The sequence below is a fragment of the Carex rostrata genome, chromosome 4 (genome assembly GCF_964058835.1).
Source record: "Carex rostrata chromosome 4, lpCarRost1.2, whole genome shotgun sequence".
In the NCBI taxonomy this organism is placed as follows: domain Eukaryota; kingdom Viridiplantae; phylum Streptophyta; class Magnoliopsida; order Poales; family Cyperaceae; genus Carex; species Carex rostrata.
The window spans coordinates 6473473-6545367 of NC_135921.1; the positions used below are offsets into that span (position 1 = coordinate 6473473).

The window sequence follows — 71895 nt, forward strand, 5'->3', positions numbered from 1 at the left end:
GCAGAGATCAACTACTTTGGAAGGTTACAATATCAGTCTTCATCCACGAGGTAATGCAGAGGGAGTCCGTATCCTTTGAGATATCTCAAATTTCCAGTTTGTCTAAATCTGGGCCAATTTTTTTTTTTTTTTTTCGGTGCCTATTCGAAATGCAGGAGTCAGTATTATTGGTCTTTAAATTTCGTGAAGAAAAGATATGAACGGTCTGGATTTTTCACAAATCAACTCAAAGTTTGATATATGCCAGAGGATGTGAATTTAATGCAGAGGATGGATTTTGTGTTTCAAGTTGACGAATGGAGTTCGTAATATACCTCTTCTTTCTCGGCCTATATGCCATAGGATTTTGGTAATCAACTACAGGACGTCCATTTGCAGATATACCCTATACGAGCAGATTATTAATTAACAAGGACTGTAATACCGAGTACTGTTATGTAATAGTGGTTGATAAATTGCTTGAGAATCCTTAACAAATCAAATTAAGCGAAATGCATTTCCAAATTAGATACAAAAAATCAGATTTATAGATTGAATTTATGGCATACATGTCACGTTATAGTGTAAAACTCTACAAAATTGCTATATAGTTTTAAAGGCAAATGATTTGTAATTAAAGCCAACAGAAAAAAAAATAATCAAACTCGTCATTCATCAAATATATATAGGACAACAATATAAAAGAAGAAAATCAAAACATTTTAGAAAGCAAAAGGCCTCCATTATGTGTACTTTTTACGGTAGTGTTATTTTTTTTTATAGGTTCTGTTATTGTGGTTACTATAAGTTAGTACTTCATATTTTGCAATTGTAATATACATTCATAATTTATATCATGTAAATCCTTACTAAATCAAAACGTTCTCTGTTTCTTCTTATCCGTTGCAATGAGCCAGTAACGTCATTGATTTGCAGCAGATATTAAATTAAAATAGACTAGATTTTTTGTGGACGTGACATATGTTGAATCATTTAAAACAAAATTGGTGTAAATTATGCTTTATTAATAATAAGTAACGGACCAATAAACTTACTAGGCTGAATGACAACATAAACCTCCACAAATGGTAGCACCTCAAAGGAATATTAAAATGTAAAAGCATGTATGTCATGTGAGGGAAGCCTCCTACTTATGAGTTACCTTTCATTTTTGTCTCGTATAAACTCTTTCTCCTATATTCTCTCCCCTAACTTTGCTACATTTTTTGGTTAATCTCTGGTGATTTCAACCCCTTTTCCTACCTTGGTCAGAATAGTAAGTGCTCAATTGAATTAAACCTACATTTGATGCAATTCCTTTTATTCAAAATCGGCTTATTTTTCTTCCTAGTGAGGCCAAGGGTTTTCAATCAATATATTGATCTATAATTAATCATTGAAGGTAATTAATGGTTCAACCTTAGTTTAGATTCCATTAGGATATTAATTTTCTTTCCTTTTTTCGTTTGGAAAAAAAAAAGAATTGAACTGTTTTGTTTCTAGTTTTGTATATGATCATGTATTTGGATTCAAAAATTTTATTTAGTCACTTTCGGAGACAGGAGAGCTTAACTAAAGTAATTGTAGCCGTTTATCAAATGCGCATGGAACACGTACTTAGAGAGTATATAGCAACATACTTTTATGTTCACTCTAGATAGCAAAACTTGGAAGAGAGCAAAATTTACTTTTTGATCAACTCGAATTGTCGTTCTTCTCGAGCATATTGTAATAAATGTCATTTTCTTAATTAATGTTTTAATTCTCTAACCAACCTTTCATCACGATCAGATCTAGACGGTAACTATGTCTAACCTAACCTCTGCTATGGATGTGGATGAGCTGAGCAACTTGCTCTCAAATCTCTCAAATTTTGAATTGTCAACTGACGGCGAGCTCGTGGAAGAAGAGGTTTCTGATCAAATTGACTCATCATATGATTCAATATTTAGCAATGCTGCTTTTTCACCCCCTATGTTGTCATATGAAGAGCGGGGAAACCTTCAACAGCTAACTAACCATGCCACAGAGAGTCTCAAAAGTCGCAACCCTCTTATGGATGATTGTATTGCGGATGTTATTGCACCTCAACTGGCCTGCTTATTAGCCATGCCTTTGTCGTCAGGTCGATGTAAGACTCTAGTCCAACTGGGATCAATTAGATCTCCATTGGAGCGGTGTAAGAGTGGTGATATTTCTCTTGAACTTTGTGAGGTTATCGGTCATGTAAAAGAGTTCAGGTAATATATTTAAATTGTAGCCATTTCTCTGAGTTCGGATTGGGGGAGGGGATTAATAACATACTTGTGGCATTATTGTATTATTAATTGTATGTATTTGGTGTCATCTAAATGATTACAGCTTTGATCAACAAGGGAGCCGATTCCTACAGGAGAAGCTTGAGATAGCAACAGATGAAGAGAAGGACACCATTTTTGAGGAGATTATACCAATTGCTATGAATCTTATAATAGATGTGTTTGGAAACTTCGTGATTCAGAAGGTTATTGATATTTATTTGTTTAGTTTTTTTTTATATTTGTGTATGTTGTGTAAAACCAAATTAAGCAAGTATTTGAAATCAATAATTGGACTGGAAACAAAAGATATATAGGCAGCACAGCAAGATCATGAATCCAGTCCTTGTTTCCGGAACAATAATGTTCCAAGAGCACATAAAAAACATATTAATAGCACCAACGAAAGCCCAGATAAACATAACAAAAAGAATACATCTTCGCTATAATTGTACATTAATTGTAGTCATTTTCAGGAAAAAATATTTCATTTATTCTAGAACTCCAAATTGAGAGTTATATTGGCATAATTGATGTGTTTACTTAAATTTTTTATATCTTTTATCATATAGTACTTTGACTATGGCAGTTTGGCACAAATAAGAGAACTTGCCAACGTCCTTCTTGGAAATGTAGTTAAGCTCGCATTTCACAAACACGGTTGCCATGTGCTTCAAACGGTACTCATCCTTTTGATCCTTTAATTAATTTCTTAACATGTAAAGAAAAAAATTTCCTAAGTTATCAAGCTTGTATTTTTACTGCATGTAAATGCATATATATGTATGATTTTGCCTATATGTAGGCCCTAGAGGTTGTTGGTATGGATAAAAGGGTGAGTATGGCACAAGAGCTAGATGGTCATGTGATTCAATGTTCATGTGATCAACATGGAAACCATGTCATCTCGAAAATAATAGAATGTGTGCCTGAAGAACTGATCAGTTTTCTTGTCTCATCTCTGTCTAACGAGATAACGTCCCTATCCGCTCATCCATTTGCTTCCCATGTCATTCAGGTCACCAATAATTTTTTGTTTCCTTTTTTTCAATTCAATTTGACAAACCTAGCTTGAAGAGGAAGTGAAGTCCAATAATAAACTCTAAATTTCAAAATTTAGACTCTGTTGGAATGCTGTGAAGAAGAAAGTGATCGGCTAGTAATGCTGAGTAATATATTGCAAGACGTGTATACCCTTTCTCATGATCAGTATGGAAATTATGTCATCCAGGTACTCCTTGGAACCCTATATAACAGCCTTAGTTGACAGTTCTGTTTCTGCTACATAGAAACATCATATACCATGCCAGCTTGTAACCAAAAGTGATTAACAGACAAAAGAAAGTTTATTTTCTTAATATTTGTGGGTTCTGATTTGGAACTAGTATATCTTGGAGAATGGCAAGCCGGAAGAGCGTTCTGCAGTTATTCGAACATTAGCTGGAAAAATAATGGAGATGAGTCAGCATAAATTTGCATCAAATGTGATTGAAAAATGTTTGCGTTTTGGTGGACCTCAAGAGCAACACCTTATGGTCGATGAAATTCTGACATTTGCTAGTGGATCTGATACTCTCCAGGTTTATAATTTCTATCTTTGATTATTTGATATATGGAATTACATCCATATTCTTTCTCATGCAGCTTTTGGAGTTATTAATTACTGCCTAATTTAATATATAATTTTGATATTACAGATGATGGTGAATAACCAGTATGGACATTATTTGGTCCAGGCTGCGCTTGAGGTGTCGAATAGTGAGCAGTTCACAAATATGATATCCAGGATAAATAACTACAGAAAGATTGCTAAAAGATTTAATTATGAGCCAAATATTATCTCGATGATTGAGAAGCTTATCCAAAAAGGGGGTGAGTATTCAGCCTTTATTTATTTCTCATTCTATCACACATATAAGCGCCATTGTATATATATGTACTTGTCAGTAGTCAGTACCTTGTGATTCTGTAATTAATAAACTATTTTGAAGATGACTGCCATCAACTATTGAACTGGCCAAATGCAAAGAAAATTGTTTCAGTGAAGCTCTTCTGGTAAAACAAAGGGCCTCCCAAGCTTTTTAATATTCACCTTGAACTTTTTAATTTCTTATTCCAGAGAAGATTTTTAAAATGAGAAACTCGCAAGCTTCCGAAAGAGCATGAAAGACTAATGTAGGATGGCAAGAAGAATCATCTTTTAGTGTTAAAGCAAATGGGTTGCAATTTATCTGAATTGTTTATTTAAGCAATTAAGCGTTTGTTGAATGTTATTGGAATTTCAGACTGCATGTTAACTAATCAAGTGCAGTGTTATCCATGTTTAAACTTTAAAGTAGGTGTGTGTTAAATGCGGTACAATTATATATTTTAATGAGAAAATATTGTAACTTCTGAGAAGAGATCAGATTTGTCCATTCCTCCGAAAACATAAGATTATAAACCTTGCATCTGCTTCAGACGATTCTTCAGAATTTATGAAATCACAAGAAGCAAAATAGTATCATACCTGATATAAGAGAATCTGTGGATAAAATATTACAAATGCAGATAAAAGAGTGATTGAAAAGGAAGAAAATAAGAAAATCAACTAAAATTAAAATTATGTTCAGCAAGTACATAATTCTTACTATATTTGCCCTGATAAAGTAGATACTGTTCCTAAAGTGGCTCTATTTATACCAAATGTAAATATATGTTTCACCTCATAGGTGGGCAAAATGTGATCAAATATCTAGTAGCCTTGCACACGTTGAGACTAGTTTTGTCATCAAATGCAAAACTATAAGCACGGGGGCAAATCGACTTAAATAAGTGCGAGAAAAGGGTTGGTTTGCACGTGTCAGGGGACCCGTATTGGCCGGTACAACAATACTTGTCAGTTCGTAGAGCCAAGCAGGCACTCATACAGCCCACTACCTTACCATCACTAGACTTGATCTCAAATCGTGATGGGCAACATACATTTAAGTCTACTTCACAACCAGCCACACGGCAACCAAGCCCACCGCCTATTGGAGACATCGAGACTGGAATGTTGAAACCGTCTACCAAACTCACGTCGTAATAGCTTAGAGAAGAGTTTTCGGTCCCGAATGTCATCTCTACCTGTTCAACATAAAGGGATGAAAATATTTATTTTTCTGTCATGATATTATAGGGCAAAATAGGTATTTTTGTAGGATAAGTGTCAGCCATGTGTAAAATCAGACAAACAATCTGATATGATAATGCTGCTGCAAAGGTATGAATAACAATAATTTCAGGTGCATATATAGAGAATCATTATTGATTCTAATCTGTATAAAATGTCTAGTGAATCCTGTCAATCTGATGAAATAATAATGATAGTTACGACAATTAATATAAAAATAAACCAGAAAATGATGATGATTTAACTTCGTCCATAGCAGTAATCTATAACTATACCATGGTGGTGGGTGGTGAAGCACCGAGGCCGTTGCAGTGTAGTTGATTGCCACAGTTCCCGGTCTGACATGTACCATTTCCGGACTTGTCAAAGAAACAACCCTGACGGGCCCATACGCGGCCCGACCATCCAAATGGTACCTCAAAGAAGGCCTCCTCCATGGGACCCATATGGAAGCCTCCAAGATTTGGTGCCGGGTGGTCCCCAGTGCCTTGCACACCAGGCCACACGCTTTGGTTGCAGTGATTCACCAGTATAACTTGGATTCCACCTAAATTGTAGAATTAATTAGTTCCTTGCAAATTAAAATTTTTCAAGTTTCTATGACTATGACTATTATGGGGTCGCTCAAACAAAAATACCGAACTTACTTGCCATATTGATATTGTATGAAAAATGAATGAAAAATAACGCACATGCCATGAAAAGCAAAAGTTACTGTGTCAGAAGAGAGATAAAATGATAATTACTTACGTGAGAAGGTCATGAAGAGAAAAAAACAGAGAATTAAGAGATGGTATTCATAATTAGAAGCCATGACTTGCGTTTCCTCGAGCAATTACAACTTGTAACGCACGAGAAAGTTGATTTTGAAAGAGGGGTTATTTTATAAAAAGAAAAACAATATATAAATTGTAAGAGAGAGAGAGAGAGAGATAGAAGGGGTGTGAAGTGGGAACGTGACTTTCTGGGTATAACTGCTGGTTCAGCGGGTCGGTTACTCAGTTATGAACTTGTAATTATTCAATTTATAATTTTCAATTTTTTTATTGAAGTGAAGAATTGGGCTTTTTAATTTATTTTATTGGTGGAAACACTTGACGAGAAGACAAAACGTAGAAATTTATTTATCATCAGTTATTATTGAAAAAGTCAATTAGAATGTTTCCATCCTTGCACAATTTCAATTTTACTGAAATGGTAAAAACTTTTTTTGAATTACCAAAAAGAGTAATGTTAAACAACTACAACGGATTAGGGCTGGCAAAAAAATTCGTAGTTTGTGATTCGATTCGTGTTTGTTTTGGGTTTGATTCGAGTTTAATTCGATTCGAAATGGGTTCGAATTGAAACGAATCAAACTAGGTTCGGTTCGAAATTAATTCAAACCAAACTCAAACCTAGCCTGGTTCGATCGAAATGGGTTCGGTTACTTTTATGGTTCGAATCTCATAATAACATCGGCCGTCCATTTACCTGATGAAATTAAAATTCAAGATAGAGAGTCATAATTTAACTTAGCCGACACTCCCTCGCTCTCAAATCTCAATAACCTAGTTCTCTCTCCACCTCTCCCTAACTCACTCTCCTCTAGCTCTAAAATCTAGCCGACGCTCTCGGCGACTGGCTGTCTCTCCGCTGTCACTCCTCTCTCCGGCCTAGATGACTGTCTCTCCTCTCTCTTCGGTCGTCTCTCATAGTTCATACCAGAAAAGCCGTCTTTGATGTATTTTTTCATGAACAATTTTCAACTTAAAAACACTCATTTCATAGTTCATACCGGTAAAAGGAAGCCATGTGAATTTTGTCCCGCGAGAAAAAATTAATGTATAAACTACCGGTATAACTAGGGCTGCTAAAAAATAATTTAGTTCGTGATTCGATTCGGGTTCGATTCGAAAAATGTGTAGTTCGCAATTAATTTGATTCGAAATGAGTTCGGTTCGAAATGAATCAAACCAGGTTTGGTTCGAAATTAATTCAAACCAAACTCAAACCTAGGGTAAGTTCGGTTCGGTTCGATTCGTTGCCACCCCTACAACGGATGAAGACAAATTCATTTATAAATTGCCTTAAAGCTGTTTTACTATTGTATTTTTAAATGTCCTTTAAAAATTGCGTAAAGTTTGATATAAAAAAAATGTGCCATTATGCGTTTTGTTAGTTGCCTGATTAGTGATTATATTAATTAGTAATAGGGGAAAGACCCCGGCCCAGTTGATATACAAAAATTAAAAAATTTAAGGCGGTGGAAAGAGAAGGATATAAATATTCTGGGCCGGCCCAGTTTTCGATCTTCAAAAGGCCAGGTTACTACCATTCAATAATTAGACAATGCATATGTAGTCACCAGCAAAAAAAATTGACAACATGTTCGTAATTGCCATAATACTATACCAATCAGTAATTAATTGTAATTATATCTTAGTCACCACAAATATAAGAACAATACATCTGTCCATATCAAGAAAATTTAAAACAGAGAAAGCACCATAAATATTTATTTATGCTTTTTCAATATAGCACATATAGAAATAAAATATGAATTTTCCTATATACTCTTTAATTTGTTGAACATTATCTACATGTTCGGCGCCATCAAACTTTCCTCTCCATCAAGCAAGAACCAATCAATGAACTACATTAGAACATTATTATTTATTGTTGGAATCACAGAAACTGGGCTGCACTGTTTAATACCACCTGCATTGTCTATGGCTTGGAGATGAGTCTTCAAAATCTTTGTACAATTCTCCACATGATCCTGTGCATATGCAATTAATGAGCAAAAGATGATCAGGCAACATTTATAATTAATAACACTATAATATAAAAGAAAGAATTTTATCGAAGTACAAATTTACCATTTCATCAACATGAATCTTATTAATCATTGTTATCGCACCATCTTTTTCCTCGGTAGCACATTTCAAAGCTGATGTGGCAATGATGGAAGCTTTAAACTTGATCATGGACGGATCTTCAGAGCACCATGGTATATATATATTCATTTTTATGACCATATATAGTTAGTATTTTTATTAATTTGATAATTATTAGAATAAAGTTTTACATATTCTTTATATTGTCCTAAGCTAACACTTTCAACTCAGACAACAAGTTTTTCAAGTAAACGCATCTAACTATTCTACTAGTTAAATTCTGATGAAAAAGAAAAAATTGTTATGAATACCTAAAAGGGAGTGGAGGAGAAGACGGGTCACTTTGTCGATCATGGGCCCACTTCTAGTGGGGCCTAACATCAGGTTTGCAAAAGAGAACGCAGTTACACAAGAGAGGCGCCAATCTAGGGCTTTAAGAATTGTTATTTCCATTTCTTGGATAGTGATTGGCTTGAATGTGTGCTCTAGATGTTCCATCTGTTAGAGAATTAATACATGCTTCAGTAATGTGAAGTAATATAATCCTGGTACTTCTTTTTTTTGCCATATATAGTTTATATGACTTATTGAAGGAATTACCATCTTATTATCCCTCCCAATAATAAAAATTAAAATATATGAAAGAAAAAAAATTAACACATCATTCCTAACCTGGAGATCATACAATGAAGGAATACTGGTCTCATAGAACTTGCAAGCAAGGGATGCACATGAAATGCTAACCAGATCCACCATCCAGATCTCCCATTTCTACAATTCACAACAACAACTAATGTTACCTAACATATATAAAACCGAGTAAAATTGAAAGAAAAGAGAGAAAAATTAAAAGGAAAATATTTTGATACTAACTTACCAGGGAAGAGCACAAGGATAAGAATCTGTCAAGGTAGTTGACAGCATTAAAAACTGTTGTCGCAGATACGTCTAGTCTCTTACAAACCTTCATTTTCAATAAAAATACATGTATGTAACCATCATTATGAGAATTTAGAAATAATAATGAAGTAAATTAGTGCTATTAATGCCAGAAAATTTATGACATGTGGTCAATAATTAATGATATATTATGTTGTGCATCTCTTCACCTTTTAGCCGTAATATCATGCATAACTTAAACATTAATTAACACCAACACCAGGCAAAACCACAGGCTTATATAGCATTATTCAAAAATGACTAATAAATTGTTCTCCTTTAATTAGTGAATAGTTCGCCTCTAATGCAACAAGCCAACAAATTACATGAAAATCAGTATAGAGTAAGATATAGAATACACAGCATACATCAATTATATACTCTATGGCCTTAGATCTGGCAGCACGTAAATTATCCGAGACGTTAAGTTTCATCGAGTACCCATTGCATGGAGTATAATCCTTTTCTCTTCTATGATAATCCATGAACACTTCCTCTCTTTCTACTTCTTGGTCTTGTAAGATTCCATTAGCATTCAGAGAGAAAGAACTGAATGAGTAATCCCTTTGCGCTTGTTTTGGAGAAGTTGGGCTAGAGAGAAAGAGATCTTCATCACATAACAGCGTTTTATGATCAATATCTTTCATGGATTCTAGACAGAGATATCAGAGAGAGAGACAGAGGGACAGAGAATGAGAACGAGAAGTATCTATCAGTCTGACATGTTGCAGCTTTTTTAGTAGGGTTTTGTACTTGAGACAAAAAAAGAGTTGGTTATGTACAATTGCAGATAAAATAAAAAAAATAAAAATACAATGCTCTCCTAGAAATGATTTTCTATTACTATTTTAGTGTGGCCATACAACTAATATCGATGTCTTCAGTACAATTGCATTCCACACATAAGACAACACAATACGGGCCACAGCAGAACCGGAGTAGGGAAGTTATTAAGAACAATATCTTTTCACGCAAGAGAGTGGTAAGTTAACAAATTGGTTGGTGGAGGCTTTAAAACAGGCGAGGTTTATTTCTCATGCGGTTGGTGGATTGATGAAAATTTTGGGCCTTTTGTTTTTGTGATCTACGAAACAATTAAACATGAATATGCCAATTGCGTGAGCGAGGCACGAGTCGAAACTACAAATCACACACCAGTCAGGGTAGCAGTGATAAGGGATCAAAATTTTGTGTGCTGGTACGGACATGGCAACCGCATGATGTTTAAATAAGAGGCTGGTTTCTAGAAGAATAAAATATTACACTGACAAGTAGATATTTGACATTACAAAAATCATAATTTTGATGATTATTATTAATCTGCCACATGGACTGTACTCTTTATATTAGTCACAGGCAATCCGGACAGAGATTTCATGATTTTATTTCATTTCCGTGCCGACATATTATTCCGTGCTGTTCATTAGTTGATTTATTGAAAAGTTGCAGAAATATATAAACCGTTGATTCCAAATCAGGCGGGGCAGATTAATTTTGACCGTATATTTATAGTTTATCTGTGCGTTGTGATCAATTTTATTAAATGGCTTGATATGCACCACAAGATCTGAAATGACAATTGGAGAGTAACCAAATCGGTCCACAAGTGATTGCACCTCACTTTTATCAATCATCCAAAATAAATCAAACGGTCCACGTTTGTAATCTTATCCTTTCAATTTTAATAAGACATTTAACATTAAAAAGTGTAACACTACAGAGTACCTATAATTATCTATATATGTACTATGAATTCATTTTTTTAGTTATTTATTCAATTATGTACTGGTTTTTTTATTTTATTGATTGGGGGTTTACATGTATGGCACGCAGTGAGGCTGAAACCAGTTGTTTTCAACCATGCAACCTTCACCATGTATTTATCTATTTAATTAGCTTATATACGGACTCACGTTTTAAACCATGTCACCAATTGCCATAGCCCGGAGCATTTATTAATCGAAAATAAAATAAGTACGAAAAAATTCCCACGTGATTGCCATAATAAGTTGTCCAATTTATTGGGCCATGAATTATAATTGTTCAGTCGTTGGGCCTGAAAATGGGCCGGAAAGTATCATCGTTTTAAAAACAAAATGGTAAATTGGCATACAAGCTAGACTGTTATTCTAATAATTAAATTAATCCGAGATGTTGGTAGAGTAAAGAGGCATTCATCAAAGTCACGCAATTTTTCAATAACTAAGCTCAATCATGGATATATGTATTTTTTGATATTTAAAAAAACATACAATAGACGAACTTTTGAATATTTTTGAACAATGAAGACCACTTAATTCCTTTGATGAGCGCGAGGAGAACCATGAAGACTGTAAAGATAATATAGACAAACTGATATTGGATATTTATACTTTTTGACCAATAAAGGATTTAATATTCTTTGATCAGTGGAAGGCTGATGGCTGTGACAATAATCGTCGATGGAACACCGAATACAATGTGCTCCCAGAAAGACAGGTTGTACCTGTGAGAACATATATAACATCAGATACTTCTCTTTATACCAACAAAATATTCAGGAATTAATGCTCCTTCCAAAACATGCATAATATAATCATTAATAGTTTAATACGCGTCAATTAAAAGTATCCAAAACAACAAAATAAATATATTCTCAGGTTAGAACTCCATCATTTTTGAAATTATAATTTGTATGAAATTCTTTACATTGTAAAAATGATCATTTGATAAATTTTATATAACATATAGACATGATACTATTATGTTCTTTATAGAAAATGTTCTGGACAGTTTAAGATACTTACCCATGAGTTTGTGATCGATGAGCCTGTTCACACACAATCAAGTTTGCGGCAGAACCAAGCAGTGTAAAATTTCCTGCAACTGTGCTAACCCAAGCAAGGATCAACCATGACCTTGTTTCAGCTCCCGGTGATATGGCTGCTGCCGAGCTCGCCACCTGGCCTCCCAAAAGAAGCACTGCATATATATTTTTCATGATATTATAAACCATAATTTATTATGTTTGTCATGATTTTATCAATTCATCGATTGCACGGTAGCAACTGATGACTCACCTGTTGGTACATTAGAACCCAAATTGGATAGTAGTAGAATTACCAGAGAGAGAACAATGACCCCACTGGTATGGTTGATCCTGGCATAAGGCTCCATGAAGTTCCAAAAAGCACTTGGTATACCGGTTCGGTTGAATCCATCCACGGTTATGAACATTCCACAAAAGAATATAAGCAGAGTATAGGATACCTGCATGTCAAATTAAATGATATCCACTCGCATCATCAGAGGAATTATTCAAAGGTCGTTACTCATTTTTTGGTTAAAAAACAACTGATGAAAAATAATATTTTTAAGTCTAAGCTACAGATGATTAAATTGATTTCAACAAGATAAATATAATTGTGAATTAAAAAAAAATTAAAGGAAACAAACGGCTTCTAAAATGACAACTGATGTCCAAGGTAACTAGCATTTTAGTAGTATATATTTGTCTTAATTTATTTTGAAAGCTCATGTATACACAACTAAAGAACAAGTTGTTGAATGAATGAACTAGATTTCTTATAATTTTGCTATATATCTAGGTTTTAGAATGTTGTAAGAAAATATTTTAGAATCTAGAATGTGTATAAAACTATTTAGGAGGGATGCTCTATTAGAAAACCAGTAATTAATATCTAACTTTAGGTTATTCTTAAGCAATATCAAGAAAAATGATAAAAATAAGGAGTGCATTTATCTAGATATTTTGTTTGATCAGTTATCATATGTCGGAAATGTTCCTAGGAGTAGTATAAATAGAAGTTACATATAACATGAGATGTATCCAACTAATCAAGAAGAAAATCAAGCAGTAAGAACAACTTTATGTCTCTCATCCACTTGTTATCTCAAGCTTCATCAAATGAATAAATATACTTAACATTTAATCCATGACAATATCTCTAAATTCGTTGTTAGTGCTCAAAGTTCCAACATAAAGAACAACTAACCTTATCGAGGCAAGGACCGGCATCTCTAAAATCAATCACCATAAGTGCTAAGGCAGCAGTTATAGCAGTCCACGACATGTCAAGTCCCATGAGCAGGGCTACGAGCATACCTATTGCTACAACATACACAGATACCTTCAAGATCAACTCCTCCTCTGTCAAGCACCACTGCATGTCAGGGGCCCCGTGCATGGCGGTCAACTCCTCAGGTGGGGGGCTCATGTGCGACATCCTTGCTGGAGAGAATTTATGTGAGATGACATCCTCGTCTTCTACCACTCCTTCCTCGATCCTATCTTCTTTGCTTTTTCCAGAAAGGTCCTTCCAAAACATGCATAATATGATCACTATGTTGACCACAACCCCAATAAGCATCGCTGGTGCAATATGGAAGAAGAACTTTAGGAAAGAAATCTTGCTCTCAACAGCTATCACGAGATTTTGCGGGTTACCAATGGGAGTTGCACTCGACCCGATATTAGCGCTAGATGCAAGGGCTAGTAAAAATGGTTTAGCAGGGAGATTATGCTGCCGTGCTAACTTCAGGACAAACTCAGTTAGCACAATGCATGTTGTATCGTTTGTAAATAATGCACTAGCAAAGGCAGATACGAGGCAAACACGGCAGAGTAAATCTTTGCCGCCTCTACTTTTCCAGGAAAGGAGACGGCCCAGGTGCATGAACATATTCGCTCTTTCAAGGTAGATGCTGACGACCATCGTGCCAAAAAGGAGGCCGAGAATTGGGAGATCTATTGAGTCATAGGCTTGTGCAGGGCTAATGACATGAAATATGATCATGAGCATTGCACCGAGAAGAGAACCAGCAGTACGGCCAATTGGGAGGAAAGGAACAGCTGGAAATACAGCCAGCATCCAAAATGTACCAAAGGCGACCGAGCCGAGTAAAACTTTGTGGATAGAAGCTAGCTTCATGTTTGCTGCTTCTTTTTTTTCTTTTTGGAATGTGAAATAAAGGGTTTTGTTTGCTGTAACTTGGTTTGAATAGAGATGGTGGTATTTTTTAGATAAGAGTTACAAATCTCCTCTTGTAGATGCAAGCTACAACACGAGAACATGCAATGAAAGGAAGGCAAACATTAAGATTAATATTAGTACTAAACAATTAAAATGCAATGGCTTATATTTGATAAGATGCAAGGTCAAGTTATCTCTTCAACAAATTTCCTGTTGTATCTTTTCTTTTTATGTACCACTTTTCTCTGCATAGGCTTGGAATTGGACAGCTACTTGGGCAATTTATGACGTTGATCAGTCATTTAGTTTTACTAAAATTTGTTTTGTTATAAATATGCCGTCCTTTATATTAATAAGAAGAGAAATGAAAAGAAAGAAAGAAAGAAAGAAATACGGAAATGATCACGATTTTTGAAACAAATGTCATAATCTAATATGATGAAATTTTTTATTTTGTATCTTAGAAATGTCTTAATATTTTCAAACATAAATGCAATTGAGTCATAATTGCATATGATGCTTGCCAGATGTAGAGTTGGCGAACCGTCTGAATATGCGCTGTCATAGAAGTGATGGCACACCATCATAGTTATTATGTTTGGTCTGATCAAAATTAAATAGTCTAGACACCTTAATTTCTTTTTAACTGATGTACTACTACAATTAATGCCAAACAAAATATATTTAAATTTTACAATAAAAAGGATACAGATCGATAACTTTTCTTTACCGTAATATATATCAGATATCTTTTTCTTTTATTCCAAAATAACGAGACATGATCAGGTCCTATCACGGTTAGGATTTTATTGAAAAATGAGAGGCACATGTATAGGAAAGAGTAATCACTGTCATCCTTATCCATGTCAAACCATATTTATTATTACCTGAACATTTATTAGCATTAAAAACCCCTATATTTTTTTATTAATAGCATTTCAAAACAATTAAATTATACCCGTAGCACCAATTTTCGGAAAATTCCAAACATATAAAGCATCAATGGGAGGACTGTTATGCACTAGTACAAAAAACCCCTTCACCGACTCTTAACCACCAACTGTTTTAAGGGAAGCAACAGTGTTGCTCATACTACACTGACTCTTTTATTAAATAACAGTCAACGTTCTTGTTCAACACCGACGCTAGCTCTAAAAACAGTCAATGTTGGTTATCAACACTGATGGTTTTTAAATAAACAGTCAGTGTTGAACACCAACACTGACTGTTTTTTAAAGCGTCAGTGTTGGCGCTTTAAAAACAGTCAGTGTTGGTACTCAACACTGACGCTTTCAGTCAGTGTTGATAACCAACACTGACTGTTTTCAAAAGCGTCAGTGTTGGTGTTCAACACTGATGCTTTAAAAACAGTCAGTATTGGTGTTCAACACTGACGCTTTAAAAACAGTCAGTGTTTGTGTTCAACACTGACTGTTTGTTTAAAAACTGTCAGTGTTGATAACCAACACTGACTGTTTTTAGAGCGTTAGTGTTGAATACCAACACTGACTGTTTTTATAAACCGTCAGTGTTGAACACCAACACTGACTGTTTTTGTAAAAACCGTTAGTGTTGATAACCAACACTGACTATTTATATAAAAAATTAGGAGTACAATCTCTATTTATTTTATATACTATATAATATCGTCTTACGGGCAGTGTTGTTAATATAATCAAAGTATATCATATCTATCATGCGAGGATGTGACAAATTAAACACCACGTTGAGGAGAACCACCCGCACAGAGAAATAAACTATGTAAAATTTTAGATAATTTTATTTGTACATTTATAAATAATTTATTAGGGTTGAATTTTATTTAAAAATAATAATTTATGTGTATTATGTGAATTTTATTTAACAATTATATTTATTTTTCATATTTTTGTTTGTTTCATTTTTCATTCTATTTTACATTTTTTTCTTAATTATTTTTTTTTCAAATATCATAATTAAAAATATATTATTTTGGATTGAACATTTCATTGAACACATGTAATACATTAATTTATTTAATAAAATAATAACTAGTATTTTATTCTTTAGCTAGCCTTTGGTGCAAATCTGTAAAATAATAACTATTATTTTAATCTTTCTTTAGTTTTACCCTGTGATTTTAATTATTTTCAACTTCAAATTTAAAGTGGTATATAAATAGCATAGATGAACAGGTGGTAGATGCTCCATCTCCTTCTTTATATTTGGTTAAGATCAGTTTAGAATGAGCTAATTTTATAAAAAAAAAATATATAATTATCTATATTGTTATCTATTTTGAAATTTTAGTTTGATGTAGTGCTTTTGTATAAAGTTGTGCTTACTGGTAATTGTATATTGTTAGTTTATTTATTTTTAATGTTGTAGTTGTAAAAACAATTCATAGGTGAATGGTATTGTTTCATTACCAACATCTGTGAATATCATAAATCTTAATTAAATTGATGGGTTATCTCACTTTAAAAAAAAAAATCATTAATATGATTGTGAAAACTGTTTAAAATAAAAAAAATTCCATAAAGACTAGATAAAGATTTTGAAAATAAATTTAACTAATCTATCTTTTTTTTGAAAGATAAATTTAACTAATCTATCAAACTAAGCATAAAAAAACTACATCATTTTATATTGAGATTTTTTATGATTAATATTTTTTGTAAATGAAAAATATATCAAAGTGCAGAATAAATTACATGAATCATAAGCATATTCTTCATAATTTACTCGTTACAACGATTTAATTTGCGTTAAAAACTATATTGTTTATAATTTTGATATATATTTTGGAAAAAAAAAGAGAGAAAATAAATCTGAGGCATATATGATTGATATCAAATACGTACCAATCTTGATACAATTAATCAAACAAAAATGTAAGAATAAATATGAAGGAATTAGAAGTGTTCGGAAGTTATCATTTTGTGACAAATAAATTAAATTAATGAACGAATAATTTTATGTTGGAAGTTATCATGCATTCATCCCTCAATGTTTAACGAGTCCACAAATTTCCCAACAAAAAATAATAATAATAAAAAAAAATCAGTGGTTAGTCGTGACTCGTGAAAGCAACTACGTCTATAACACACGTTACATAATGTATGATTGTTTGCCAACTTTACTTCTAATATTGAATTCAAGGATCAGCATAAATAAATAATAAATAATAAATATATATCAATTATTCCTAGAAGGACATAAAGTTTCATTTGCCGAATGCCAATTTCATCATGAGCAATTAATCAATGATCGATCATTTTTGTAATATTTTAATTATTTCATTTTTGTAACATATATTTAGGTCTGTTGTTGACTTGGTGGAGCCGTAACTTTTTAATTATACACTAAATTTTGTAAGAAATTAAATTAAAATTCAACTCATGTAAACCAATAGGAAATCATAAATTTTCATTTAATTTCAAGCCTTACTATTTATGTGTCGAAAAATAAAAATAAAAAATTAATTTTCATTAAAGCATACATTATTTTTTTATGTATTAAAAATTATATATGCTCCCAAATTTTATTAGAGTTTAATATTGATTGTTGAATAGTAACTTCCTGTTATTTTAAATTATGAGGAGGGTTCAAATGTACCCAAATTTTTGTGCAGCCAAATGCACCTTATTTTTCAAATCCCTTTTCTCCGTTTTTAAAGTCCGAATAGTCAATCCGAACCGTTAGATGTGATCTATATATTAAGATGTGCTTGGAGACAAAATTTTACATTTTTTGGAATTTTTTTACTATTTATTAAGTCACTTTGAAAATCGCTGATTTTACATTTTCTGGACCATTGGATCAGCGATTTTCAAAGTGGTTTAATAAATAGTAAAAAAATTCCAAAAAATGTAAAATTTGGTCTCCAAGCACATCTTAATATATAGATCGTATCTAACGGTTCAGATTGACTATTCGGACTTTCAAAACGGAGAAAAAAGATTTGAAAGATAGGGTGCATTTGGGTGCACAAAAATTTGGGTGCATTTGAACCGTCCTCTTAAATTATATCGTTCGAACTAAAATGCATGCATGGATGGGTGACATCAATGATAATATTTCTTTTTGGGAGGCATTTAACATAGGTAATCAGTGAAGAACCAAAAAAATGGTATTCTAACCGATCATGTATTTTTTTTTTGGGTAGTGCAAACTTTTTTGTATACAATTTTTTTTTTATTTTACCGATCATACAATTTTTAGAGTGATTTACATGCATGCATGCATGTATAGCTTTAATATTTTTTAAATGGTGGATGATGCTGTCATTACCAGACGTCAGATTTAATCTATTATGAGTAGAACTAGGGTGCTCTCAAGCTCATCAAAGTATTTGGTGAGCTTGACTCTAAAACCCATCAAATCGATTTCAAATAATGAATCCGAACCGTTGAAACCCGCTTACCTTACGTGTAATGCGTCTACATGTGAAATTTTTAAACATTCGAATTAGTTTAGTATAAAGTCACTTGGTCAAAATTAGAAGGTTAATCAATTAATTTTAGTGCATTCATTTTTTGAATGTTTTTTTACCGCTTGACTTTATACTAAATTAATTCGAATGTTTAAAAATTTCACATGTAGACACATCACACGTAAGGTAGGCGGGTTTCAACGGTTCGAATTTGTCATTTGAAATCGATTTGATGGGTTTTAGAGTCAAGCTCACCAAACACTTTGGTGAGCTTGAGAGCACCATAGTTCTACTCATCTATTATTACAAACAAATGGTTTCATAAATGTATCCAGCTGTCACACCCCGGAACAAGGGGTCGTGCAGTTACGCCGTGAATATATAGATGACTATACATTCACAAGGCAATTACGGTGTAAACCTAACATAATATCGGTTTACAACATCACCACTTATCATTTTATTCGAGTTAAAATCATGTTTATACAAATACATTTATAGATTATCCAAATATACTCAATAGTATATATAAATTCGTGCAATAACTATATAATTGAAAGATTAAACAATCCCAAATCAATTCCCATTTAAATCACAGTAAACGTTTAATATACAATTAGGTTTACAAAACCACTCGACACGGTCCGATAACATGGTTATACACAAATACCATACCAAAACCCTATCGACATCAAAATGGACTCAATGTGAGGCATACCCTATCGCTATGCGGCTTAAACCTCACTGGTCGAGCACTCGAATCCCTTCTATTCGCGTTTACCTGCAAACACATACAAAAGAATAAAGTTCCCCGAGGGGATAGGGGGTGAGAAAACTTGTCAACCGTTTTCTCAGTGCGGAATTTAGTCAGGGCTACTGGATTTGTAAGAAATCCATTACCGGAACTAAATAAACCTGCAACGAGTTTCAATTCAACAATTCGATAAAAGAAATACATATGCAACATATATAGAAGCAATTGAAATCCAACTCATATCACAATCAAATGAAATCGAAAAATTCATAGAATGGTTTGGTATAACAGATACAATTGCTAAGTCCGGTTACAATTGATAGATATCGACTATCCATCTCATTTGGCTTAACATTTCTCTGGTCTGGTTCATAGTCAAACATCCATATCAATTCGTCAATTTCCAATTTAGGATTGCATATCTCCCGATCATGCAACGGGTTGTCACTCTTCCAAAGAGAGACCAATAACAATCAATTATCCACAGTTTCAATCCTCCTGCTATACTCTACCTTTTTGGTATCAGTTAACCTAGCTCTGCCTTTCTCCTTGGTTACCGATACCCTCCACAATTAGGGTTATTCACCGTATGCGCATATGGGCCCTGAGACAAAGTCTAGTAGCTAGCTAGACATTGTCCCTACAATTCACTCATTTCATTCACAATTAACTTATCCTCTGCCCTCTTCACATTTCAGTACTGTGGTTCCATTCAATTATCAAAACGATAGAACAATCAATCGAATAACAATACCAACATGCTAGATCAACAATATCATATCAATTCAATTATATCATTACTTATTTTCATGCAATGCTGCAAATAATGCTAACAATAGAGATCCAACATGAGGTCATGCACAATAAGACAATTAACAATTCAATCGGTATATATATATAAGCATATATATATATATATATATATATATACATGTACCGTTACTTAATTCTAAGTAATAGAATCCAAAACAGATCCCGTGAACCCCCGCACCTGATTATGAAGAGCGTATCTCGCACTTATGGTTCGGACGTCTCGAAAGATCCCGCAAAATCTTGCTCAACCAAGCCTACACCTATATTAACATATATACTTTCCTTAACATAATCCATATAACTTTGTATCCACCTTCTTGGTGTTAAAAATAGAGAGCGCTATTGGAGAAAGAGTAAACAAGAACACAAAATAAATGAAAAACAGAATTATAGACAGCAGCCCTAAATTCTGACCCTTGGTTACTAAAACTGCAATAACTTTTTATAGGAAACTCCAAACAACTTGAAACTTGAACCACTAGAAACTAGACTCCGAGACGCATCAAATAGACTGTTCATTTATCCAGAATGATTTAGAATTGCCCATTCAAATTAGCTTCTTAATCAGCCTAAAAATCTGCCCACTGTGCAGTCACAAATTTAATGGTAAATCAAGTTTATTCATCAACACTTGCTATTTTGATTCAATACGTTGGACATCATAGAATATGCAAAGTTCACCTTTTTGGATTCCAATTGAACAACAACATACACCAAAGAGGGAACAAATAAAAGAGACCTATTTAATAGCCTTCCGATTTAAAATTCCTTTTGATTTAATATGAAGACTTTTCTAATCAATATAGAGACTTTCTCAATCAGTATCATCTATTTTGGAATAAATAATCAAGCCTTTCTCAATAAATATTAAGCCTTTCGGAGACAATATTAACACTTCCTCAAAAATATTATGCCTTTGTTTAATTATCACCATACACAGTAAATATTAGGCCTTTCGGAGACAATATTAACACTTCCTCAAAAATATTATGACTTTGTTTAATTATCACCATACACAATAAATACTAGGCCTTTCGGAGACAATATTAGCACTTCATCAAAAATATTATGACTTTGTTTAATTATCACCATACACAATAAATACTAGGCCTTTCGGAGACAATATTAGCACTTCATCAAAAATATTATGACTTTGTTTAATTATCACAATACACAAAAGAGGGAACAAAGAAAAGAGATCAACACCAAATTGATTTCAGATTTTAAGAGAGTGAGAGAAGAACTTACCAATCAACACCTTTGTTTGTTGGATTAGACTAGACAAATCAAAATATTTCTCTAATTTTCGGATTTGAACCAAACCCTAGATAGAAAATTAAGATTAAGATAGAATTGAGAAGAGAATCACTAAATTAACAACCTAGAAGCATAATGGAGATAAATTACTCATCATTTATACAAACATTTCAGATTTGAGCAAAACCCTAGCAATGGAGATAAAATTCAGATTTTTGATGAGAGATGAGAGAAAAACAGTACCAATGGGGAAGCTAGATGGCCACTAGAGAGAGATTCTCAACAATTTCCATTCTTTTCTTCAATTTCTCAAGGTTTCTTGGTGGATTTTTAAGAGAGAAGAGATGATCTCTCCTTCTCTTTCTTTTGGCAGCAAACACACAAGGAAGCAACGAAGGGAGAGAGAGGGTTGAATTGTTTACATGCATTTTGGACATTTTTCAAAATAGACCCTCCACTTGTTTGATATTACTAAAAGAAGAATATACATATATATATACAATTTAATTTAACACTTAGGCTTTTAATTCAATTTGTATTTAAAATTTTATGTTATTATTTTTTTTTTATTTTCACGGTGTTACATTTCTCCCTCACTTAAAAACAAAGTTCAATCCTTTGAACTTAACTACGTACCTGAACTGTCGAATAACTCAGGATATTGTTCGCGAATTTTTATTTCAAGTTCCCACGTCGCCTCTTTTTCTGAGTGTCGTCCCCACTGCACTAATACAAGTCCAATCGTTCGGTTTCTTAATCTTTGCTCTTTTCGGTCCAGAATTCGCATTGGTTCTTCTTTATAGGCCAAATTCTCATCTAGGTACAGGTCAGAATGATCGATGCAGTGAGATGAATCTCGTACATACTTTCGGAGCTGTGACACATGAAACACTGGATGAACTCGGCTCAAAGCTGGAGGCAACGCAAGCTCATAAGCCACTTGTCCCACTCGATTCTGAATTTGAAACGGACCGATATATCTCGGACTCAACTTGCCCGATACACCAAACCGATGTTATACTCCCCTGACTGGAGATACTCGGAGCCACACATGGTCACCCTCTTGGAATTCCAAATGCCTTCGGTGCACATCCGCATATCTCTTTTGTCGATCTCGAGCTAACTTTAGTCGGCCCAAGATAACCTGTGTCTTTTCTGCAGCCTCTTGTATCATTTCTGGTACTGTAGGCAAATAAGTGCCCGCGGGACCCCACCACAAGGGTGTCCGGCATGTCTCACCCGTAAGTGCCTCCAACGGTGGCATCCCAATACTCGAGTGGTAACTGTTATTATAAGCGAATTCAACTAGGGGAAAATGATCTAACCAAGACCCTTGGAAGCTCAACGCACACGCTCGAAGCATGTCTTCCAGGGTTTGAATGGTCCTCTCTGACTGTCCATCTGTTTGCGGATGATGCGCGGTACTGAACCTCAGTTTTGTTCCCATAGCCTCTTGGAAACTCTTCCAAAAATGAGAGGTAAATCTCGTATCTCGATCCGATATGATCTCATGTGGGCAACCATGATACCTGAAGAAAAATTTCATAAATATCTCCGCTAAGGCCCGACCCGAGGTATCAGGTCCAAGCGGAATGAAATGAGCCACCTTAGTCAGCGTATCCACAATCACCCATATGGTCTCATGTCGCCCTTTTGTCCTTGGAAAGCCACTTACGAAATCCATCGTAATTATCTCAAATTTACCTCTTTTCTTGTCCAACGGCTGGAGTAATCCGGCTGTCCTTCGTCTATCAGCCTTCACCTGCTGACAGACTTGGCATTTCTCGACGTATTTCCTCACGTCATTCTTCATGTTGGGCCACCAGAAGTATCGCCTCAGATTCTGGTACATTTTCACTTCCCCGGGATGGATAGTGTATCCCGAATCATGCGCCTCCGATAGAACCAAGGTCTTCAACTCTGCATCTTCAGGAATGCATATACGGTTGCCAAACCGCAAGATTCCTTCATCATCTATCCGGAATGGAGTCTCTCTGTCTGATGTCGCATGATCTCGGAATTTCTGACATTTCGGATCCTCATGTTGCGCTACCCGAATACGATCGTGTAATTCGGGTCTCACCTCAATAGTAGCAGAAATAATCGACATAGCTGCCGATGCAATCGTACCCGCTTCAGCTCCAAGCAAGCGAGTTGCTGTTGCCACAGCCAATTCACGAGAAGCGCCCACGTGCAAATTCATTCTCCGCATCTCCTCTATCAAGTGTGACTCTCTCGTAACCAAGGATGCCAGGTTCACCTGGTTCTTTCTACTCAGCGCATCCGCAACTACATTCGCCTTACCCGCATGATACTGAATGTCGAGGTCATAATCTTTCATTAGTTCGAGCCACCTCCTTTGCCTCAAATTCAGCTCCTTCTGAGTAAATATATACTTCAGACTCTTGTGATCGGTGAAAATCTGACACTTTGCACCATACAGATAATGTCGCCAGATTTTCAAAGAAAAGATCACCGCCGCCAACTCCATATCATGTGTCGGGTAATTCTGCTCATGTGGTCTCAGCTGACGAGACGCATAGGCAATCACATGCCCATCCTGCATCAAAACACATCCCAAACCCGAACGCGATGCATCGGTAAACACCGTATAGTCCTTCCCAACTACCGGCATTGCAAGAATCGGTGCTGACACTAACCGACTCTTCAACTCCTCGAAACTCTTCTCTTGAGACTCACCCCATTCAAACTTTACCCCTTTATGCAGCAGCTCGGTGAGAGGTCGAGCTAGTTGAGAGAACCCCATCATAAATCTCCGGTAATAACCGGCTAAACCGAGAAAGCTACGGATCTCGGTCACGGTAGTTGGTCTCTTCCACTCTGTCACGGCTCGAATCTTTTCAGGATCAACCGCCAATCCTTCACCTGAAACAATGTGGCCCAGAAATGCCACTTGGTCCATCCAGAACTCGCACTTAGAAAACTTCGCATACAGCTGGTGATCGCGTAGCCGCTGTAGCACCACTCTGAGGTGAGCTGCATGCTCCTCATATGACCGGGAATAAACCAGGATATCGTCAATGAACACCACCACCATAGTGTCCAACAGATCTCTGAACACTCGCTGCATGAGGTCCATAAAAGCCGCGGGTGCATTCGTCAGCCCAAATGGCATGACTAGATACTTGTAGTGCCCGTACCGAGTACGGAAAGCCGTCCTCTCCACATCACTCGGACATATCCGCAGCTGATGGTACCCCGTCCTCAGATCAATCTTGGAATAGACCGACGACCCTTGTAACTGATCAAAGAGATCGTCAATCCGTGGCAACGGATACTTGTTTTTCACTGTCACTTTATTCAACTCTCGGTAATCGATGCATAACCGCAGAGTTCCATCTTTCTTCCGCACAAACAATACTGGCGCGCCCCACGGGGACGTGCTTGGCCTTATCAGTCCTTTCTCCAACATTTCCTCTAATTGCACTTTCAACTCCTTTAGCTCCGCAGGAGCCATTCGATACGGAACTTTCGAGATTGGAGCTGTACCCGGTACTAAATCTATCTTGAACTCAACTTCACGTGCCGGGGGTAACCCGGGAATCTCCTCCGGAAAGACATCTACAAATTCCGAAACAACCGGAATGTTCGCTATTTCGGAAACCTCCGTATTGGCATACATAATCATCACCAGGTATGCTGTACATCCCGACTCCACTAAGTTCCTTGCCTCAATCGCCGAGATGTATGGTACCACCTCCTTCACGCCCCTACACCTAAGGGTACAATTCGAACCACTCGGCAACGCAAATTTCACGGTATGACGCAAACATTCAATGGTGGCTACGTGTCGGGTTAACCAATCTATACCCAACAATGCGTCATACTCTGAGATATCCATTACTAACATATCCGCTAACAAGTCTCTCCCATCGATTCTTATTTTCAGGTTTCGGCAGATTTTTGCAATTTTGGTAGTTGAACCGAGTGGGGTACGAACATCCAGAACTTTCCCACTCGACTCGGTTGGCCATCCACACTTCTCAACGAATATACTAGACACTATCGAGTGACTACAACCCGTATCGATCAACATATATGCAAGATGCCCGGAGATAGAAATAATACCTGCCAACATATCATTCTGAGCGGATCCCGATGCCCGCTCACTTTCTTTATCCGGCAGCTCGATCGCATGCACGGCATTAGCACCAACCCGGCCTCCTGCACGGCCTCCTCGCGTCTGTGGTGGAGTGCCTCGGTCTCCATTTCCACGCCCCTGTGGACCCCGATAGCCTCCTCTGCCACTACTTCCCGAAGCACCCGAGTGAGCTTGTTTTGGGCACTCTCTAGCCCAATGGTCCATGTCACCGCACAACATACAGGCTCCTCTGATGCGGCGACAGGATGCCTCTGTATGTGGTTTCTGACAAACATTACACCAGGGTCCAGTGGTCCCCTGTGTAAACCTTGATACCACTAACTGTCCAGTCGGGTGTCCCAAAGTTGGGGGTTGAGACCCCGACCCACTTGCTTGCTTCTTGTGATCAAACTTTGGCCTAACATTCCTCGGGTGGTTCTGTTGTGCACTCCTCTTGAGATACACCTCGGTTTGCTCCGCTTGTTTCATTAGGGCTGGAATCCCTTGAGATACACCTCGGTTTGCTCCTCTTGAGATACACCTCGGTTTGCTCCGCTCGAATTTGTCATTTGAAATCGATTTGATGGGTTTTAGAGTCAAGCTCACCAAACACTTTGGTGAGCTTGAGAGCACTATAGTTCTACTCATCTATTATTACAAACAAATGGTTTCATAAATGTATCCAGCTGTCACACCCCGGAACAAGGGGTCGTGCAGTTACGCCGTGAATATATAGATGACTATACATTCACAAGGCAATTACGGTGTAAACCTAACATAATATCGGTTTACAACATCACCACTTATCATTTTATTCGAGTTAAAATCATGTTTATACAAATACATTTATAGATTATCCAAATATACTCAATAGTATATATAAATTCGTGCAATAACTATATAATTGAAAGATTAAACAATCCCAAATCAATTCCCATTTAAATCACAGTAAACGTTTAATATACAATTCGGTTTACAAAACCACTCGACACGGTCCGATAACATGGTTATACACAAATACCATACCAAAACCCTATCGACATCAAAATGGACTCAATGTGAGGCATACCCTATCGCTATGCGGCTTAAACCTCACTGGTCGAGCACTCGAATCCCTTCTATTCGCGTTTACCTGCAAACACATACAAAAGAATAAAGTTTCCCGAGGGGATAGGGGGTGAGAAAACTTGTCAACCGTTTTCTCAGTGCGGAATTTAGTCAGGGCTACTGGATTTGTAAGAAATCCATTACCGGAACTAAATAAACCCGCAACGAGTTTCAATTCAACAATTCGATAAAAGAAATACATATGCAACATATATAGAAGCAATTGAAATCCAACTCATATCACAATCAAATGAAATCGAAGAATTCATAGAATGGTTTGGTATAACAGATACAATTGCTAAGTCCGGTTACAATTGATAGATATCGACTATCCATCTCATTTGGCTTAACATTTCTCTGGTCTGGTTCATAGTCAAACATCCATATCAATTCGTCAATTTCCAATTTAGGATTGCATATCTCCCGATCATGCAACGGGTTGTCACTCTTCCAAAGAGAGACCAATAACAATCAATTATCCACAGTTTCAATCCTCCTGCTATACTCTACCTTTTTGGTATCAGTTAACCTAGCTCTGCCTTTCTCCTTGGTTACCGATACCCTCCACAATTAGGGTTATTCACCGTATGCGCATATGGGCCCTGAGACAAAGTCTAGTAGCTAGCTAGACATTGTCCCTACAATTCACTCATTTCATTCACAATTAACTTATCCTCTGCCCTCTTCACATTTCAGTACTGTGGTTCCATTCAATTATCAAAACGATAGAACAATCAATCGAATAACAATACCAACATGCTAGATCAACAATATCATATCAATTCAATTATATCATTACTTATTTTCATGCAATGCTGCAAATAATGCTAACAATAGAGATCCAACATGAGGTCATGCACAATAAGACAATTAACAATTCAATCGGTATATATATATAAGCATATATATATATATATATATATATATACATGTACCGTTACTTAATTCTAAGTAATAGAATCCAAAACAGATCCCGTGAACCCCCGCACCTGATTATGAAGAGCGTATCTCGCACTTATGGTTCGGACGTCTCGAAAGATCCCGCAAAATCTTGCTCAACCAAGCCTACACCTATATTAACATATATACTTTCCTTAACATAATCCATATAACTTTGTATCCACCTTCTTGGTGTTAAAAATAGAGAGCGCTATTGGAGAAAGAGTAAACAAGAACACAAAATAAATGAAAAACAGAATTATAGACAGCAGCCCTAAATTCTGACCCTTGGTTACTAAAACTGCAATAACTTTTTATAGGAAACTCCAAACAACTTGAAACTTGAACCACTAGAAACTAGACTCCGAGACGCATCAAATAGACTGTTTATTTATCCAGAATGATTTAGAATTGCCCATTCAAATTAGCTTCTTAATCAGCCTAAAAATCTGCCCACTGTGCAGTCACAAATTTAATGGTAAATCAAGTTTATTCATCAACACTTGCTATTTTGATTCAATACGTTGGACATCATAGAATATGCAAAGTTCACCTTTTTGGATTCCAATTGAACAACAACATACACCAAAGAGGGAACAAATAAAAGAGACCTATTTAATAGCCTTCCGATTTAAAATTCCTTTTGATTTAATATGAAGACTTTTCTAATCAATATAGAGACTTTCTCAATCAGTATCATCTATTTTGGAATAAATAATCAAGCCTTTCTCAATAAATATTAAGCCTTTCGGAGACAATATTAACACTTCCTCAAAAATATTATGCCTTTGTTTAATTATCACCATACACAGTAAATAGTAGACCTTTCGGAGACAATATTAGCACTTCATCAAAAATATTATGACTTTGTTTAATTATCACCATACACAATAAATACTAGGCCTTTCGGAGACAATATTAGCACTTCATCAAAAATATTATGACTTTGTTTAATTATCACAATACACAATAAATACTAGGCCTTTCGGAGACAATATTAGCACTTCATCAAAAATATTATGACTTTGTTTAATTATCACAATACACAAAAGAGGGAACAAAGAAAAGAGATCAACACCAAATTGATTTCAGATTTTAAGAGAGTGAGAGAAGAACTTACCAATCAACACCTTTGTTTGTTGGATTAGACTAGACAAATCAAAATATTTCTCTAATTTTCGGATTTGAACCAAACCCTAGATAGAAAATTAAGATTAAGATAGAATTGAGAAGAGAATCACTAAATTAACAACCTAGAAGCATAATGGAGATAGATTACTCATCATTTATACAAACATTTCAGATTTGAGCAAAACCCTAGCAATGGAGATAAAATTCAGATTTTTGATGAGAGAGGAAAGAAAAACAGTACCAATGGGGAAGCTAGATGGCCACTAGAGAGAGATTCTCAACAATTTCCATTCTTTTCTTCAATTTCTCAAGGTTTCTTGGTGGATTTTTAAGAGAGAAGAGATGATCTCTCATTCTCTTTCTTTTGGCAGCAAACACACAAGGAAGCAACGAAGGGAGAGAGAGGGTTGAATTGTTTACATGCATTTTGGACATTTTTCAAAATAGACCCTCCACTTGTTTGATATTACTAAAAGAAGAATATACATATATATATACAATTTAATTTAACACTTAGGCTTTTAATTCAATTTGCATTTAAAATTTTATGTTATTATTTTTATTTTTATTTTCACGGTGTTACACCAGCACTACCTCATTTTATTAAGAAATTCCTCTGCAAATACTATAAATTTGTTATTATGACAGAAACACATGTGTCATTATTATATATATATATATATTTTTTTTTCTTCTTGTCAAAACATGTTGAGCACAATTAATCACTGTTTTGTGACTTTGTTCTGGGTTCAGCTCCATTCTGTTGGAATAGTTGAATTTTTTTTATACATCATAATCGTTCATTTTAAATCAAAACAATTTTAAATTAAATTCGATTCCAATTATAATTAAGTTAAATTATAAAGATAGCTAATACTAATAGGCATTTTCATAATCAACATTTTTCTTGGAAATATTTAAATTAAAGTTTATTTTTTTATTTTCATCTTTATCTTAAAAATTATATATATTTAATGATTACTTCAATTTAAAATTTTATTAAATGCGTAAACATACATACCGATCGAGTTCACTGATTTATGATTGTGGATTTGGTAAATGAATATATGATTTGAATCACTTTTAATTTTGAATCACCATACAAAAAATTATAAGAGTAATAAACATATAATAACTATGATTTGAATATGTTATTTAGAAGGAGAATTATTGAATTGAAGCCCTTTGAAACCCAATCAAACAAACCATGCCGTAACCAACACTGAGGGCCTGCTCTAGATGAGGGGAAGGGACGGGAGAGAAAGGGACGGGATGGGAAATATTGGAGATTTACTCGCTCCACAAAATTAAATATGAGGAGAGAGTAACAACGAGAGTAACAGCGGGAGTAACTCACTTACACTAGACAGACGAAATTCGTCACCCCAAATCGGGGTGTAGACAAAGGAAAAGGGGGCCCACACAAAAATTTACTGAATTTGCCATTTTTCTCGCCTCTTCAGATTTCTTCTTTTGTTTTTCATTTCAGAATCGAATAAGTTCTCAACTGTGGTGCTTTGTCACCTTCTGGGTAGCCTCCGTAGCTGGTGCTTTCTCCCTTAGCTGGGTAAGCTTTCAAGCAATTTTACTATGCGTTTTTTTTTTTCTTTTTTTACTTAATCGCCATGTGCTGGTTTGAGAATCTTAGAGCTGGTTCAAAAGCTTCATGGGTTTGTAGTTATATTGGCCCTTGGTTTTGACCCATTTGTGGAGATTGGGTTTGTTAATTCATATGATAAATGTATAAATTTTATGGATGCACGCAAGTTGTTCAATGAAATACCCATTAAGAAACCAGTTGCTTGCAATGCCATGATATCTGATTACATCCAAAATGGGTAAAGGAAGAAATGATTATTGATTTCATTGAATGACTAAAGGAAGAAGGTACTTTGTAATTCATTTTTATGATGTCTTTTTATTAAAATGAATACTGGTAATTAAGAAATTACTTATTTTACTCATCTGTATGATTGATCGATCTTATGTAATTTTTTTCCCTTCTGGGCTTGAATTTTATGCAATTTGTGAAAACAAGAAAAAGTTTAAAGAAGTGACAAGAGAGAAGAAGATCAAATGTATGATATAGTAAACACTACTAAAAAAGTTTAGAAACCATTGCCTAAATCCAAAGTTTAAGTATATTACAATTAAAAAAGTGAAATGAATATATCAGAACCCAATCAAAGTCCTTTGACAAAATGCCTCTGGTCTTTATCTCCTCATTCAACATTTGTAATCGATATGTAATTTATTTTACAGAATGACAACCTCAAAATTAACCATGTTTAACTTCTTTGTCAATTTTTTTTTTCTGGTTCTTGATGATTCTCTGGCTCTTGTCAGTTTATTTGACGACCCTCTAGCATGTAATTTTAAAAACCTCTTGCAACACATCTTATTAATTTGCAGCTTCCTGGTAAATTTGCATAATTTTTGTCTTTTCCTATGGACCTATTGTTTCTATATGGCAAAGCATATTGCATACATTTCTTTTTATATGTCGTTTTTTGTTTCTAATAATTTTGCATTTCTTACAGTTAATTTGCATTTATGAGAACACTGTTTGTTTCAAACGTTACTATTTATTTTAGTTGTTTATTGAAATTTATTTTGTCTGATACTGATATACTGTAGCAGAGTATTAAAAAAGAGAGATGGAATTGCTTCTTAGTTCTTAATAACTGTTAACGTAGCCTCACTGCCTTTTCAAATTTTTTTTGCCTCAATTCAACACATCATTCATAAAACAAAAAAAAGAAAATGACATCAAACGTGAATAAACTTGTGAAATGCTACTGCACATAGCCAAATAACTATTATGTTGTTGGCTTTTTATAAAAGAAAGCATCTTGAGAGTAAAACAGTCATAATTGATAAAATATAAGTTATATTAAAAAATTACATCACACCCTTCCTCCCTTCGTCTATAACTCTATATTACTGGAGCAAGTAACCACATTAAAATTTACCCTTCTCCCTTCTCAACCCCTCCCTTCCTCTCCCCTCCCCTCCCTCTCTTGTACAATTACTGGAGCACAGCCTGACTGTTTTTAAAGAAATCCAACACTGACTTTTTTTTTACAGGAGAAGCCGTCGGTGATTTTTCGATCAGCGCCGCTGTGAATTTCATTTCCCGGTGTGAAACTTAAAATTTCGATCAGCCGCGAAGCATTTCCCTTCTAATTTTGATTTCCATTCTAAAAACCGCGAAGCATATCTCCTTCTAAACCCTCCTCTCACCTCCCTAAGCCGCGAAGCATTGGCCCCGAGCACATACCTTAAGCCACGAAGCACTCCCCACCCATCTTAAAACCGCACATCCCTCATCGCTCTCTCTCTCCCGCCGCTCATCTCTCTCTCTCCCGCCGCTCAGCCCTCCGCCGCCGCTTGCTCTCTCTCACGGAGTCCGCTTCCTTCCACCATCGCTTGCTCGCCTCAGGCGTCGATGCCGCTAACGGGGACCAATTCTGGACGTAGTTCTGGACACAATTCTGGACGCGATAGGGGCGAGCTAGCAGTATTTCTGCGATTTTTTGATGTGTTTGTCGCTCTCTCTCACAATTCCTCTCCGATCTCTTTGTTAGATTCCTTGTATAACTCTTCTCTCTTTCTAATTTTCAATCTGTTTTTTCATTCAATTTAGGTGTTTTTCTGATTTCTCTTGACAACAGGAAGCTACAATGGCGTTTCTCCACAAATGGTCCAATTTGATGGAATTTGTAGTATTAGGTTAGTATTACAATCAAGCTTATTTGTTGGTTTCTTTTGGTTTTAATTCGTGGTTGAAATTGTAGTCAGTCAGTGTTACCTGTAGATACCAGTTAATTGTTTTGTTTGTGTTTAATTGGTTGATTGAGACTAATATTGTAAAAGTTTGAGGCTTGAATGGCATTTGGACTAAAATACAAGCTCAATTCTAGATTAAAAGATTGTATACACATCTTTTCCATTATCGAGGCATCTCCCATTTAGTATCATAAATGTATAATACCAGGCTGACCTGACTTGAAGCTGGTACATTTTAATATGGTTCTCATATTTCTTGTATTAATCTGATTGTAATTTTTTGTATAATATATGTTTCTGAATAGAGCTCTCTCATTTGAATTTATCGTTCACCTTGCATAGGTTCTGACTTCTGACACTACTCACGAAGCTGCTACATGGAGTTGTGTGCTTGTTATCCATTAAAATCTGAGAAATTGTGAAGTATTTTTGACTGAAAATTGGTAATTTCAATTTTAAGGAAATCCAAACCGGTACTGTTCGGTACCAGTTTCAATTTTTGAGGGGCTGCTTTGATTAAATAACTGTCATGATTTTGGTACTGATATGTACCTGACCACACCATATCATATGTAACCATGCACGTATCAGCCACCACATTTTGGAGTAAACCTTGATTTTCAAGTGCACCATTGGAAAACAACATATGATGAATTTATAGTTTAGCTGCTAAAATATTTATTATCTTGCTTTCTTTATTTGTTATGCACAGACAAAAAGTGAAAAGGAGGTGGGAAAATTAATTGACGACCTTGGTATTCGAGACAAGCAACAGTTTGTGTGCGCTAATTCTTCTCTTATTTAGAAATACAATTTCTTTCTTCTGATTTTTCCTTTAATTATCTATTTTAGTCGAGTTAAACACAAAACCAGTACCAAAATGTGGCTTGACTGTTTGTACAAAACCTGGTACAGGTATGTACAAACAAGCTTCACTGTTTGTATTTGCTTGAAAAACTGAATTAAGGCTTCTATTAGTGCTCAATGCCAAAACTGAAGTAGGGCTTCTATTTGCTTGTATTAGTGCTTCTATTTATAAATTCTGAACAAATTTTTGAAAATCTTAAAAGTTTAATAGGTCAAGATGGAAAAAGCTCCATTGGGCATCGAAAACTTGAAAGTGATAGCATTTTCTTCAATTAACAAATGTACTACATTGTATAGTGCTTAAAAGTTTGTTAATGATGGAATGGAAAACCTAGCTAATACAATGTAAATTACTAATTAATTGTTTTATCAAAAAATTGTAATGCGTGTTTATTAGAATGAACATATTCTATTTAATAAGTATGATTAGTAATTTACGTGATTAGTGAAATTTAGACAATTAACATCAAATTTTGACTTAAATTTTAGAAAATATTTTGTAATGAAAATTATATTAGTAATATTTACACAATAATTAATGTTATAACATGTTTATTGCTTAATTAAATAATTTAAACACATTATATTATATAGCATTACATGCAAATTTTAGAAGGGAATCAAATGAAGTAATTTGTGGATATTTTACAATACAATTAAGTCTTCCATATCTTATCCGAACCTCTATTTGACCTCAATACCACTGGTAACCATTTCTAACCATTTCTGAAATTCTGAAATTCTTTGGAAAAGAAAGAAATTGCAAAAGCCCCCCCTAATTATTATTTTTTTTATTTTGCAAATTCAGTCGAACCAAATACCAACATAAAATCTCTCTTATATGTCAAGACGAGGAATACATGCGCATCTTTTATGAACAAAAGATACAAAGTTTTTAAGGCCTTTCAATTCCCCATTAAAATTAAGGTACGCTATGCTTCCCTTTCACTTTCAATTTATATCCTTTCATGGATCATATTGCATAAATTAAACTAATTATGTGTTTCTTGCTGTAGGCCACTTCATTAATATATTTCAAGAGGTTCTACTTGCAGTGGTCGGTCATGCAACATCACCCTAAAAGTATCATGTAAGCTAATATATAGTTTTTTATTTAATTTTGTTTTGTCTACTTGTTTATTTGGTTGAGGTAATGAAATGTGATCTTAAAATGGTGTACGTTAACTTGCATATATGCATCATGTAAAGTAGAAGAGAATCATGTATCGGCAGAGGAGCTTGGCAAAGGCATCAAACAAGACCACAAACCCATTTTAAATAATGTGATGCTTGTTCTCCAGGTTTTTCTCTCTTATATGTTTCTCTATATATTTCACTTAAATATTCAAATTATTATATTTTTGTTTAACAAATTCAATTATTTACTCGGCATTCATAGCTAAAGCCTTGCTTAATTTTTCTTACCACAGAGCTTAGATTTTGATCTTATAGTTTATGCTCCGTATTGATCAATCAATGGCTTTGTTCAGGACTTGGAAGTGAGCCCTCTTTCTTTCTCTTCTCTTTTCTTGTGTTGTGTTGTCTTTCTTTTGAATTCTTTTTTTTTTATTTTGTAGGAATCTGGTGAAATAAGAAATGGTGAACTCGACAACTGTCCAGGTATTTCTCTCCTTCCTTTTATATGACAATTGTTTTTCCAAAAGTACGTGCATAATGTATATGCATATGTACCAAGTGTGTATATCTTGAAGGGCGAAGAATTATTTACATATTACAACTTTATAATATGTTAGAACTGACATTGAGATTACTATTGCTAGCTGGTTATCTGATTACGTGGTATGCTGGAAAGAATGAAAGAAGCAAATAGAAGAAAAAAAAAAAAATTTTCTTTTACTTTTGTTTTTCTTTATGAAATTATCATAATCAATGGAAGTTCTCTTTATAGAAATTTCATGAGACAGCTATACAAGAGGCAAACAAAATAATGATAACAGATGCACCTCTCCTATACCCACCTGGACAGGAACTTATTGATGGCGAGTCACTTCTGAAAGATAAGAAAGATGAGTTTAAGCTGAAATTTGATTTATTTTGAAACCATGTGTTGCTTTGTATAGTATTTTTTTTTATATTGTTGGTGAATTCTAAATTTGTATTTTCCATAGAGTGAAGGAACAAGTTCGAGAATGAAAAGCTGCTCAACAAATGCAGGCCTTCTATCGTCAGAACCTCCCCAATGTTACCAACCTCCTTGCCACTTGTAAACTATTTACTACAAATGCAATGTTGTTAATTTCAAATGCATATTTTATTACTGTGTTATGTAAATTTTGCTATAGTGTGGTTTTTTGTAAATGAATATGTTATGTTATTAAATTGTGTTGTCTTTTGTTTATGTTGTCTACGTTATTTGCATGATATTTTACTTAGTGTCAATGAATGTCATATAGTAATATATATGGCTAGCAAAAATATGGAGGCTAGCCCCGATACAAGTAGAATCATGCCAAAAATTTTACGTTAACACTGACTGTTTTTAGGACGTACACTGACTGTTTTTTTAACCATCAGTGTCAGGTATTTATAGTGACTGTTTTAAAAAAAACAGTCAGTGTAGGGTAGCTACAGTGACTGTTTTTTAAATAGTCAATATAGATACCCTACACTGATTGCTTTTAAAAACCTTCACTGGCTCTGGTTTTACTGATGTCGCTATAACAGTCGGTGTAGGGGTATTTGAACAGTCAATAAAAGAGTTTTTTTGTACTAGTGATGGTCACTATGGTCCAATATCTGATGTCTGAATATTTGTGTGGATATGAATACATATATGGTTTTATGTTTCAATTATCTATATCCGAATATTAGATATATACCATATAGTTTAATATATATTATGAACAAAATTATGTTATTCATGAGCAAATGCACAAAAGAATTCCCATCATAATTCACATCAGTGAATCCATTGCCAATCAGATAACCCTAAACAAAAGAAATGTTGGTGTACGTTCAAGACATACAATTTCTTTCGCGAGATCAATGTAAATATTTTATAAAGAAATGCAAACCTTGAAGTTTATAACAGGCTTTGCACCCTTAGTTATCCCTGTTTAACGTATATTAAAATATTCAAAGATAATATCCGCAACCAAGTAGCATTTTCATAATTTGCTAATGCTGTCAGAATGATCCTTAAGATTTTATTTAGGTATGATCCCTGATAAATTCTGTTTGTCGTAGGTAGTTAGATGAAGGCACTTGTATCCTTACAATTTAGTCATTTGGATTTATTAAATCAACGAAAATTGAGGTCAACATCGTACATGAATAATGATTTTGTAACCAAAGCTAAACCCTGATCGACATTGTTACTTAATTAATAATATTTATCACGTATATTGGAAAGTAGATAAATTCATGTATGTAGATCTTTAATTATCAAATAAAAATATATACTGTCATTCATTGCTAATCTTGTAATGATACAGTGAACATTTTCTCAGAAGAAAAAAATTGTACAATGAACATCATTTACAATATTGCTGAAAATGTTATATATATTAATTAATTATTAACGTACATAGTCTAGATTTTCTGTGGACGTTATATTTGCTGAATCACTAAAAAAATTGGTGCAAATAAATTTGGTTTCATTCAGAGTAAGCATCTGAAATGTATAATATCTTTTACTAGCCCGCATTGCAACATAATCCTACACAAATAATACCACCACAAAAGAATTTAAAGTATGAGAGCTTGAAATATCATGTGAATAAAGTCCGGCCGGCTGTTACTACTTATAACTACAATATATATAATTGTGTAGTGCATGTATACTTCAGCAACTCTCTCTTTTCCATTCTCTCCTGGCTCACTTTCAGCTATTGGTAATCTCCGGCAATTCTCTAGCCTAGATCTCCAACTTTCAGCTTGGTAATTCCGGCGACACAGCTGTAATTCATCAAAGGTAATTATTTGTCATAGCTTAGATAATTTTAAAACCTTTAGAATTTTCTAGTTTAGTATTCATTCTTGTTCTTCCTTTCGAATTCATTCGTCAATATGTATAATCCCTATTCAACTTCTAGATCTACAAAGTTCCACATAGATCTGGTCCTATTTACTAAAGTTATGAACTATAACCTGTGGGTGATGTTTTCTTTTTCCGTATAACACAGATCCAAGGGAGTTCTCAAAAGTTTGTGTTTTTAATTTAATGCACAATCTCATGAACATGATGTCTGCCCTTTTAATTTTAATAGTTTTGTTTTTCCTCATTTGATCGATCCAGTGTCCTTCTTTGATTTCTAATATAATTCGTTTTCTTCTTTTAGATCTCATGGCATGAATTGTTCCAAAATATAATTTTTTTCATTTATCATTTGAAGACCCTATATTTTGATAAATAAATCTTTTATTTCTATCGATTCTTATACATGACTCCTGCATGTCACAGAAAAGAAATTCAGTTGCTTTTCTGACGAATTTTATATTATGTTAATCTTATTTTGTGATTTAGTTTTCTGGATGTGTTATATAATGATATTATCATAGTATGCAATAAAATAGGAGATTAATATATATAGTTGCAGATACTTTGCTAACAGTTTCTTATTAGTTTGATTTTATGAATATGTGGTTTACCAACATATGAATAATCAGAAGTTCAAACATATACAGTTGTTCATTTTAAAAAAAGGAAGACACATTTAGGTTATGTTTCCTTGATCACATCAATTTCATGGTCTTATCTTAATTTTCAAGTTATATTTAATTCCTTGATGTCATTGTTCTCATCAGTATTAGCTCTTAGATCTAATAATACATTATCACTGTCAAATATTAGCACCATAGACTTATTAATATTTAACTTCAGAGGTTTTAATCCGTTGATTCCCTCAATACTCTACTCCTGTATGTTACAAATATGGTAGGCTTTGAAACTTTTTCTATCTCATTGTGAATTAATAAGTCTACGGTTTTTCATATGATACAGTTAAATGTATTAGTTGAAATAAGTTCTACATACTTCAATAACTATTTCTACATTTTGTAAATAGATGGTTCAACTAAATATAGAAGAGTAGTTCAAGTGAGAAAATAAAGTAGTTCATATGAAATTAAGAGTTCAGACGTAGATTTTCATTAAGAAAAAAGTCGAAAAATTCTATAGGCCTCGTTCGTTAATAAAATGAGACAGTCTTTCAAATAAAATTTCAAAACATTTTGCAAGTACTACATGTTTGAGAAATACATTACATATGTTATGGGACTTGATTATACAGCAAATTATATATATATATATATATATATATATATACTACAAAGAACATCATTAACTGTGTTTTCTCGTGCCCTTAGATGCTGACTTTTTAAATTCTCTGAATCAGTTCATTTATATTGTTCTATTAACTTGATAAACTTAATTAGGGGGATATAGATGGAATAAACATTTGATATTTTACAATTAGTTAATTGTTTCGCATTATTATAGTTGTCGGTAAAACATAGTAGTTGTGAGGAATTAAGTTAAATATTTCCATAGGATTTTGTTGGTTAAATAAAGCTGATGAGACAGTCTTTCAAATTAAATTTAAATTTGTCTGAGAAGTAGCATGTGTTCTAAAACTTGCATATACAACAAAATATATATATATACTACATGTGAAAAACATCATAATGGCCATTGTGTGCCCGTAGATGTTGATCTTTTTCAAATATTCTGAGCGAGTGAGTTCATTTATTTTCTTCTATTTTCTCATTAACTTTAAATTAATGAAGAGATAAAAACTTTTTCCATTGTTACAAGTAGATAATTGTTTCGCAATATTAGTTGTCGATAAATAATGACATCTGTGAAGAATTAGGTTAAATATTTCCATATATAGGAGTTGTTGGTTTAGAAAGTTATAGTCTCTGTTGAATAAAATTTGCATCTGCATAATGTAGGTATTGGTTTGAGAAGTAGTGCATACAATCTAGCAACAATTTAATATGTATTGCAGAGAGCATTAGTGTATCATTAGCTCAGTGGCTGGAATCTCGGTAATTAAGTTACTGGTGAATCTTTTTTTTTTTTGCCCAACTTCCTGGTCAAATTCTTGGATCCGTTTTTGTTATTAAACTTCTAGCTAGATGTACAAATTCCCCCATACATCTAGTCATGATATTTACTAAATTTATGAACAATAACCTGTTGGTGATGTCTTTTTTTTTTTGTATAACACTGATCTAAAGGAGTTCGCTCAAGTTTGTGTTTCTTTAATGCACAATATCATGAATCTGATGTCTGACATTTTAATTTTAATAGTTTTTTTCCTCAATTTGTTTGATCCGGTGTCCTTCTTTATATTATAATATAATTCGTTTTCTTTTTCTTGTTATCATGGAATGAATTGTTCCAATACGTACTTTTGTCAATTATTCTCTGAAGACCCTATATTTTGATAAATAAATCTTTATTTTCATCAATTCTGATACATGACTCCTGCATTTGACAGAAAAGATATCCAGTTGCTTTTTTGTCTCTAATTATATTAATTAATCTTATTTTGAGATTTGGTTTTCTGGATGTGACCTGATCGATTTAGGTTCTCTTTCCTTGATCTGATCGATCTCATGGCCTTATCTTCAAATTCAAGTTCTATTTCCTTGATGTCATTGATCTCATCAGTATTAACTGTCCTAATACTTCAATATTATCACTATGAAATATTAGCACCATAGATGATTCCATTAATACTGATCTACTCCTGTATGTTACAGATCTGGTAGGATTTGGAACTTTTTCTATCTGATGGTGCGTATAATTTAAGTTTCCTGCATCTGTTAAATATAGTATGATACAGTTAAAAGTATTAGTGGAAATAACTTCTAGATACTTATTGAACTATTTCTACTTTAATTTTGTAAATAAATGGTTCAACTACATCTAGAAAAGTTAAAGTAGGAAAATAAACTAGTTAATATGGAAATAAGACATAGTTTTTTTGTTAAGAAAAAACGAGAGTCTTTCAAATTAAATTTCAAAGCATTTTGTAAGTATTAGTTTGAGAACTACATTACATATATATGTCGTGAGTTGCTTATACAGCAAATTATATATACTCCAAAGAACATCATTGTGGCTTTTGTGTGCTCTTAGATGTTCATTTTCTAGAATTCTCAATCCATTTATTATGTACTATGTTGTCATTAGATATAAGGGGGGAGATGGGATAATTAAGCACTTGATATTTTACAAGTAGATAATTGTTTTGCAATATTAGTTGTCGATAAAACATAGTATTTGTGAGGAATTAGGTTAAATAATTCCTTAGGATTTGTGTGCCCTTAAATGTTGATTTTTCACATTATCTGAGATCATTTATTTTGTACTATTACTCTAATAACTTTATGGGGGGAAGGGATGGAATTGATATGTTACATCAGTTAATTGTTTCGCATTATTAGTTGTCGATAAAACATAGCACTTGTTAGGAATTAGGTTGAATATTTTCATAGGATTTTGTTGGTTAAATAAAGCTGCTGAAACAGTCTTTCAAATTAAATTTAAGAGAATAATGTAAGTATTTGTCTGAGGAGTAAAGTATTTGTCTGATGAGTAGTATATGTAATCTGAAACTTGCTTATACAACAAATTTTATATATAAATATACTACGAAGATCATCATTGTCGCTATTGTGTGCCCATATATAGATGTTGATCTTTTAAAAATTGTCTGAGTCAATTCATTTATTTGTGAAATTTTTCATTAACTTTACATGAAGAGATGAAAAAGAAGTATTTCCATTGTTAGAAGTAGATATTGTTTCGCAATTTTAGTTGTCGAGAACAAAATGGCATCCGTGAAGAACTAAGTTAAAAAATATTTCCATAGGAGTTGTTCGTTTAAAAAGTTAGTCTTCTGATATAAATTTGCATGCATACTATAGGTATTGGTTTAAGAAGTAGTACGTACATTCTGACAACAATTTTAGATGTCTTGCAGAGAGCTTTAATGTGGCCATCGCAAGACAATAATTAGATCTTATATATGTTTTAAATTCTCTTAAAGAGTTATTATATTTTATATTATTTTCATTAATTTTATTGGGGAGAGAAGAAAGAATATTTGGTATTCCACAAATAAATAATTGTTTCGCAATATTAGTTTTCGATAAGATTGAAGTGCTTCAGTGGCTTAATTATAAGCAAACAGTAGAAAATAATTATAGTTATCTGGTATCCTCTGTAGATATACATCTCTATCAGTTTTGGGACTTGTAAATTGTCTAGGTTTCATTATTATTCAATGTGAAAATATATATATTTACTATTGATCTTTTGATTGCAAAGGAGTATACTGCAAAAATCTGCAAGGTGGCCTACAGAATATATATACTCTGTTCATACTTGATCAGTGGTTTAATTAATTAAGGATACTGTGTTTTCTGATCCTCTTTAGTGCATCCTATTGTTCCCAATTGAAAACTGGTAGAACTTTGTGCCCCAGCATGTATAGTCCCAATATGGATATATTATAACTAGATTTGTCAGATAATTTGCAGATATTTAGTTATAAGTGGAAATAAGTTTTTATTATCAGAATATTTTACTGACTGCTTATTTCTTAATCATTCCTTGCAGCATTGTGAAAAATGGTGAATGTTAGAGGCCCACAAGTCTTGGGGAGCATCAATACAACAGACACGTACCCTGCCCTATGCCAATTGCAGTCTAGACACAGAGCTCAAAGGGTAATCGAAGGTGAGTTACAACCACCACTAATCACTCGGAAACACATTGTAAGCCTCCCTTGGGATAACCGGTACAAGGACTATGTAGTCAATGCCGGTCTTTACGGTGTTCACCAAGTTGGGCACATTCAAACAGATTCAGAACTGATTAGTGCTCTGGTAGAGAGATGGCGCCAAGAAACGCACACATTTCATTTGCCTGTTGGTGAGATGACAGTAACATTACAAGATGTTGCGGTCCTCTTAGGCTTACGGGTTGACGGGAACGCACTCTGTGGAAGGACAGATCTTGATTGGTCAGCAGTGGTTACAAACTTACTTGGACGGGATGTAGACCCCACAACTTTTAGGAACAAAAGCAAAGTGGCCATTAAGATGTCATGGTTGCGTAACAATTTCTCTACATGCCCTGAAAATGCAGATGATAAAACTGTGCAGCAGTATGCACGGGCTTATCTGCTCATGCTGGTCGGTTCTGTACTATTTACTGATCATTCGGGGGACTGTATATCTGCAATTTATCTCCCACTCTTTGAAGATTTTAACGAAGCCGGTAAATATAGTTGGGCCAGTGGCGTGCTGGCATTTTTATATAGAGAGTTGTGTGGGGCAACTGATCCAAAACGCAAGCAGTTTGGGGGGCCAGTTCTATTATTGCAGCTTTGGTCTTGGGAAAGGTTTCCCATGGGGCGTCCGAGGACCCGCAGGAACTGTGAAGTACCCCAACTCGGGGTTGGGGATTTAGAGAGAAGGCCTCCACTCGGGCATCGTTGGTGGTTTTATCGTGAGTATGCGGGCCATATTACATGCAGGGTCCTAAAATCCTATCGGAAAGAGATTAATGATTTGAATGATGGAAAGGTAATATGGCTTCCTTATGAAGACAAAATGCACTTGCTTCCACCAATTTGCAGTGAGAACCCAAGCTTATGGAGGACGACTGCACCACTAATTCACTTCTGGATAGTAGAAGTGTATAACCCTGGAAGAGTATCACGACAGTTTAACCATTACCAAGCAGTTCCGCCATCCCTTGGTGATACAATGGATGAACTGCATAAAATAATTAACGGTGCAGGAAAGAATTGGGTGGATACACACCATGAACATTTACAAGCTTGGGAAGATCGAGAAGACAAATGTTTGGTCGACCAAAGACCATATGATCACTCCAAACATGATGAATACCTAAGATGGTTTTCTGGTGCATCGATTCTGTATCTCCGAAGCCCACGGGATGTGCCAAATACAGACATCTCGGTTAGTACCCTATATAATCACTTTATCTTACTCTCACTTGCTTGATTAAACTCTCTGTATTGTTCTGACATATGTCTCCAAACTTGTAATAATAGAATGAAGCCAGGAAGATTACAGCGGACATAGTTGCAATGTGTAGTGCGGTGACAGATCAACAGACAAAAGCTTGTGCTCTTGATTTGTTGTATAAATGTAAGGAGGCAATCAAATTAATTGTTCAGCCGGTTGAAAGTGATGATGATCCAGGACCATCAAGCCGTCCAGCATCCAAGAGAGCCAGAAATTAGCTTCGGCATCTCTCCCTTTTTTTCACTTTAGGATTTTACCGAGTTGCTTGTTTTTCCTAAGACTCTTCGATTAAGAATTTTAGGCCTTTATTAAATTTTTTTTTTTTAAATGGTTTAGAGAACCTATGTTGTCTTAATTTCTTGTTGTTCGGGTTCTAGTCTGAGCCAGAAAAATGGATGCCATGTTTTATAATTGATTTTCAGTAGTGTTATATATGCTTATGTGTGTTTTTGTTACTTGTTATTGATATTTAAATGAATCATCAATAATGGATAGTTCACTTGATGACTTGATTTCGTAATTAGTAAGTTACTTCAGTATATCTCTTTAATTATTAATAATGACATAGAAATGACATATGGGCACACGAGTTTCTACATCAGATATAGAAATATAAATAGTATTACAATCTTAAAAATTTGAGACACCCTTTGGGCGGGAGCGGTCTGGGCACTGTGGCGGAAGAGAAATAGACGGATATTTTTCCAGAAAAGGAAGGAGATTCATACTTTAATCAATGAGACACAACTACAAATCAAATTATGGTCCTCGGTGTTGTACAGAAGGACCCATAACAGTCATGAGAGAGGGGGGGAGGGACCAACACAGGTGCTACTGTATTTTATTACAATGGGTAGTTGATAGTTAGTTAGAAAGCTTTAGCGTTTAAATTTTTTTTTTTGGTTTTGCTTTTAGAATATTTGATTGAGACTCTGTCCTTGCAGGATGTAAGGTTGTAATTATTTTTTCTTATATTAATACAAATTGCTGGTGAGCAATTGCTCACTGACCCTAAAAAAAAAAAAAAATCTTTAAAATTTTCAATTGATATATAATTAAGTGTCACTGACTCTGTACATTTCGAAGCGATCTAAAACCTGTAGATATTACGCATGCATACCTACATGTTGAGGTGATCAGAGTTAATCATATTGCTTTCTTTATAAAAATCGGGGATATAATTCATATGATTGTTTGGATTTTATTTCATTTTCCTTTGAAGTGAGGCCCAAATTATTGTAAGACTGGACAAATTTTGATGGTGCATTTCCATTCAGCACCTCCAATGCGAGTTATTTTTTATGGGGTACGTTTAGGCTTCATATTTGATTTTTTTTTTTTTTTAATTTGAGGCTCTGTAACATTAAGCCCACTTATAGTAAGTACTCAGAGGGAGAAGCTACTCGGGCAAAGAAAAACGAAGAGATTTGATGTCAATCAGATTGGCTGTTTCGAGCACGTACGGATTTCAACTGATCCGGATCACTCAGTTGTTGGTTTCTTACTCGAACAAGCTACTTAATTCGGCACACTTTGTCCTCAGCATTTGTGGCCCAGATCGAATCTTCTCAACTCTAATGACCAAAAAGAAAAGATAATATTTAATTATGAAAACTTCTAGTTCTCAGCAATTATCCATGTCTATCTCATATATAGATCATATTTCTCATACCTACCCATCTTGATACGTGCAATAAGGAAATGAAGATAGCATAATTCTTTCATTGCAATTACTAATTATAAGAAACATAACTACTGCCTAACTATTGCCCAGATATTGCGAATGTAGGTGGTGATCAATAATTTTGACAGGTTTAACATGAAAAAATTATACACCCATTTCAAAGGCAAATCAAGCTAACTATTACTCTTTTGTTTAGTGAAACTTCGGTGAACTTTTGCATGATTCAAAATGTGGAACTAAGAAACTACTTTAAATACTTTTTATGGATACTTCAAGAATCAATTTGAACATTAGTTGTTTCAATATATCTAGGAAAAAATATTTGTTGTCCTTAAAAATAGCTAGACAAACTATCGAGGGTCAAGAATTTATTTAAACAAAATATATATATATCTTGCGTTCTATAAGCATCTATGGATCAAATATGTGGCTAAATATTATTGTTGATTATTTTTTTTTATTTTGGGCTAGTGGTGCAATGTTGTAAATAAAAAAGTAATAATATAGTCATATATGTAGGTTATATATTGTCATAGATATCTTAGAAAAATAAAAAAAATAGTTGTGTTGTAGTTTTTTTTTTTCAATTTTATATTGCGTTAAAATAATTAAACGTCGCTAATAACCAAATATATCGGTTCACTACAACAAAGTAGACACTTTTTGCGAGGGAAAAAACGCATTTATGACAGTTGTCCGTCGCAAAAAGAAAAAGCTGAACAATAAAGGTAGTCCGTCGCAAAAAGTCACTTTTTTATTCTCTCGAAAAGTGTCTCATTCTTGTTGTGGTTCCCGTATGCAGGACTTTTTTACGATTCACCATTAACAATGCTACAAAGGTTAGTTTTTAGGACCTTGGAAGAGGAATCTAAATATATAGTACTTGGGGCTCACATATGTTAGAAATGTTGCTCATACAAAACCTTCCATTGAATTGTTTTCTTTTAGTCATTAGGATTGATTAAATCAATGAAAATTGAGGCCATCATCCAGCCCCATGCATAATGATTTTGTGACCAAAGCTAAACCCTGATCGATGTTAATAATATTTATCATGTATCTTCGAATTAAAGACAATAAATTGATGTGTAAAAATCTTTATCAAATAAAAATACATATGCGTACGCTATATATCATTCATTCTTATCTCTTCCTATATATAATAATGTGGACAAGTTCTCATAAATAAATGATACAATGGACATCATTAATTTAAATAGCCAAAAAAGTTATACAAATTAATGTACATAATCAAGATTTTCTGTGGACGTTGCATTTGCTGAATCTCACTAAATAAAGTTATAATGATTTGCCTTGAAAAGGGTGTATAATTCTTTCAAGTAGAACCGTTGTTGTATGAGATTATAAGTAGCTATATACACTCATTATGCTTTATTGACAGCCGCCAAATCACTTGAAAGAATTGTGCTATCTTCATTTGTTATTATTGCCCATATCAACACACATGCAACATAGCAGTATAAATTACTAAACTTGACCATGCCAGACTAGCACTCAAACAACAATTAATTAAGATGGCACAAGTTTTTCAAACCACAAAAAAAGAAACAGAAAATGCACAACAAAGGCCTAAGTAAAATATTTAATTGAAGAGACTAACAAACAACAAGCTACTAGGTAAATCCTAAAGTGCAAAATAAAGGAGAGATACCGAGCTAATTTCTGGCCCTAGCTCTGGGTTGCTGAACGGCTTGACAGTCCTGAATCATCATGCACACGATTGACATCTTGGATCTGCTCACAGTCTGGAGCAGCAAAGACTTCATCACCATCGCCTGGCTCCTTGATACGTTCAAGTGCCGCCTTACATTTATACAATAAATCAAGAGAAACATCTTTTTTTTTCTCTTGATCTGTCACTCTATATCTCAACAATATCCGCTGCAATCTTCTTCACCAGGTCATCCTATCATTATAAGTTTAAAGAAAGATGCCAAAACTAATTGGAGAATTTTGATGAAGTATGTGAGACTAAGATAAAGTGATTTTATATGGTACTAACCCAGCTGTCTGTACTTGGCACACACACCCTTAATTTTTAAGATATTTGCGATGCTCAGACTGGTTATACAACCGTTGGTGAGCCAAACATTTGTCCATCTGATCTTCCCAAACTTGCAAATGGTCATCGTATATATCCACCGAATTCTTTTCTCCATTGTTTGTTATCTTATGAAGTTGATCCATTGTGTCACCACAGGATGGTGGAACAGCTTGGTGATGGTTAAATTGCTCTGCACTCTTCCAGGATGTACCAGAGATGATAACTACAACATCATTATTCACTTAATTTTTTTTTAGCACCATTGTTTAACAAATGCAGAGACGAAAAACTCACTACAAGCTAATTAGCAATAACCAAGAATGTTCCAGAGCTCTCTAATATATCAACGAGAAAAAAATTGCCAATCTAAATGACTTGGTGTCTACAATGATAATGAATAGAAATAAGAACTGGAGAAAATACAAAGACAGTAACAAACATCTGGTACCTCAAAGCATGGAAACTAAAACTTAAAACAACATAATGTACGTACTACGTACTACAGTTTTCAGTTGGACCCAAGACATTTTAGAGAAGTCAACAAAACAACCAGATAACCACTGAATTACACATCAGAATTACTATCATAAGAAGACTGATCAGAGTTCATTCTATCTAATTCTTCAATTTCAGCCAGATCTCTTTGAAAGTCAGCCAGATCCTCCTGGTCTAAGTCCAAACCCAGGGTCTAACATAGGGCAATTACTTTCATGACATTAATTAGTTGCATTAATAAATAGAGAACTCAGAATTTGACAAGGATATTAATCGGTGAAATAGAATAAAAACTTATCAATGAAACACTTAGACATCATTATTGATGCGACAACAGGAAAAGACTTGAACTTAAAGAACAATTAATCAGATCAGTGAGATTATGAAAAAAAAATCTTCGCTGTGAAATTATAATTAAGAATTTGGCTAAACATGACAAGATCTAAATGGAATATATCATATAATTAAAAATTTAAAATACAAACTAGTTATGGCAAGATCTAAGCTGCAAAGTTATATAAATTTAGATATATATAAAGAAAACAAATAAAAAGGATAACAAATTCATCCAGAATATTATAGTGAAGAGCTGTAAGCATGTAACAATTCAATAGCTATATTACAAGTACCTTAGATTATCAATCAGAGAAAAGTACCTGAATGCTGAAACTAATCTTGCGAAGGAGAGAGATCAATCTCATTAGGAGGAAAATATGGTAGATCTACAAGTTGAAGACTGAAGAGGGCAAAAGTGGTAAGAGGGAATGATATTGCTGGAAGACGACGATATGGGTTAGGTCACAATGGGTAATGAATTTATAGGTTGGAGATAAGGCATATAAGGCCAAGCTAGACCCGATGTCGAAGTCCATAACCACCTTTCAGAAAGCCCAAACAAGAAATTGGCACCTCATCGATGCCTCTGCCCTACCGGCCTTCCATTTTTACCATTTGCTCTTTTTGTTTACCTTATTTGCTATTTATTTATAATATTTATGATACATTTTTTTTTCCCAGTCTATTTTATGACTGATGCAGTTATAAGATGACAATTTTCATCCACAAACTACACCAATCACTTCTATAACACTTTACTTCATCTTCCATCAATTTCAAGCCAAAATTCAATCAAATTCTTGCCGAATTTAAACCACAATCTCACAAATAGCAATCTTAACCACATAAATTTTCTTCTAATTGAGATAAATTAGTTGAAATTTGAAGGATTTGATCTTGAGCATAACCTTAGAAATTGTCTTACTATTGTACTTATTGTACATGCTGATCACCTAATTATACTCCAATACCAACTCTGGTATTCTAATTTACATATCAACATTCCAAGGAAACAAATTAATCCCTGATATTGTGGCAAATTTTCGGCAAGAACTTGAGTGAATTTTTGCTTGAAATTGATGGAAGATGAAGTAAAGTGTTGTTGAAGTGATTGGTGTAGTTTGTGGATAGAAATTGTCATCTACCTGCATCAGTCATAAAATAGACTAGGAAAAAATTGTATCATAAATAATTAGCAAAAAAGGGGATAAAAAACAAGAGAAAATGGTAAAAATGGAAGGCCAATAGGGCGAACGCATCGAGGAGGTGCCATCTTCTTGCTTGGGCTTTCCGAAGGTGGTTATGGACTTCGACATGGGTAGGGCCTAACTTGGCCTATTATGCCTTATCTCCAACCTATAAATTCCTCAACCATTGTGACCTAACCCTCATCGCTGTCTTCCAGCAATACCATTCCTCTTATCACTTTTGCCCCTCTTCAATCTTCAACTTATAGATCTACCATATTTTCCTCCTAAAGAGATGGATCTCTCTCCTTCGCAAGATTAATTTCAGAATTCAAGTAATTTTCTCTCTTCGTTAATCTAAGATACTTGGAATATAGCAATTCAATTGTTATTGGCTTACAGCTCTCCACAATTATATTCTGGGTGATTTTGACGTCCTTTTTATTTGTTTGTTGTACATATTTATATCTAAATTTAGAAATCTATACAACTTATTTCTGCTTCGATCTAGTCATAACTGGTTTGTATTTTAAATCTGGTCATGTTTACCGGAATTCTTGACTGTAATTTGACAGTGAAGTTTTTGCTCCATAATAGCACTGATCTGATTAACTTGTTTAAGTCTTTCCTGTTGTTGCATCAATAGTGCCGTCTTACTCAATTTTTTAAGTTTCTTTTCCTCATATCTCATTGATCTGATGGCCTTGTCAATTTCTGAGTTCTAATTTTATTAATGCAACTAATGTCATGCAAGTAATTGCTCCAGTGCTAGACCAGGAGGATCTGGCTGAAATTAAAGAAATAGATAGAATGAGCAATGATTTCTGTTCTTATGACAGTAATTCTGATGCTGTGTAATTCAGTCTGGTTGTTTTGTTGACTTCTCTAAACAGTCTCTGATCTTACTATAAACTGTAGTACTTGAGGACGTTTTAACTTTTAAGTTTTAGTTTTCATGCTTTGAGTTAACCGATGTTTGGTACCGTTTTTGTAAGAAAAAATATGATTTCGTTATGAAACCGGTGGGTCTCCCCACTAGAAATAATAATAAAGAAAAAAAAAGTAATTGCTCCAGCTCTTATTTCTATTTACCATCATTGTGGACACAAGTCATTTAATTAGATATCTGAATATTGAGTACTCTTTCAGTTCTCTCTGTGATTCCAGCTCTTGCTAAATCTCCAGCAACCCTGCAGCTTCATCCAAATATAGTAAGTCATCTATATCACAAAATAACAGTGTTACCATCTCTTTTATTCAAATTGCTTTATCTCTTTTTTTTTACAAAAGTGGGGTATAGACCCACCAATGTCAGAATATAACAATCCTATTACAAAACAGGATAATAACAGACAAATTTGAGAATTGACTAAAAACCAGTAAAACATATTACAATAAAATCGGCTTATTTTATTTTATACAATTGAGGTTGATTGGATTTATTATCAATATATTGGTTGATAATTTGTCCAAGGTAAAGCCTAGATTTGGTAACTTAACCTTATTAGGGTCTATAATTTTCTTCTTTATTGAACTTCTAGATTTACAAAATTCCACTTAGATCTAGACATACACTATTACTAGAATTCACATAACTAACATGGGTAATTAAATATAATTGCATCCTTAAATAAATCTCATGAAAAACAAATGTCATGCCTGAGCACGCAAACTAAATTGCATGGGCTGAAATTGTCGACCCATGTAATTAATATAGTAACCCATACAATTGATGATTGATATCCCTCTGTAAATATAACTTCCGACTATTTAAAAATTTGAAATTAAATTGAATAGATTATCTGACAATCTATTTTATTCTTCTCTCCCTCTCTATTAACCACAACTTCTGCTGCCTCTCTCACCCTAGAACCGAGCCTCTAAATTTATTTTTATTGTATAACACTTAAAGGAGTTCTCCAAATTTTGTGTTTATTGAAAGCACAATCTCATGAATTAATTACCATGGGGACTATTCAATGTGTATATTCAAAATTATACCCATGCAAATGAGAAAAGAGTAAAATTTTAGCAGCCGACGCAGTTATGACACGTCACCTCTATTTTGCAGAGATATATTTGCATGGGTATTAAATTTACTACATGGGGTTTGCATGGGCCACATTTTTTTCCCCATGCAAAAAAGATATACTTGCTCTCAATCTCTCAATTTACAAGATCGAACAAAACAGAAAGGCCTGATCCAATTCCCCCAAATTACCCACAAAACGGTAACACATTAAATCGAGAGAGAGGGAGAGAGAGAGAAAAGCTAACTCAACCAGAAGCAGACGCGAAAGCAAGACCACCAGCTGGAGTCTTTCCCAACAATTCTTCAAAAGAAGGCGACAGAGAGCGAGAGAACGTAATGGGATCGAAGGCGCCGACATCTAATTTAATTTTTGTCGACAAAGGAAAGGAAGGTCGAAGCGGGATGTTGAAAGGAGAGAAATTAACAAATGTTTGATCAAGCCCCTTAAATTAAAGCCACCAGGCTAATGTGGGCCAGATTTCAATTATGGGCTTACGGGCTCTTGTCAGCCCGTGAACCATTTTTGTTGCTACTTTATGATTGTGTAGCTGCGACAATTTTAATCATGTCGTTACACCTTGACCAATTTTTCTAATATTATTTTCTTTATTTTAATTTATTTTGCAATATTTTCTGTTCTTTAGCATCTTTATTTATTTTTCTCTATAAACTAACACTAAAATAAAATAAAAATAATTAAATATGATCATTTGTGTAATGTGGTTGTCCTCTACAATTTTAATCACAGCACGGAAAAATAGCTTTATATTACGTATATGGTGTGACGTGACCAAACTATGGTATTTTAATCACATCACGTCAATTCACATGTTTCCTTCACTATATATTGATTTGATGGTCCAACCAGACGACACCATATCAGTATTAATATTGGTCTGTGGCATGTAATTAGACAATAATCCTTGACATGGTTTTGGTATTATGGAACTTTTAGGGTTTAATGACTTTAATCTAATAAATGTTATTATTTTTTGTGTTGTACTGTTGCTGCCTTAGATTTGTTGCCAACTATTGATTACTTGTGCAGAATCCTACCAGAATCTACTATCTTTTTGCACAGTAAAAAGTTTCTTAATCCTTTCTTGAATTACTTACCAAAGTAATTAACCATTTTCCTCGCAGGTTTGAATAAAAAGAACTGAATTTTTACAATGGATGGTTGTCAGAAGCAGAGTAGAACTGTTTATGAATTAAAACTCAGATTTCATTAGCTGTCTGCCACCAGAGTTAATTAATCGAAAAAATTATAGTCAAAATTCCAATAAAAGAGGCCGTCAAAACAAGCACTCTTTCCAGCAAATGAAAGCACTTGTGGGAATCAATACCAGATTTGGTGTTCATAGATGATTCAACATAATCTGAGTTTATAAGATCGGTCGATAAGGTGCTACTGGCGCACAGGGGTCCAATTTTTACTTTTGAAATCGAAAGTGAGCATGTATGCACAGAGGCAATTGATAAATGGACACTATTTTTATCCCAAAATGGAATTAAGGATCTTCGTCTCAAATTTGAAATTTACGGAGATGAGAAGATTATTTCGGGTCTCTTCTCCTGTCACACATTGGAACATGTTGAGATTTGGGATTGCTCTATAAGTGCACCTCAATGTTTCCATGGTCTTAAGCTTCTACGTAGCATAAATTTATGTGCTTGTCATTTAATCGGGATTAACTTTGGGAAGTTGGTGTCAAGTTGTCCATTGCTTGAGAGCTTGTCACTGTCTGATTTCTTCGAGCATGAATGCCTCGCTATATGTGCACCTTGTTAGGATTTTTGACAAATAAGAGACAAAATTTATAAGGAAGTTTAATTGTATTTCTTAACTTCATTTTTACATAGAGTACAAATGACATAATTTATAGCAACATAAATCTTTAAAAAAAGAACTCTATAAATGGCACATCCTAAAATATCATATACTAAAAATACTAAATTATTCCTCCTTAATATAGCCTGCTAATCATAATCTATTATCCTAACATCCTGCTAAATCAAGCCTGATGAAAATATATGATGAGATGAGAGGCATACATAACAATCCTCCCCTTGACTTGAAATCTCATCCTGAAACAAAACCCAAAAATAAACCCCTAAAGCACATCATCACCTTGAATTTCAACTAAATTAGCATAGCCGGAAGAACTATCACCCTGGTTCGCCTTCTGTTTATTCTCGAGTTTGAAACAATCGGTCTTGATGTGTCATTTCTTCCTGCAATAGTTGCAAAATTAGGTTATTGTGCTTAGAGCTCGAATAGGTCGATGATGAAGTCAAGTTCTCCCCCCTTTCTCTTTTCTTCTCGACAATGAAGCCAACATCTTGATGGCCATTCTCAGCCCTTAAAAAATCACTATCGATGTTGGATTTGACCAACAAATTATTTTTCACATCCTCAAAGGTGATTGATTTCTTACTATAAAGCATAGTTTCCTTAAACCCTTGATAAGACTTAGTCAGCGAACACAGCAGAACCACAACTTTATCCTCATCGTCCACCTTAATACCAATTCTCTCCATGCTATTGAGAAGTGTGGTATATTCTGAAATATAAACCTTAACGGATGTACCTTCTGCCATCTTGAAAGAATGAAACATTTGCTTCAAACGCAACCGATTAGTGTCCGATTTTCACATATAGATCCCCTCTAACTTCTTTCATGCATCAGTTACTGTAGTCTCTGAAAGAATTTCTTGAAGAGTTGAATCACTCAAACACAACTAGAAAGTCGAGAGAGATTTGTCATTCATAATCTTCCAATCTTTATTTTTAGCCTCCCCTTCTAACTCCTTAGACCAACCCGAAATTGCGGCCTTTACGTTCAAATTGGACAATATCGCCTTCATTCGAACTTGCCAAAGTGCAAAACTACTTGTGCAATCAAATTTCTCAATATCAAATTTGGTCGAAATCTGAATTCAAAGTTTCAACCCCGACTCAACAAATCTCCAAATTATTGGAATTGCCAAACCACAACAAAAACTGAATATTTCTAATTTATCCAAATTAGAATTACCAAAAAACTATGCTCTCCGACCCAATTATATCAAAGACCAACCAAATTTGAATAAAATAACAAAATCAAACCTTGGTCACAAATATTGAATTCGGAAAAGCAATCAAGTTCAGAGTTGCGGCTCACGGGAGATTTTGGCGTGGTCCACCAAATGAAAGTCGCGCACCAGATCAGAGGAATTATCGTGGCTCACACAAGCGTGCCGGGTCTTCACAGAAAATGCCAAAGGGAGATTGCAGTGCACAGAATGCGCAGAACGGAATAGGCCGATGGAGGTAGAACGACAGAGCATGGAGTCGCGATCAACAAACCCTAAGCGGCAACGGAACAAAGAACCCTAAAAATCACCGATCGACTGTCGGCAACTAAGATGACTCTGATACTAATTTGTTATGATTTTTGACAAAGAAGAGACAAAAATAAGAGATAATTTATAAAGAAGTTTAATTGTATTCTTTAACTTCATTTTTACCTAGAGTACAAATAATATAATTTATAAGAACATAAATCTCTAAAAAAAGAACTCTATATATGACACATCTTAAAACATCTTATACTAAAAATACTGATTTTTTTTCTCCTTAGTATAGCCTGCTAATCATAACCTATTATTCTAACATCCTGCTAAATCAAGTCTGATGAAAATATACAACGAGATGAATACATAACACACCTAACCTCAGACAGTGCATTCCTCGTGTTAATCAGAATTTTAACCTGGCAAATGATGGATGTAAAAGCAAAATTTTAACCTGGCAAATGATTTGAGTCAGCAGATTCAATTGCAGCCCCAGTTTCTTTTCTTTTCCTTTTTTTCTTAACCGGTCAAAGTCGGCTCCAGATTCATTTTTTTTCCTTAACCGGTCAAATTTCTCCTGAACCGACAAACCATGTTATTCCACATTACTTTATTGAAATAAATTGACATGCGTTTTTTTTTTTTTTTTACTTTTATTCGCATGCGAATTTACGCTAGTAACGAGATACCACATTATTTTATTCGCATATTTTGACATAGAAGTAACGAGATTTTTTTTTTACTTTATGTGTTGGAAATAAATTGACATTTTTTTTTTTTTACAGAGCCGGGTCAATTTATATGAATTCGCATCTTCTAACATATCTCAAAGTTTGAGCTAAGTTTATTTGTTTATTGTTAATATATATATTTCTTAAAAACAAAAAAAGAGAGTTAGGGCCAGATTAACTGTACAGTTCTCATTAAATAGAGTCACATATTGACTCTGCGACCTGAAAAAAATAGAATTCCTCCAAAATATAAGTGTTTTGGTTTATTTATTTTTTTCCATTATGGTATTAAAAAAAAAAAAATCGGGTTCTATACCCCTCCGCTATTGAAATTGGAGCTTTTAACCCATTCGTAACAGTTTTTTTTTTTCAACACCAGGTCAAGAATTATACAAATAAAATGAATCCAGCTTAAATCATTAAACTATATCATAACTTTTTTAAGATGAATCTTAAAAAAAATATGACAATTTAATCAATCTGTCATGAACTAATTAAGTATTTAAGTTAATTCACTCATCTATCTGAAATTCATTAGATTTGTAAATAATTTACATACTAAGTGGAAAACCTACGAATTAAATAATTATTTGTCTATTGCTGAAATTTAAATAATTCACAATTTATTTACGAACCTGATTGCAGTGGGAGAGGAGATAGTTTATTTTTTACAGTTGCAAAGATTAAATATTATCTCTGAAGTACTTAATTGGTAAAATGTTGGGGACACTTTTGGTCAATTATATACATGAAACACGTTGCTTAATTTCTTAATTAATGGAAGAAATACCAATCTAACAATCTTACATGAAACACGTTGCTTAATTGCTTAGTAATTTATATTTTCTTAAAATAATGTAACCAATAATTATAATTTTTATATTTTATGATATTATTTAGCTAATGTGTTTAGAATAATATATTAACTTATTGAAATATTTTTTTAGTTAGGATATTATATAAATTATTAATATATTTGAATAACTTGTTATGTGTTTATCATAACAAATAAGCATTACGGGTAAGGCTAATTAATATATACTTAATAAATAACTGTATTGTATAAGTAAAATTAATTTTAGACAGAATACGAATATAGAAATAGCTCGAGATGAGTCACGCTCTCGTTCCAAATCCTAATTTTATGTTAGATGAATAGAGTGGGAAAAATAACACGGTGGAAATTTAGTGGCGAAATCCTAATTAATCTATATTTCAAAAGAGTGGCGAAATCTCATAGAGCATCTACAGAAATTCAGAAACACAAAGTAAAAGAAGAGCGGCGGAATTTAATTTTAATTAAGGTTTACGTTTGTTTGTATTTTTAAAATTACTATTCATTGTAATTTTGAGATAAAAAGCAATAATTTATTTATTTTATATATAATTTGTACACAGTTAAAATTATGTTTAAGAGAAAGACATTAGATTCTTATTTCAAGATGAAGGAAAGCGACTTAAATTCTCAAACACCGACAAAAAAATTCAAGTCTTAATAATTAGATTTTTGATCCAATTCCACATGTGATGAATATCGATCAAGAGCAACATCTACTCTGAAATTTCATTTTAAATCATAGGTCAAAAAACGTTCAAAAAATGAATGCACTAAAATTAATTTATTAACCTTCTAATTTTGACCGCTTGACTTTATACTAAATTAATTTGAATGTTTAAAAATTTCACATGTAGATGCATCACATGTAAGGTAGGCGGGTTTCAACGGTTCGGATTCGTCATTTGAAATCGATTTGATGAGTTTTAGAGTTAAGCTCACCAAAACTTTGGTGAGCTTAAGAGCACCCTAGTTCTACTCTAAATTTCATGTTTTTAGTTTAATTTTGATAGACATGATATTTTATTGGTGCTAGTTATTTATTGTATTTTTTTATGAATTCAAATAGTGAAAGATTTTGTGTTGTAAAATTTTTATTTTTCATTGTTTTCCTTTAAATGATGTTTAGCCCCTTTATATTCAAATTCTGATTCCGCCCTGTGCCTGTGACATGATGGAATTGAACAGCATAACTAATTTTCTTCACTAATTAAATATTATATTATATCTTAATATGAAAAAAAATTAATAGTTATTTCATTACATGTAAAATGCTTCTAATAATTCTGTTTCTGATATTAAAAGTTTAAAACTGTTATAAATAAAATAAGTTATGGATGGATACTCATTTGCAACTCTTTCATAATTACTTCAAAACTCCTCATAAAGATTTATGTTATTATCTTCTCATTTATCAATACAATTAATTTACAATGGCTTGTTATTTACATTATCTACCTATAAATAGAGAATGTAAGATTGTATTCGATATACAGACAAAAAAAATATAAGAATAAGAGATAGCTATCTTATACATTGTCAATATCTTGTTTGATTTTTTTATCTTTATTTTACAACAAAAACCCTTTATTTATTTCTTTTTTAATTATGTGGGACTAACACAGCATGTCCCGATTTTTTTATTTATATCCAAAATTTAAATTAAATTTTAAAAATTAACCGAACCGGATTTCAAATTTTAAAACTACCCAAACCGCTAAACGGTTAACCGGACCCTATGTTCGGTTAACGGTTTAGCGGACCAAGGGTTCGGTTAACCGTTTAGCGGACCAAGGGTTTGGGTTCGGTTAACCGTTTAGCGGACCAAGGGTTTGGGTTCGGTTAACCGTTTAGCGGACCAAGGGTTCGGTTAACGGTTTAGCGGACCAACAGTATGGATTCGTTGGTTCGCTGAACCGTTAACCGAACCCAATTTTTTTTTTTTTTTTTTTTTTTTTACTTTTTTTTAAAACAGAAAATTTTTAATTTTTTTATTTTTCTATTGAAAATATACATGAAAATTCGTATTTAGATTTATCAAATTTACACCAAAACATTTTGTAAATCAAATATGAAATTTAAAATTATAGAAAAATACACATACACATACACATACACATACACGTATACATATACATATACATATACATAAATAATATACGGTTACCAATTTTTTTTTTTTTTTACTTTTTTTTAAAACAGAAAATTTTTAATTTTTTTATTTTTCTATTGAAAATATACATGAAAATTCGTATTTAGATTTATCAAATTTACACCAAAAAAATTTGTAAATCAAATATGAAATTTAAAATTATAGAAAAATACACATACACATATACATATACATATAAATATTCATATACATATTATTTTAAATTTCATATATAATATGTATATGTATATGTATATGTATATGTATATGTATATGTATATGTATATGTATATGTATATGTATATGTATATGTATATGTATATGTATATGTATATGTATATGTATATGTATATGTATATGTATATGTATATGTATATGTATATGTATATGTATATGTATATGTATATGTGTATTTTTCTATAATTTTAAATTTCATATTTGATTTACAAATTTTTTTGGTGTAAATTTGATAAATCTAAATACGAATTTTCATGTATATTTTCAATAGAAAAATTAAAAAATTTCTGTTTTAAAAAAAAGTAAAAAAAAAAAATTGGTAACCGTATATTATTTATGTATATGTATATGTATATGTATACGTGTACGTGTATGTGTATGTGTATTTTTCTATAATTTTAAATTTCATATTTGATTTACAAAATTTTTTGGTGTAAATTTGATAAATCTAAATACGAATTTTCCTGTATATTTTCAATAGAAAAATTAAAAAATTTCTGTTTTAAAAAAAAGTAAAAAAAGTAAAAAATAAAAAATAAAAAAAATAAAATAAAAATTTGGGTTCGGTTAACGGTTCAGCGAACCAACAAATCCATACTGTTGGTCCGCTAAACCGTTAACCGAACCCTTGGTCCGCTAAACGGTTAACCGAACCCAAACCCTTGGTCCGCTAAACGGTTAACCAAACCCTTGGTCCGCTAAACCGTTAACCGAACCTAGGGTCCGGTTAACCGTTTAGCGGTTTGGGTAGTTTTAAAATTTGAAATCCGGTTCGGTTAATTTTTAAAATTTAATTTAAATTTTGGATATAAATAAAAAAATCGGCAGCATGTCAGGCAGCATTTAATAGCAAGGAGTAAGGAGCAAGGCAGTAAACATCGCTATCAAAAATTACTAAATAAGTGTAAGCAGTTTAAAATTTACCTACCCAACCCACTCACTAGTTATCAGAAATTAATTTCCCATTGAATAAGCAATTAGTTTTCCAACAATTTCTAGAACTCAACTTGTCAATTCGGGCTATCCCTAACTAGCTAGCACCTAACTTAGTTGTCAATTTATTTAAGATTTTGCTTTATTTTTATTCAATTGCTTTTTGTAGGTCAACAAACAATAGCTTAGTCACAGACAATGCCAATGCTAATCACCACCTAAGAGGAATGCTGGTTTGTTGTGGTGCTTTCTGTGTAACCATTCATGCACGAATTGGAAAACAACTTTTAAGTGCATATTCAGATAAAAGTAGTCTCGAATACGGATAAGAATACAACCATAAAATTTTAAATTTTAAGAAACTGCTATATTACAGTATCATATAAAATTCAAGTAATAATGCACTTATTTGGTGATATTTTGTTTCCATTTAAATATATACGTTTTTATTTAGTACAAATGTCTATAATCTCACATTGTTCCTATATATAATCTTCACAGTACAAACATCATTCTTATAAATGAAAAAAAAAAATTAGGTTTTATATCTCTTCGCTTATATTAAGCACGTAGATGTACTTATATGTCAAAGACTGATTAAAAAATGAAATTTTAGATTGAATATCAGCTCTTTGATCAAATAATTTACCTTTTTTATGTTTTTTTTTTTATATTAAGCACATATTTGATTCTATGTATCGTTTTTTATGTTTTTTTTTATATGTGGAAGTCTAAAGACACATACTTATCATATGCAAATTGATTGATAATTGATTGGTCGTGTTTTTATTTATTTCCATATTTTTCAATAAGGAATGTTTTTATCATTTTTTTTATAAATATATGTTTAATTTATTAAAAAAACATATATGTTATTTAATCAAATATGTCATTGAAGAAATGATATTTATGCATAGATGTTATTCAAGAAATGTTATTTATCATTTAGTTTAAAACTCGAAAGTATTTTTATAAAAATATGTTATTTTGTATGAAATTTTTTTCTCTTATAATATGTTTCTAACAATGTGCGAATAACTTAAACATTACTGTCATATGAATTTATGAATCTTGATATATTACAAAATACTATTCAGATCGATTGTGTGAATTTTAAAAGACATCCGATGCACAAGCTCTAATAACATATCTATATATAAACTTCTTTTTTTCTTTAGTTCTATTATATGATTTAATTAAATGTAAAATCAAATTTACCAAACATTCAATTGTCAGAAAATTATATATGTATTCAAATACAATCATTTAAAAATAATAATAACAACAACACGCTATAATTTACTAAATGAAATAGTGCTGATTTACTCCATGATCTAAGCATTTGATGTCATTTTCATTCACTACCTATATAATTATTGCACTAGTAACAACTAACAAGCTTTACCATATAAAAAATGTTTGTCACTGCATCTAGGCGTATCTTGCATGAAAAAGATGATGGTTGCTTCTGATGATTTCGTGATTTTATCGATTATATATACTCCTTAGGCTTGCCAGACCTAAGTTGCCGATTTTTTTATTAATATCCAAAAAACAAATAAAATTTTAAAAAATATACAAATTCTGAATAAATTTCAAAAAATACCCAAACCGGTTATCCAATAACCGGATTTGGGACAAATGTCCAGTTAACGGATTCCCGGACTCAAAAAATAAATCCGGTTAACCGTTAACAGGAAAGTTATATTTTTTTTAAAAAATAAAAAATCCGGTTAATGGTTAACCGGACTCATATATATATATATTTTTAAAGTTGTGTTTTTTTTTAAACAGAAATTTTTTTTTTGTATTGAAATATTAGAAATGTTGAATATATTTCTTTAAAAATAGATGAAATACAATATAATTTGATTTATTAGAAAGACTGCAACAAATAGCCCGGATTAATATTTTTCAGGCCGGATTTTTCGCGGTTGTAAGAAAAATTAATATATTTCTTTATGTGTTATTGGAAAAAAAATAAAAATGCTTAGATTCTGAGTTATTGATCCCGGTTCAAAAGTCACTTCTATGTAATCCAAAAAATATTGTGATCCTTCTAGGACATTTAATTTATAAAAAGTTGTATATATTTTAATAATTATTTTTTAATAACAATAATTAAATAACTTAAAGTTTTTGTTTTTTTTTCAAAAATAGATACAACTTTTCATAAATTAAATGTCCTAGAAGGATCACAATATTTTCTGGATTACATAGAAGTGACTTTTGAACCGGGATCAATAACTCATAATCTAAGTATTTTTATTTTTTTTCCAATAACACATAAAGAAATATATTAATTTTTCTTACAACCGCGAAAAATCCGGCCTGAAAAATATTAATCCGGGTTATTTGTTGCAGTCTTTCTAATAAATCAAATTATATTGTATTCCATCTATTTTTAAAGAAATATATTCAACATTTCTAATATTTCAATACAAAAAATAAAAAAATTTATGTTTTAAAAAAAAACACAACTTAAAAAAAAAAAAATGAGTCCGGTTAACCATTAACCGGATTTTTTATTTTTTTTTTTTTTTTTTAAATATAACTTTCCGGTTAACGGTTAACCGGATTTATTTTTTGAGTCCGGGAATCCGTTAACCAGACATTTGTCCCAAATCCGGTTATTAGATAACCGGTTTGGGTATTTTTTGAAATTTATTCGGGATTTGTATTTTTTTTAAAATTTTATTTGTTTTTTGGATATTAATAAAAAAATCGGCCTAAGTTGTATGGCATTTTTTTTTTCCATGATAAATTCGGAAGTACCAATCAAAAGGACTGTACCTTAGTGCTCAATGAGAAAGTTAATGCGCTACAAAATATCACAACTTTATAATTTTATTTACATTTCAAAATTGGTGATTCAAATTTTGAATTGGAACTATATTTTTACGAGAAATGCATCAATATTAACTTTTATTATTTAAAATTTAATTAATCATAGTCAACTAATTAACCACATCATCTAGTACAAATTCCAAGAAACATAAAATTTACAACACCCTTTATAAGAAAAGAATCAAGATCGACAATTTGAATTTAATGTTAAAATTTATCTTTTAAAACATAAATAAATAAAAAGTTGTGGTATCTTGTAGTACCAAAAAGTCTGTGATACCATCCTCCTTATCTGGAGATGGGATTTCAAGATTCTGTTTTTTTGATCGAAATCTTCTACTCTAAAATGAAAGTATCATATTCACGAGTCTGCATCATCTGCATTAACACAAAAGAGTATATTTTGAGTTAATACATATCGGTCGTCTGATTATAAACAGAGCCCATCCAGCTCCTGCCTAAAATATAGAGGGTCTTTAATATTAATGTGGATTTAATTAGCATAAATTTTGAAGCTGATCAGACGGTTCAGATGCATTAACCCAAAAGATTTATTTTTGAGTTAATGCAGAAATTCGTATCCACTTCTGAATTCTGATGTCATTTACACGGATTTTTATTTATATATAGCAACAAATTTATCCAATGCATTAGTTCAGTCAATACTAATGAAATATTAAAAGTGTTGTTTTAACTTTCAGTTCAGATATATATTTACAGTCAATACTAATGATACTAAAAGTGTTATTTTAACTTTCAGTTCAGATATATATTTCCAGTTAATACTAATGAAATACTAAAAGTGTTGTTTTAACTTTCAGTTCAGATATATATTTATTTTGAAGGCACCGTAAAATATTTTAACCCAAAATAACAGTAAAAACGAAGACCGGAAATGCCTGCCACAGAGAATCCCAATGTTTAGACTTTGGTTGCCGCACATCAATATATATATATATATATATATATATTTTTTTTTTTTTGTCATTCAATTTAAATGTGTTCAGGCTAGTGGTTTGCTAAACCCGTTAGGGGTTGAACCCGTTTTGCCCGGTCCGTACCCGTTACCCGTGGTACCCGTACCCGTTGCCCGGGTACAAACGGGTAGACGGGTAATAAACGAACCGGACAACATAATTTTGAAAAAAACCCGTTGTACCCGTCTACCCGCCAACCCGTACTCGCCTACCCGTACCCGTCTACCCGTACCCGTACCTGACCCGTTACAAAATTTGAATTTCAAAATTTTTTTGGCGGCACCCTATAGAATTCAGATCCAGTGCAATACCTGACTGAGTAGAATGAGATCTGAGTCATCAATTTTAATTTGGCATGAATCTCAAAACGGACCCCTATATCTAAACTCCATCCGGGGTGTCCTTTAACTTGGCACGAATCTCAAAGCATAAAAATTCAGAAAAAAACAGAAAAGAAAAAAAAAAAAAAAAAAAACCCGCCCGTACCCGTCAACCCGCAACGAGTACGGGTAATAAACGGGTAGGGTAGTGGTTTTGGAAAAACTACCCGTCTACCCGTTGCGGGTTGTACCCGTACCCGTCCTACCCGTCTACCCGCCCTACCCGTTACCCCTAACGGGTTACCCGGAATGAGTCACGGGTAACCCGTTAGCAAACCACTAGTTCAGGCCCGAGGGCCAATCCCGTCCCTGTCAGGGGAGATGCCAACCATCTCTCCTTTCTACGAACACTACCGCACATCAATATCAATTGCCACTTTTTGTCATAAATGAAGAAAGAAAGGAGATCTTGGTAGCCGCTATCAAGTTTTTAAAAAGAAAGAAAGGAGAAAAACTGCCACTTTAGACCAATAGGACTGGAAAAGTTGGACCGGTTAAATGATGTAGAATAAAACATGTGATGTAAAAACATATAACAAAACAAAAAGATGTCTTCTGGAACAATAGACTTCGTAAATAAGTTAAACGTTACCGGTCAAGCTTGCTTACACATTTCAATTCCAACAATTATTTCTACAGTCCAAACTACCACAAGCTCAACTTTTGCACAAAGACCCCTCATTTGCCTAATTGTTTGAACGTATGTAGAAAATTTGGCATTTTTATGGTTGAATTATACAAACTTTAGAAAAGCAAAATTTCTATTAAGATTCTATACATATGATTTTAAAAAAATTATGAAGATGGCTAAACACTTTTGCATTACCTTAAAATCTGCCCCTATATAAATTGAACCAGAACATGGGTATATATGCAATAACTGAACTTCTTGGGGTGGGATAGCATTAAAGTGCAAATTGTAGTGGGCCATGGTATTAGTAACTATACCCATCAAGGTATGAAACGAAACAGATCATAAATACACAAAAACATTTAATTGTTGCACATTCTTTTCATTCCATCAACATTCATTTTTTACAAGTTACAAACCAACCAGAAACCATTTTTGGTGCCATGAAGAAATGGCCTCCTCTCCTTCTCTTAACCTTCTTCTCTCTCTTCTCTCTCTCTACATGCAGTACAGACACCTTAACCCTCAATTCTTCTCTCACCAGTAATGAAACCTTAGTTTCATCCGGCGGAGTCTTTACTCTCGGCTTCTTCCCTTCCGGCAGTAACCAATACTTAGGCATATGGTTTACAAATATGGTGCAACAGACAATTGTTTGGGTTGCAAACCGAGACAAGCCGATACCAGACTCCACCGGGGTTCTTTTCCTCAACTCTACCGGGTCGAATTTACAGCTCCAAATAACAAGCTCCAATAAGGTGCTCTGGTCTTCAAGTGTTTCATCTAATTTGGTAAATCCTGTTGCACAATTACTAGATACTGGAAATTTTGTTTTGAAGGAGAATAACACAAACAACACTGTGTGGCAAAGTTTTGACCATCCGACTGATACGGTTTTGCCAGGTTTAAAAATTGGATTTGTATCCGGTCAATATAGAAATCTTGTTAGTTGGTCTGGCTCGGAGGATCCTTCGTCTAGCAATTATACATTCAAAGTGGATCTATCCGGTTTCCCTGAATACTTCCTTTGGGATGGGTTGGAACCGGTCTACCGAAATGGACCGTGGAATGGGGTTCAATTTAGTGGTGAACCCGAAATGGATTCTGGCAGCACCTTTACATTTGATTATGTATCAGACCAAAATGAAACGTACTACACGTATTATAACAACAATTCATCGATCATGTCACGACTTGTGTTGAACCAGTCTTATATCCAACGGTATGTTTCTGACGGGACGGGTTCGGGTTGGACCCTGTATTGGCAAATTCCAAGGGATCAATGTGACAGTTATGATCAATGTGGGCCATATGCGCTGTGTAGTACGAATACTTCAAATATACCGGATTGTGAGTGCTTGACTGGGTTTGTGCCCAAATCTGAGAAAAACTGGGAGCTACGAGACACATCAGCTGGGTGCATCAGACGGGTTGGGTTGAACTGTACTAGTGACGGGTTCATAACCATTAGTAATGCAAAGTTGCCCGATACGACAAATGTAACGGTGGATACTACGATTGGGCTGGAGGAGTGTAGAAATAGGTGTCTGATGAATTGCTCCTGTACTGGTTATGCGAATTCTGTTATATTAAATGGGGGCAGTGGCTGTGTGATTTGGGCAGGTGACTTGGCTGATCTAAGGCAATTTAGTTCTGGCGGTCAGAATTTCTATTACCGAGTTGCTGGTTCTGAAGTTCCAGGTACTATTTATTTTTCCTTGATATTTCAGATTTGTTTGTTGGAAAGGTTATTGAAATAAATTGTAGACCCATCCCCTAAAAGAGCCCACTCAACACAAAATTAAAAGAGTTTATTAGATTGACAAAAGCAACCAGTATATTGCTGTGTACCAGTACCTGTCATCACTAGGGGAGGATACTATTTGTTTACAATACTGTCTTTTGAGAAAAGTTGAAAATTGTTGAATTTTATAATTCCGAGGAGAAAAATATTTTGATTATTTTCTGTGTATTTTTACAAGGTTCAAGTGCTATTTATATTACGAAGGCTCTTATAGCTAGCCATATATTATACCGTTGGTATAATTTCTGTTTTTGGTATGCTTTGGTACCTGTGTACCAATCCACTGTTTGTTATATTCCTAATTCTAGTAAAGCAGAAAAGTACATATGCTTTTACACTTGATAAAATCCTAATCCTTTGATCTATGATGAGTAAATCTGAGATCTTCTATTATATTTCAACAAAATTAATAAATTTTGTTGCTTCCTTGCTAAACAATTGGATTTTGTTCCTTTTTTCATTTTCTTGTGGAGACAGTTACAAGCAGTATCAGTACTGGTGCGAAGAAGAAGAAGAATAATGCTGCCATGATTGCGATAACTGTAGTGTTGAGTTTAATAATTTTGGCCTCTGTTGCGTACCTTATTCGACGAAAGTTGAAGAAAAATCATGGTAAGTAATTAAGCATCCAATGGTTTTAATTCGACGAAAGCTATCTCAGATTGTTACAGACTGATGGGTTCAAAATAAACATAAAGACCTATATATGTAAAATGGATAAATGACGAACTAAAATAAGGTTACTTCAATTCAGTATTACCATTAGCTTAAAAATACTGTCGTGTTTATCAGGGTTAATATGTACCCACACAAAATATGCCAAAGTAAAATGATGTTTTCTTGCATCATTGGTCTCACTGGTACAAGGCACACATTGCCTGTAATGTACTGGTACATGGACTGATTAGGAGATATCAATATTTTATTCCTCCATAGTAAATATTGCTCGTTTTGTTTTCTTTTCTGACACTGTTGAAATGTCTCACCAGAATTAAAAAGTTTGTTATTTCTTTAATTCAGAAAATGTGTCTTATTTGCAAAGACCAAGACAGATTTCATTTGACTCAGTCCGGCCACTGGCACCGGCGCGGGATAAAGGTCTAGAAGAGGGATCTAGTACTGATCATGGAAATGATTTAAGTCTCCCACTATATCATTCAAGTGTTATATCTGCTGCTACAAATAATTTTGCTCTGGCAAATAAACTTGGCGAAGGTGGATTTGGCACAGTTTTCAAGGTATTGTCAAAGAAAGTATTTTCATGAAAACCAACAAAAAATTAATGTTTATAATCAAAGGTCCTTTGATGTACATTAAACCATCTATTCTTGAAAATTATGATTCTTGGTAGTGTATAATACGAACACCTTTTTCTTTTCTTTTTTCCTGAAAACGGATGGTTTTTTTAATGGTAGAACTGGTATTGTACCAATTATCATCATTTTTTAAAATAAAATAAAAGGGGCTTTCTAGCAGTTTGTCCTCATAAATTATATATTTGCTAAAACAGGGGGAGTTGGAAGGAGGAGAAAGAGTAGCAATAAAAAGACTAGCAAAATTCTCGACACAAGGTGTTGATGAGTTCAAAAACGAAGTAATTTTAATCGCAAAACTTCAACACGTCAATTTGGTGCGATTGTTAGGGTGCTGTATTGAAGGAGAAGAAAGGATGTTAGTTTATGAATACATGGAGAACAAAAGCTTGGATACATTTATCTTCAGTAAGTCTTTCTTATATACCCTCCAAAAAAATAGAATTTGCAAACATGTGCATTTTTTTTACATGCCATTTCTTAAATATACTGTACAAACAAACAGTAAAGCATGCCCCTGATACTGGTACTGGTAAAGCAATTTTTTGTACTTAAAAGCCCTTCCGCAATTTAAAAATTATCAAAGTTTAGTGTGGTTTATGCATTAGTGTAACTTTTTTGTTTATGAGTTGCAAATATTTGGGTTTTTTCCTGTTTTGATATAATTATGTTTAATCAAAATTTCAAACAGATAAAGAAAAATCTTCTCAATTGAATTGGCACAAGCGGTTTGAGATAATAAAAGGGATTGCTCGAGGGGTTCTTTATCTCCACGAGGACTCGAGATTGAGAGTCATTCATAGAGATTTGAAAGCCAGCAATGTGTTACTCGATGAAAATATGAACCCTAAAATATCCGATTTCGGCGTCGCAAGAATATTCGGTGGAGATGAGAAAAAATCATATACAAACCGAGTTGTTGGCACATAGTAAGTATAATACATCTTTTTAGTTAGTTAAAATTCAGAGGTTTCAACGCATGTTCGACATGAAAGTTTTCATATATTTTGAAAATTGTTTACTAATAAATGAGCATATTGCAGTGGGTATATGTCACCAGAGTATGCAATGGATGGTGTTTTTTCAGTAAAGTCCGATGTTTTCAGCTTTGGCGTTTTACTCCTCGAGATTATTAGTGGAAAGAAAAATCGGGGTATTTTTAGCATGGAGCCCTTGCTAAATCTCCTCAGCTATGTGAGTTATTACTTCTCGTTTTATCACTTTTTTCTGTTCACTAATAACACAAGTTTAATTATTATTTTGAATACAATTTTCCAGTCTTGGACCTTATGGAAAGATGGCAAGGCATTAGAGCTACTGGATAGCTCCATTTCTGGAAGCTCGAACGGCAATTTACAGATCATCAGATGCATCCAGGTGGGCCTTCTATGTGTTCAAGACAGACCAGAGGATAGGCCCCACATGTCAGAGGCTATATTGATGCTAAACAGCCCGAATGCACATATACCGCAGCCAAAACAACCGGGTTATTTTAGTGACAGAGTTGTTAGCGACATGGAATCATCATCGAGCTGCACGGTTTTTGATACAACGGTTACTATTGTAGAACCAAGATAGCTTGTGTTGTGTGTATTTTGATATTTTGTTCTTCTTTGATTTTGTATAGAAATTTTGTCTCTACAGATAGGAAGTTCTCTTATGAAAATACAGCAGACAAATGATCTGGCATGATCTTTATAGGCAATTTTGTCTCTACAGTTTTCTCAAATAGCATAATTATGATGGAAATGCAAATTATCTGGTAATTAGAAATGAGTGAGTCTATGGTACTATGCATATCATGGGTTGTTACCGTGCTACGGCTCTATATTCGAGTTTTCAAATCCTAACGATCGATCCGAACCGTTCATCTTGTTCTCTATATTAATATGTGTTTGGAGACCAAATTTTACATTTTTTTTAAATTTTTTTACTATTTTTTTAGATTTATTGAAAATCACTGTTTTTGGATGGTCCAGAATTTTCAGATCAAGTGATTTTCTAAATATCTAAAAAAATAGTAAAAAATTTCAAAAAATGTAAAATTTGGTCTCCAAACACATATTAATATGGAGAACAAGATGAACGGTTCGGATTGACCGTTAGAATTTGAAAACTCAAATATAGAGCCGTAGCACGGTAACAACCCATGATATGCATAGTACCATAGACTCGCTCATTAGAAATTATAGAATTATGAGGGTATAATAGTGTAAATGTGCTAAATCTTTTAGGTTCATTAAATAAAACATTTAATATCTCTCTTGCTTCCGTTTCCATTTGTGGTGTACGTACCTGAGTTAATTCGAGCCGAGCGACTTAAGTATATCATTACAGTTTTTTTTTCCTTTTTTAAGTATATCATTTCAATGTCATTTACTCAAATTACATAAACAAGATGGAATGCAAATGATTTGGTAATTAGGAATTATAGAATTCTCTGAAGGTATAATAGTGTAAATGTGCTAAATCATTTTAGTGCCATTAAATAAAACATTCCACAGCCTTTGATCTATTAACTAAATTGAAATGGATTTTTTTTTTTTATATGAGAGATCGTAGATTCTAAATTCGGATGGAAATTCTTTATGAATATTTAAAGATGAAACATTTGCCTTCCATTTTTATTTTTAAAAAAATTATTATTATACATGAATTTTTACCTTAAATGGAAAATCGGTCTCAAACTTTCCTATGATACTAATCCATTCTGATCGAACCTAGAAAATGAATAATAAAATAGTGAAAATACAAATAGAACTTTTCTTCTATAAAGCAAAATCTTGAACAAAATGCTTTGGCGAGCGAAGTCCATGTCATCAAAGTAGGCCAATAAACTTGTGCGCTACTTTAAGCCACAAAAAGGTTATACAGTGTGTGAACACCACAATTCCAACTGAATTCGTATCCTCTGAGATATCTCAAACTTTGCGTGACTTTATGGAAAATCCCAACTGTTTAAATACGTTCTGCACGAATCTCAAAGCACACATAATACTGCCCCCTATATAACCCCCGAATAGGCACCGGACACGTCGGTCACGCAAAAGTTGAGATATCTCAGAGAGGATACGCACTCAATTCCAACTTCAGCTGCTCCAGATTTCTTGTGGTACGACGAAATGTGTAGCGGGTCATGTCCCCAATGATCAACTTCCACTTATTTTTTGAGAAGTTAGTATTAACCAATCAACTATCTAATATTTACAAAATATCTCTATCTGGATTTCAAATCCGCTCTTCTATACATAGTTTATTTGTTTTTTAACTTCTATCAACAACTTAATTTCAAGAGTAGAACTAGGGTGTTCTTAAGTTCACCGAGTTTTTTGGTGAACTTAAGTCTAAAACCCGTCAAATCAGCTTCAAATGACGAATCTAAACCGTTGAACCCCGCCTACCTTACAAGTGATGTGTCTACATGTGAAAATTTTAAACAATCGAATTAATTTAGTATAAAATCAATCGGTCAAAATTAAAAGGTTAATAAATTAATTTTAATGCATTTATTTTATGAACGTTTTTTGACCGCTTGACTTTATACTAAATTAATTCGAATGTTTAAAATTTTCACATGCAGACACACCATGTACATATCATTAATATTGCGACTTTAATTTTCTTGACCAACCAAGCCAGCTTTATATGTGATATATGTTTAAATGTTGTATTACTTTTGTAAATGAGAAAAAAGGTATAATTTAATATTTTTATAGTAAATAACTTGAAAAGGTATAAAAAAAAATAACTCCAGTACTTGAGTATATAAATTATATTAAAAGGTTATCACATATTTGTGTCAAAATTAATTTATTTGAGATTTCAAAGTTTAGTATCAGTTATATATGAGATGCAAATATGTGATGTTTTGGCTTCTAAGCACTCAGAACTTTCCAAACTAGAGTTTGAACTTATAGTTTTATGATTTACTAACATTTTATCACACAAATAAAATATGTTACTTACACCGTTACACGCATAGACAGCTAATTTTTTTTTTTTTTTTTTGGAAAACAACCAAATAGGCTACTGTCAACTTTTATTTTTTGAATAGCACAACCGGCCTGTCAATTTATTTGGGAATATCATTGTAAAGTAAGTCTTAATCTTAAACTTGATATTATTGATTATTTGGTTTTGAGTATAAAATGAGTATGTCTATAATTTTCAACCTCTATATGAATTTTACTACTACATTTTTTAATATTAATTTCAAATAGAGAATATATACTTATTTAAAATTATTTCTTATTATTATTATTTAGAAAAAAAATAATTATATGAAATTTGTTCTTCATGAAATAAAAAAAATTCAACTAAATAAATTAAACCATACAAAATAAAATATGAAAAAAATGAAATAAAACCTTTGATTATTTTCGTAGATGTTATACAAATTTTTGTATTTCTAAATTACATTATTATTAATTTTAAATAATCACACTATAAACATTCAAGGGCTGTCCGATATATCCTTTTCCAAATTTAACT

The 71895-nt window shown here is 33.4% G+C and overlaps 6 protein-coding genes, 1 long non-coding RNA gene, 1 other non-coding gene and 1 pseudogene across 11 annotated transcripts; 5 read left to right on the top strand and 4 right to left on the bottom strand.

Moving 5' to 3' along the window:
* Nucleotides 1-1165: 1165 nt before the first annotated feature.
* On the top strand, nucleotides 1166-4598 carry LOC144553622 (pumilio homolog 1-like). Its single transcript, XM_078301872.1, has 9 exons — nucleotides 1166-1255; nucleotides 1771-2219; nucleotides 2341-2482; nucleotides 2849-2956; nucleotides 3082-3294; nucleotides 3397-3507; nucleotides 3662-3856; nucleotides 3974-4148; nucleotides 4396-4598. Exons 2-9 carry the CDS (start codon nucleotides 1786-1788, stop codon nucleotides 4440-4442), a joined length of 1425 nt encoding a protein of 474 aa, XP_078157998.1. The 5' UTR covers nucleotides 1166-1255; nucleotides 1771-1785; the 3' UTR covers nucleotides 4443-4598.
* Nucleotides 4599-4948: 350 nt separating this feature from the next.
* Nucleotides 4949-6084, bottom strand: LOC144553202 (thaumatin-like protein). Its single transcript, XM_078301302.1, has 3 exons — nucleotides 6078-6084; nucleotides 5706-5977; nucleotides 4949-5384 (listed from the first exon to the last, which is right to left on the bottom strand). The coding sequence occupies exons 1-3, from the start codon at nucleotides 6082-6084 to the stop codon at nucleotides 4977-4979; spliced, it is 687 nt and encodes a 228-aa protein (XP_078157428.1). The 3' UTR covers nucleotides 4949-4976.
* A 1781-nt stretch (nucleotides 6085-7865) lies between these two features.
* On the bottom strand, nucleotides 7866-9923 carry LOC144553368 (putative cyclin-D7-1). The gene is made up of 6 exons (XM_078301498.1): nucleotides 9617-9923; nucleotides 9187-9273; nucleotides 8982-9080; nucleotides 8621-8807; nucleotides 8292-8407; nucleotides 7866-8191 (listed from the first exon to the last, which is right to left on the bottom strand). Exons 1-6 carry the CDS (start codon nucleotides 9893-9895, stop codon nucleotides 8066-8068), a joined length of 894 nt encoding a protein of 297 aa, XP_078157624.1. The 5' UTR covers nucleotides 9896-9923; the 3' UTR covers nucleotides 7866-8065.
* A 1716-nt stretch (nucleotides 9924-11639) lies between these two features.
* Nucleotides 11640-14179, bottom strand: LOC144552992 (silicon efflux transporter LSI2-like). The gene is made up of 4 exons (XM_078301057.1): nucleotides 13244-14179; nucleotides 12308-12497; nucleotides 12035-12209; nucleotides 11640-11733 (listed from the first exon to the last, which is right to left on the bottom strand). Exons 1-4 carry the CDS (start codon nucleotides 14177-14179, stop codon nucleotides 11640-11642), a joined length of 1395 nt encoding a protein of 464 aa, XP_078157183.1.
* Nucleotides 14180-31763: 17584 nt separating this feature from the next.
* Nucleotides 31764-33966, top strand: LOC144552417 (uncharacterized). The gene is made up of 3 exons (XR_013511127.1): nucleotides 31764-32320; nucleotides 32413-32470; nucleotides 32870-33966. It is a non-coding gene; the product is annotated as an uncharacterized LOC144552417 (long non-coding RNA).
* A 52-nt stretch (nucleotides 33967-34018) lies between these two features.
* On the top strand, nucleotides 34019-35751 carry LOC144553203 (cyclin-H1-1-like; annotated as a pseudogene). Its single transcript, XR_013511337.1, has 6 exons — nucleotides 34019-34023; nucleotides 34203-34321; nucleotides 34411-34484; nucleotides 34575-34695; nucleotides 34825-34893; nucleotides 35304-35751. The product of XR_013511337.1 is annotated as a cyclin-H1-1-like (transcript).
* Nucleotides 35752-42001: 6250 nt separating this feature from the next.
* Nucleotides 42002-43647, top strand: LOC144553204 (serine/threonine-protein phosphatase 7 long form homolog). The gene is made up of 2 exons (XM_078301303.1): nucleotides 42002-43360; nucleotides 43456-43647. Exons 1-2 carry the CDS (start codon nucleotides 42002-42004, stop codon nucleotides 43645-43647), a joined length of 1551 nt encoding a protein of 516 aa, XP_078157429.1.
* Nucleotides 43648-63927: 20280 nt separating this feature from the next.
* Nucleotides 63928-64007, bottom strand: LOC144553654 (U6atac minor spliceosomal RNA). Its single transcript, XR_013511424.1, has one exon. It is a non-coding gene; the product is annotated as a U6atac minor spliceosomal RNA (small nuclear RNA).
* A 656-nt stretch (nucleotides 64008-64663) lies between these two features.
* On the top strand, nucleotides 64664-69083 carry LOC144552894 (receptor-like serine/threonine-protein kinase SD1-8). 3 transcript variants are annotated; one of them, XM_078300920.1, is made up of 7 exons: nucleotides 64669-65988; nucleotides 66569-66703; nucleotides 67112-67329; nucleotides 67602-67812; nucleotides 68096-68333; nucleotides 68448-68598; nucleotides 68683-69083. In XM_078300920.1, exons 1-7 carry the CDS (start codon nucleotides 64731-64733, stop codon nucleotides 68980-68982), a joined length of 2511 nt encoding a protein of 836 aa, XP_078157046.1. In that variant the 5' UTR covers nucleotides 64669-64730; the 3' UTR covers nucleotides 68983-69083. The 3 variants fall into 3 exon arrangements, with proteins under 3 accessions (XP_078157047.1, XP_078157046.1, XP_078157048.1); XM_078300922.1 differs by having other exon boundaries at nucleotides 65853-65988; nucleotides 66565-66703; XM_078300921.1 differs by lacking the exon at nucleotides 68448-68598 and having other exon boundaries at nucleotides 64664-65988; nucleotides 68683-68849.
* The last annotated feature ends 2812 nt before the right edge of the window (nucleotides 69084-71895 follow it).

What these genes read in the sequence shown, in the direction of transcription:
- LOC144553622 (XM_078301872.1), top strand. Translation starts at nt 1,786, where the DNA reads ATGTCTAACCTAACCTCTGCTATGGATGTGGATGAGCTGAGCAACTTG. An exon ending in GAAACTTCGTGATTCAGAAG is followed by an intron (nt 2,483 to 2,848) that starts GTTATTGATATT and finishes TTTATCATATAG; the next exon opens with TACTTTGACTATGGCAGTTT. An exon ending in GTGGATCTGATACTCTCCAG is followed by an intron (nt 3,857 to 3,973) that starts GTTTATAATTTC and finishes TTGATATTACAG; the next exon opens with ATGATGGTGAATAACCAGTA.
- LOC144553202 (XM_078301302.1), bottom strand. An exon ending in CTTCACCACCCACCACCATG is followed by an intron (nt 5,385 to 5,705) that starts GTATAGTTATAG and finishes TATGTTGAACAG; the next exon opens with GTAGAGATGACATTCGGGAC.
- LOC144553368 (XM_078301498.1), bottom strand. Translation starts at nt 9,895, where the DNA reads ATGAAAGATATTGATCATAAAACGCTGTTATGTGATGAAGATCTCTTT. An exon ending in CCATAGAGTATATAATTGAT is followed by an intron (nt 9,274 to 9,616) that starts GTATGCTGTGTA and finishes TTGAAAATGAAG; the next exon opens with GTTTGTAAGAGACTAGACGT. An exon ending in AGATTCATGTTGATGAAATG is followed by an intron (nt 8,192 to 8,291) that starts GTAAATTTGTAC and finishes GCATATGCACAG; the next exon opens with GATCATGTGGAGAATTGTAC.
- LOC144552992 (XM_078301057.1), bottom strand. Translation starts at nt 14,179, where the DNA reads ATGAAGCTAGCTTCTATCCACAAAGTTTTACTCGGCTCGGTCGCCTTT. An exon ending in CCGGTCCTTGCCTCGATAAG is followed by an intron (nt 12,498 to 13,243) that starts GTTAGTTGTTCT and finishes TTTGACATGCAG; the next exon opens with GTATCCTATACTCTGCTTAT. An exon ending in GGGTTCTAATGTACCAACAG is followed by an intron (nt 12,210 to 12,307) that starts GTGAGTCATCAG and finishes ATATATATGCAG; the next exon opens with TGCTTCTTTTGGGAGGCCAG.
- LOC144553204 (XM_078301303.1), top strand. Translation starts at nt 42,002, where the DNA reads ATGGTGAATGTTAGAGGCCCACAAGTCTTGGGGAGCATCAATACAACA. An exon ending in TGCCAAATACAGACATCTCG is followed by an intron (nt 43,361 to 43,455) that starts GTTAGTACCCTA and finishes TTGTAATAATAG; the next exon opens with AATGAAGCCAGGAAGATTAC.
- LOC144552894 (XM_078300920.1), top strand. Translation starts at nt 64,731, where the DNA reads ATGAAGAAATGGCCTCCTCTCCTTCTCTTAACCTTCTTCTCTCTCTTC. An exon ending in AAAGTTGAAGAAAAATCATG is followed by an intron (nt 66,704 to 67,111) that starts GTAAGTAATTAA and finishes TCTTTAATTCAG; the next exon opens with AAAATGTGTCTTATTTGCAA. An exon ending in GATTTGGCACAGTTTTCAAG is followed by an intron (nt 67,330 to 67,601) that starts GTATTGTCAAAG and finishes TTGCTAAAACAG; the next exon opens with GGGGAGTTGGAAGGAGGAGA.